We start from the raw sequence: 72,089 nt of genomic DNA on the forward strand, positions 1-72,089 counted from the left end.
ACCTTAAGCGTGCGGACCCTACGGGTTCAAGAAAATGTAGACATGACTGAGACACGTCTCCGGTCAATAACCAATAGCGGAACCTGGATGCTCATATTGGCTCCTACATATTCTATGAAGATCTTTTATCGGTCAGACCGCATAACAACATACGTTGTTCCCTTTGTCATCGGTATGTTACTTGCCCGGGATTCGATCGTTGGTATCCCATACCTAGTTCAATCTCGTTACCGGCAAGTCTCTTTACTCGTTCTGTAATACATCATCCCGCAACTAACTCATTAGTTGCAATGCTTGCAAGGCTTAAGTGATGTGCATTACCGAGAGGGCCCAGAGATACCTCTCCGACAATCGGAGTGACAAATCCTAATCTCGAAATACGCCAACCCAACATGTACCTTTGGAGACACCTGTAGAGCTCCTTTATAAACACCCAGTTACTTGTGACGTTTGGTAGCACACAAAGTGTTCCTCCGGCAAACGGGAGTTGCATAATCTCATAGTCATAGGAACATGTATAAGTCATGAAGAAAGCAATAGCAACATACTAAACGATCGGGTGCTAAGCTAATGGAATGGGTCATGTCAATCAGATCATTCAACTAATGATGTGATCCCGTTAATCAAATAACAACTCTTTGTCCATGGTTAGGAAACATAACCATCTTTGATTAACGAGCTAGTCAAGTAGAGGCATACTAGTGACACTCTGTTTGTCTATGTATTCACACATGTATTATGTTTCCGGTTAATACAATTCTAGCATGAATAATAAACATTTATCATGAAATAAGGAAATAAATAATAACTTTATTATTGCCTCTAGGGCATATTTCCTTCATACCCGAGATCCGCCGGTTTTGACACCGACATTGGTGCTTTCATTGAGAGTTCCTCTATGTCATCACCGTTAGGCTTGATGGCTCCTACGATCATCAATAGCGATGCAGTCCAGGGTGAGACCTTCCTCCCTGGACAGATCTTCGTCTTCGGCGGCTTCGCACTGCGGGCCAATTCACTTGGCCATATGGAGCAGATCGAAAGCTATGCCCCTGGCCGTCAGGTCAGATTTGGAAGTTTAAACTACACGGCTGACATCCGCGGGGACTTGATCTTCGACGGGTTCGAGCCACTGCCGAGCGCGCCGCACTGTCACGACGAGCATGATCTAGCTCCGCCGCCGAACAGTGCCGTGGAGGCCGCACCCGCATCGGCTTCGACCCTTAATTCGGAGCCAACTGCGCCGATCGAGGATGGGTGGTTGGATGCCGCCTCGGGGGCTGCGATCCCAATGACGATCGAGTCGAACACCAGCCCCGCACTCCGCGAGACTCGTGACTCCAAGGAGCCGGAATCCTCTCCGGACTCCGAACCCTCCTCGCCCCTGCCGATCGAATCCGATTGGGCGCCGATCATGGAGTTTACTGCCGCGGACATCTTTCAGCACTCGCCTTTCGGTGATATTTTGAAGACACTAAAGTCTCTCTCTTTATCAGGAGAGCCCTGGCCGGACTACGGTCAGCAAGGTTGGGATACGGACAATGAAGAAATTCAAAGCCCACCCACCACCCACTTTTTAGCCACTGTCGACGATTTAACCGACATGCTCGACTTCGACTCCAAAGACATCGACGGTATGGACGCCGATGCAAGAGACGATGAAGAACCAGTGCCTATTGGGCCCTGGAAAGCCACCTCGTCATATGACATATACATGGTGGACACCCCAAAATAAGGAGATGGCGATGGAACAGCGGAGGATGACCCCTCCAAGAAACAGCCTAAGCGCCAGCTTCAGCGGCGCCGCTCAAAATCCCGCCAAAGCAAATACGGTGATTCCAGCACGGGAGATAATAATACTCCGCAGAGTGCCGAAGAAAACCCCCTCCAGCAAGATTCAGCACAGGAGGATGGAGAAGCCAACCCTCATGAGAGAGCGGCAGACAGAGAGGTCGAGGACGATAATTATATGCCTCCCTCCGAAGACGAGGCAAGCCTCGACGATGATGAATTCGTCGTGCCAGAGGATCCCGTCGAGCAAGAGCGTTTTCAACGCAGGCTTATGGCCACGGCAAGAAGCCTCAAGAAAAAACAGCAAGAACTTAGAGCTGATCAAGATTTGCTAGTCGACAGATGGACTGAAGTCCTTGCGGCCGAAGAGCATAAACTCGAACACCCCTCCAAGAGCTACCCAAAGCGCAGGTTGCTACCCCGATTAGAGGAGGAAGCACTTAAACCTACATCACCAGCACTTGATACAACCGACCGGCCACCTCGTGGCCGCGACAGAGAGGCCTCTCAGCCCTCCACTCAAGCTGCACCCCGTACCAAGGCACGGGAAAATGCGCCAGACTTGCGAGATATGTTGGAGGACAAGGCAAGGCAAACAAGATCGATCTACAGATCGCGTGGGTGCCCCACGACTCGAGACGGTAACCGTCACGCCGGACACAAATCCGGTAGGGCCGAACATAGTAGACAAAGCTCATTGGAGCTACGTCGTGATATAGCCCAGTACAGAGGCGTCGCACATCCACTATGCTTCACAGACGAAGTAATGGATCATCAAATCCCCGAGGGTTTCAAACCCATAAACATCGAATCATATGATGGCACAACAGATCCTGCGGTATGGATCGAGGATTATCTCCTTCATATCCACATGGCCCGCGGCGATGATCTCCACGCCATCAAATACCTCCCACTCAAGCTTAAAGGACCAGCTCGGCATTGGCTTAATAGCTTGCCAGCAGGATCAATCAGTTGTTGGGAGGACCTGGAAGCCGCATTCCTCGACAATTTCCAGGGCACTTATGTGCAACCACCAGACGTCGATGACCTAAGCCACGTAATTCAGCAGCCAGAGGAATCGGCCAGGCAATTCTGGACACGGTTCCTAACAAAGAAAAATCAAATAGTCGACTGTCCGGACGCAGAGGCCCTAGCAGCCTTCAAGCACAATATCCGTGACGAGTGGCTTGCTCGGCACCTTGGACAGGAAAAGCCGAAATCTATGGCAGGACTCACGACACTCATGACCCACTTTTGCGCGGGAGAAGACAGCTGGCTTGCTCGTAGCAACAATATGACCAAGAACCCTGGTAATTCGGATACTAGGGACAGTAGTGGCAGGTCGTGTCGCAACAAGCAGAAGCGCCGCATTAACGGCGACAATGTTGAGGATACGACAGTTAATGCCGGATTCAGAGGCTATAAATCCGGTCAGCAGAAAAAGCCATTCAAAACAAATCCTAGGGGCCGTCCAGTTTGGACCGAATACTCGACCGCTTGTGCCAGATACATGGCACCCCCGAAAAGCTGGCCAATCACACCAACAGGGATTGTTGGGTGTTCAAGCAGGTAGGCAAGTTAAATGCCGAAAATACCGACAAGGGGCTGCATAGCGATGACGACGAAGAGCCCCGGCCGCCGAACAACAGTGTACAGAAGGGTTTTCCCCCACAAGTACGGACGGTGAACATGATATACGCAACCCACATCCCCAAGAGGGAGCGGAAGCGCGCATTAAGGGACGTATATGCGGTAGAGCCAGTCACCCCAAAGTTCAACCCATGGTCCTCCTGCCCGATCACCTTTGATCGAAGGGACCATCCCACTAGCACCCGTCATGGCAGATTCGCCGCATTGGTTCTAGACCCAATTATTGATGGATTTCATCTCACTAGAGTCCTTATGGACGGCGGCAGCAGCCTGAACCTGCTTTACCAGGATACAGTGCGGAAAATGGGCATAGATCCCTCGAGGATTAAGCCCACCAAAATGACCTTTAAAGGCGTAATACCAGGTGTAGAGGCCAACTGTACAGGCTCAGTCACACTTGAAGTGGTCTTCGGATCTCCGGATAATTTCTAAAGCGAGGAGTTAATCTTCGACATAGTCCCATTCCGCAGTGGCTATCACGCACTGCTCGGGCGAACCGCATTCGCCAAGTTCAACGCGGTACCTCACTACGCATACCTGAAGCTCAAGATGCTAGGCCCTCGAGGAGTAATTACGGTCAATGGAAACACCGAACGCTCCCTCCGAACGGAGGAGCACATGGCGGCCCTTGCAGCGGAAGTACAAAGCAGCCTCTCCAGGCAGTTCTCCAGTCTGGCCATTAAACGTCCGGACACCGTCAAGCGCGCCCGGAGTAACCTACAACAAGACCGCTTGGCACGTTCCGAGCAGGCGTAGCAATGCGGCCCCAACCCCAGCCCTCGCAAAAATGCGACGCCAGTGCTTCACGTACATAACTACGCTCTAGAAATACCATGGGTACAGGGGAAGGGGCACCATCACGGCACGCCCGAAACACGACTTAAACCGCACCAGGGGCTGCCAATTTTTCAATTTTCTCTTACTTTCAGGACTCCATTCTTCGGAAGGCCTGTTCGGCAGTTCGATTGCCGCACAAACGATGCAAGAACCAGAGAAGCAGACAAGCCATGCCGCATTACGAAACTCCCAGGTGGTCTCTATCACGAGCAGTATACCTGTTTCGCATACCATTCCGCAGCCTGCCCCTGGAACGGACATGTTAAACAGTCCAACCTTTTTCTTATCGAATTATTTGTATCGTTCTGCTTTGATCGCAGCCCTTTTTTTATAAACAGTGCATAGCTTTTTGTCTATTTTTGCATTACTCTTTTTTTTACAAATATATGTTCCTTAACGACATGTTGCACCCGTACACTTTGGTACGGCCAAAATACGCCAGGGGCTTTAGTACCCCTCAATATGGTGTGAGAAGTCCGAACACTTTAACAAGTGCGGCACCCCAAACTTATAGTATTATATGCATCGGCTTCGAATCATGTCTTGGGTCAATAGTTGGGTTTGCCCGGCTCCTATGTTTTGGTGCCTTACGTTCCGCTATGTCGGCTAAGGTAGCACTAGGAGAACTACTGCAATTGTGCCCCAGTTGAGCTGGGTCGAGCACCTCAGTAGAGAAAGCTAAAACTGACTGTCATGATGAAGCGAGAGCTGGTCGCTGTTCGAGAGGTTTTTCGAGTCCCTAAAGACTTATGCCGCTTAGAGCGAGGAGTCGGCTCTGTCCGACCAAGGCGTGGATAGCGCCCCGAACTCGGTCTTCCGAATACCAGGGGCTTCGCCGAGATTTAAAATTATAGAATTCTATGGCTAAGTGAGAGTGTTCACGCATTATAGTCTGATTGCCTTGTTCGTTGTGCTGAGCGCCTCCCTCGAAGGACCCAAACATGGGAAAAAGAGCGCTCAGGTTTATCCCCGAACACCCTAGCACTAGCGGCACGGGGGCAGAAGCCGACGACTCTCCATCTCTCAGAATTGATAAACAGCCGCACAGAAGGTAATATTTTAAATTCCAACAGCATTGCTTAGCGCATATGAACAAGTTTTCAGCGCACAGGACAAAACGAGCGAGTTTTACTAAAAAACTACATCCCTGGAACATTCATCCGCCATAAGGCAGGCACCCTTCAGAACATCCTTATAATAATTCTCGGGCTTGCGATGCTCTTTCCCCAGCGGTGGCCCGTCCTTCACAAGCTTCTCAGCATCCAGCTTGCCCCAGTGCACCTTAGCACGGGCAAGGGCCCTACGGGCACCTTCAATGCAGACGGAGCGCTTGATGACTTCGAGCCTTGGACAGGCCCCCCACCAGCCGCCGCACCAGCCCGAAATAGCTCCCAGGCAGAGCCTCTCCAGGCCACAGCCGAACTATGAGGCCCTTCATGGCCTGTTCGGCCACCTTGTGGAGCTCAACCAGTTGCTTCAGCTGGTCGCTCAGGGGCACGGGGTGTCCGGCCTCAGCATACTGAGACCAGAACACCTTCTCTGTCGAGCTTCCCTCCTCGGCTCGATAGAATACGGCGGCATCATACACGCTACGGGGAAGATCTGCGAACGCTCCTGGAGAGCTCCGGATTCGGGTAAGTAACAAGTAACTCACGTTTATGTGTTTGCTTTGCATAAAGAATGCCTTACCCGCCGCTATCTTTTTCACCGCATCCAACTCCTGGAGGGTCTTCTGGGATTCGTCCTTGGCAGACTTGGCATTTTTAATAGCCATCGCGAGCTCGGACGCTCGCATCTTTGAGTCAAGCTCCAAACTCTCATGTTTTTTTCATGAGAGCCTGGAGCTCTTGCCGCACCTTGCCAACCTGGGCCTCATACTTCTCCCGCTCAGTGCGCTCTGTGGTCGCCCTCTTCTCGGCCTCAAGCAGCGCTTGCTTAAGGGTCGTGACCTTAGACGTGGCCCCTATAATAGACACGATAATCCTGTCATTTTTTGCAATTGCACCTTTTTTATATATATTTAAACAAGGTATTTCTTACCTTCCTTGTCCTCGAGCTGCTTCTTGGCACGCCCGAGCTCTTGCTCGGACTGCTCGAGGTTTTGCTTTAGCGTGTCCACTTCCGCAGTCAGTGCGGTGGACGCCAGCAGAGAAGCCTGCATACGCATATTGACTCCTTTTTGTTAGACTCCTGTGAATTTTATTTGATCCTCTATTCGGCTTTTCTTTCCGAACACCAAACAGAGCATCAGGGGCTATTGTCTATGCGGTAATATTATTTACACATTCTTTACTTACCTCAAAGCCTGTTAAAAGGCTAGCACAAGCTTCAGTCAGTCCACTCTTGGCGGACTGAACCTTCTGGACCACCGCACTCATAATGGTGCGGTGCTCCTCGTCGATGGAGGCGCCTTTGAGCACCTCCAACAGATTGTCCGGCGCCTCCGGTTGGACGGGGGTCACCGGCATGGTGGGCTTGCTCCTCTTGGAAGGAGGTCGCCTGCTGGACTCTGGAACCTTTGAAGGTTCCGGAGCTGTGTCCGGCTTAGAGCCGGACTTGGAGCCCTGGGGGGTTTTATCCCCTTTACTTCTGGAGTCCGGGAGGTCGCCTTGTGGTGCCTCCAGGACCACCTCCTCCTGGCTTGGAACCTGTTGGGACAACACTTCGGCGTCATCCGTAGGGCGGGGGGAGGTAGCCGTCGGAAGCGAATTCACATCCGACGAATCCAGTGAACCGCTCGACGACGCGTCGAGCCGGTCTTTGGGTGGGCTGCATAATCATATTCGACATAAGGGAAAGTTGTGCAATAAAGGAATACTATGAATTACTCTGGTATCCGGATACTTACGATTTCGCCAGGGGCTTGGCCCTTAGCGGCCACTCCTCTCCGCCATCGTCGGCGTCGGTGGAGTAGTCCGGAGGAAGGGTTTTCCCCTTCTTGGACCCTTCGGCCTCCCCAGTGAGGGCGACCTTCCTTTTCTTCTCTCCCCCCGCTGGAGGGAGAGAGGTCTCTTCTTCCTCCTCCTCGTCTTCACGAGAGGAATGCGCCTTGGAGCCGTCGGATGATGAACCCGACACCTCCTGGCGCCGGGCACTTTTTGAGTCCCTGTGGCCTTCTTCGTGGCCTTATTCTCCGGCACCACATAGGGTGCCGGAACCAGCAGCTTCGCCAAGCGGGCATCGGCTGGATCTTCGGGCAAAGGAGCCGGACAGTTGATCTGTCCGGACTTCGCCTGCCAATCCTGTCAAAGGTAAGGGAGCTTAGATCCTGCATAAAGTTAAACTATGAAAAACTAATACCCTGTAAAAGGTACAAACAACTTACCGCGCTAGCGTGACGCTACTCGCTGAATCTGCGATCCTCGGTAGCAGATGCGGGAGCCTCGGCGCCCTTGAAAAGCACCTTCCAGGCATCTTCGTACGTCGTGTCAAAGAGCCTGCTCAGAGTTCGGTGCTGCGCCGGGTTGAACTCCCACAGATTGAAGGCCCGTTGTTGACACGGGAGGATCCGGCGGATGAGCATAACCTGGACTACGTTGACAAGCTTGAGCTGCTTGTTCACCAGGGTTTGGATGCATGTTTGCAGTCCAGTCACCTCTTCTTTGCTGCCCCACGACAGGCCGTCTCTTTCCAGGACGTGAGCCGCGTTGGGGGTCCGGACCAGAACTCGGGGGCTGTGACCCACTCAGGGTCGCGCGGCTCGGTGATGTAAAACCACCCCGATTGCCACCCCTTCGGGGTCTCCACAAAGGAGCCCTCGAGCCATAAGACGTTGGGCATCTTGCCCACCATGGCGCCTCCGCACTCCGCCTGGTTGCCGCGCACCACCTTTGGCTTGACATTGAAAGTCTTGAGCCATAGGCCGAAATGGGGGCGGATGCGGAGGAAAGCCTCGCACACGACGATAAACGCCAAGATGTTCAGGATGAAGTTCGGGGCCAGATCATGGAAATCCAGGCCGTACTAGAACATGAGTCCCCGGACGAATGGGTGGATAGGAAAGCCCAGTCCGCAGAGGAAGTGGGGAAGGAACACTACCCTCTCATGGGGCCTTGGGGTGGGGAGGAGCTGCCCCTCTTCGGGAAGCCGGTACGCGATGTCGTTAGACAAGTATCTGGCCTTCCTCAGTTTTTTGATGTGTCCCTCCGTGATGGAGGAGACCATCCACTTGCCTCCCGCTCCGGACATGGCTGGAGAAGGTTGAGGTGGGGAGTGCGGACTTGGGCGCTGGAGCTCGAGTGCGCGAAAATGGATAGGCAAAGGAGGAAGAAGGCGTAGGTGAAAAGGTGGATCCTTATCCCCTTATATGGGTGGACGCAACTACGTGTCCCCACCAGCCTGGTAAAACTCGCTTATCTCCAAGCGCCGTAATCAATGGCGCGGTTGGGTTACCATGCCCGTATTGATGAGAATCCCGGAATAAGGGGACACGATCTCTGCTTCGACGAGACGTGCCAAGGAAACCGCCTCGCATGACATGCTGAGGTGGGACAATAAAACGAATCGAATAAAGGCTTGGCCGTGGTGCGATGTCACACTACGGAATATGTCAGCAGATTAGATTTGTGTAAATATTATTCTCTCTATGGCAATATGTGGAAACTTATTTTGCAGAGTCGGACACTATCTTTATGTTCAAAATCTTCTATGAAATACTTGGAGAGGAACCCGCCTTGCAATGCCGAAGACAATCTGCGCGTCGGACTCGTCATCATTGAAGCCTGGTTCAGGGGCTACTAAGGGAGTCCTGGATTAGGGGGTGTCCGGATGGCCGGACTATACCTTCAGCCGGACTCCTGGACTATGAAGATACAAGATTGAAGACTTCGTCCCGTGTCCGGAAGGGACTTTCCTTGGCGTGGAAGGCAAGCTTGGCGTTACGGATATGTAGATCTCCTACCATTGTAACCGACTTTGTGTAACCCTAACCCTCTCCGGTGTCTATATAAAATGGAGGGTTTTAGTCCATAGGACAACATATAGAACAACAATCATACCATAGGCTAGCTTCTAGGGTTTAGCCTCTCTGATCTCGTGGTAGATCTACTCTTGTACTACCCATATCATCAATATTAATCAAGCAGGACATAGGGTTTTACCTCCATCAAGAGGGCCCGAACCTGGGTAAAACTTCGTGTCCCTTGCCTCCTGTTACCATCCGGCCTAGACGCACAGTTCGGGACCCCCTACCCGAGATTCGCCGGTTTTGACACCGACAGTAACATTCTGAATCCCTATTGTAACTCATTTCTCAGAGGAAGAGTTTCATATGAACAGTGCAAGCGTTTTCCGTGAAACAACCAGCCTCCAAGAAAACAAACTACAACTACATACGTACATCACAAATCTGCATGTTCTATATCTTTCGGAAGTGGCAGGCCACTTGATCACACTTAATCCACAAAGATTTCAGATTTTAGAATGTGCCACTTTAATATTTGTTATGCGGCTCTATTACACATAATTTGGTCCTAGAGATGTCAGATTTCGCAAGTTGTTAGTGCTCAAAGCATTATTGTTCTACATTTTGAATGTACTGGTCATGCCACTCTTTATTCCCTTTCTCTGTAGCTAAAGCCTTAGTGAGAATGTTTAGACTGATTTTTCACTTTGTAGCACTTATTCCATGTGAGACACATAGCATATTTATGTCATCCGGACATAATAGTGTCATCTCAACTAAAGAAACTTGAAAGGGTGAATTGTTTCAAATCAATGATGTACTTCAAACTCAGAAGACTCGAAAAAACATAATTCTCTTTGACCTCTCTTACACTAATCCTTTAGGAAATGTTTGAAATACTACTTCCATATTGAGATGGAATACATATAGTCAGTGAAACGCTTTTGAATTCATATAGACAGTTCATCATAGAAAATATAGTGCACTATATTTTGCATTATATATGCATTTAGAATACATCGTTACTATTTTATCAATCATTCTTACTGGTTTCTAATCATGATATTTGACATACCATTACTTTTCCTCCATAGGAAGATGCCTACCTGATAGTAATTCCTTATGCCCACATATTTAACCTTATGCTAAAAGCTTTGAAGTTGCCCCTGCAAGTTACTATCACAAGATATGTCCAGGCGGCAAGAATCGTGTGACGGTTACTTTCAATTCTTCGTTGCAATTGATTGATGGTTTGCTTGTTCCGACCTCAATATCGGGTGCAATTTTACATGCCTATGAAGATGCGGAAGACAGTGCTGCTATCGCAGCTATTAGGTACATGGAAAATGCATACGGCAGAGAAATAAGAGACTACCACTACACCCATGTCAAGAAGCTAGAAAATGAAGTCAAGCATCTGGTCAGATGGTTAGTAGCAGCGAACAAGACAATCAAAAAGCTACGCAAAGGGTGGTACTACGCCGTCAGATATATGAGTTCATATTTTGTTCAAATGCAAAACACAACGACTGCTCGACACTTGAAAGGGCAAGATAACACCAAAGGGGCTATGAAATCATCACTTGCAAGCATTGAAAAACTGACAGAGAGGCTGCGCTATATTAGTATGAAGTCTGAACAGCGGCTGGAGACTACAAGAGATAGCTTTTGGTGAACTTCGGTCAATATGCGCTCACCAGGACGCTTCTAAGCTTACTAGAACAGCTTCCTTTTGTTTCATATCAAGCAGCATGGTCTATTGATCCTTTTGGAGCACTCTAAGAAAGATATGTATTGTAACCTTCCATTACTGCCTCTTTGGCTAAAAGCAGTGTAAAACTTTAAATTCCGTTGTTATCTCTACGGTTAAACTCACTTTCTCATTGCTTGTTCTCTATGTAAATAACTGTCTTTCTCCTGCTATTTTCAGAAGACTACATAGTTAAACCACCTCTTTACTATCCATGTATTGAGGTCCATGACCATATTTACTCACATACTGTGTACGCTTTTGAGTAGCCCACGAGCTACCAAACAAAATGCCTTTTCTATATCAACGTCGTGTACTATGAATGCTTACCAAAAAAATCTACGTCAAGAACAATCTAAGAAGCTTAAAAGAAAAACATGGCTTACAAAAAAACATAAGTCCCCCAAAAAACGTTAATTCCAGACAAAATTCACAAACATTTCTAAAAAATTTCATAAATTTTATAAAAAATACTAACTAAACTAAGAACAACTCATCCATTCCTCACAGGAAGAAAAATACCTCCTCCATTCCTCGCAGAGGGAAAAAACCCTCATCCATTCGAAACATGGTAGTGCCACCCACTGCTGCACCGCGAGTCACCCCAGGCCCATATACACCGGCCCAACGCGAGTAAAATAGGAGCAGACGCCTCCGCTTCCGGCCCCTACAAAAAAAGCCTCTGCTTTCAGTCATAAATATCACCCTGATTATAGCACATAAATAACCTACCCGGCTAACGCCCTTCTCCCCATTTCACTCACCCTCTGCCTCCAGGGTTTCCCCCGATACAATGGTGAAGTGCAGGATCTGCCGCCAGTACTGGAGACACCTTGTCAAGCACCACGGCTACGCAGATCCAAGCCGCCGTCGCGCACCCAGTCATCATCGCCAGCCATCGTCTTCTTCTGCGGCAATGACCCAATCTCACGCGCGGGAGGAGCCCCGTCGACAAGCGTCGTTTTCTTCTTCCTCAACGACGGCCACCAATTCCGAATCCCAACAGGTGCGACTCACACTGAGTTTTAGAATCACCCAATCTTATTTTATCCATGGATCCACTATCTCATCTTTGACCTACGTCTCCATCCTTTGGCAAATACTTCAGTTTTTCACAAATTTTTAGACTTTTCTGGCATAATTACATACAACCACTGTTGTTATTTACTTCAATGATTTATATACCTGCTATGCATCACACGACCCATACTGTGGGCGTGGTGCTGAAAATTTAAACTATAGGTGGTCAAAGAAAGGATATTGTTGTGTTGCTCTAGCAGAATACTTTACTATCGAGTAAACACTTGTGGTGAAAAATCTTCAGTTTTTGTTTTTGTACCCCCAAAAAATCCATCATCAGTTCCTCTTTTATTTCTGTATGTCTCTAAATATTGGGCAACCTCGCTAAGAGACGGGCACACGTAAATGTTTCCCCTATATTTTTTTGTTTGCTTGCCTGCCTAAAATAGTATGGTGATGGTATGGATTGATCATATCCGAAGATCATTATATGCAAGCCTTATCTTTCGTGAGAGGCAAATAATCGGCTAATAATTAGAAACATGGTTCTTTACTATTTCAGGTATAATTTTCATCTTTGTCCTGCTGCTTAGTTCTGCTCCCTGCTGTGCTACATACCATCTAAGTATTCTAATATTTGTTAGTGTTCGGTTTGGTATGCTTGAGGTGGGGGTGTTTTGGTTGTCACAACACTTGGGTTCTCCATATGAAATCAAGGGAGGAATACCTTTAATTCAAAAAAAGTCCTCGTTGTCAGAGTATTGCCTAAGATGGTCAAAGCTAATTATTTTAGGCATCTACACCTTCAGTTCATGTGTTACTGACGAACTGGTTTAAAACCCTTGTTGGAACTTACCAGGTTTGGTCCTTCGCCTACCCCACTCCCTATAGTGCTATTTCTAAAACTTGGCTGCGCTTGCTTTCCCCCCAACAAGCAGTAATCCAATCACGGGTGCATCCGGTACTACGTGTGAGAGCATCAAACTGCTCATTCATAAGACAAAATTTCCATTTGACTGCTCTTTTACAGTGCATGATTTCATTGTACACCCACAATTGCTATTCCATCAACCAAGTATCTAATGTCTCACACTAACAATTCCCACGGTATTTATACAGGGTGAAGAATACGAACATCTGGAGTACATCATTCGAGGTGAGTCAATGCCAGGCTATAGTGCTTAACAAACGCTTCTGTTATTCTCCATGGTTTACCTATTCTTCACAACTTAAGATATGTATATATGGTGGTTAGATTGGTGAATTTGAATTGGGGCTTGAGAGGTTGAGGTACCTTGACTTATGTTTCTGATGCTACGTGAAATCAAGGGCAATTGTTTTCCATTTTAATTCAGTATCGATCATAGAAAACATATATAAGGCCAATCAATAATACTCAACTTAACTAACTTGCTTACTATGTTCTTCCTACCATAGGTTTAAAGTTTAACTCTACTATTGTTGGGGATATAACTATTTGTGTAAGCCGCCCAGGAGGGGCCGGGTTACGCAAAGAAGGACTCATCAAAAGAAGCCCAAGATCAAGCATGAAGATGGCGGTTCAATAAAGGGTCTAAACCCCACAGGCGACTTAAGGCTCATAGTGGTAAACCGCCATGATGGCATGACTTGTATCATAAGATAGAATTAACTAGTCACCGAGTCGGACACTGTTTATGAGCCGGAAGGGACTCTGCAGGCCGCAGGGCGTCAACCCATGTATATAAGGGGACGACCCGCCAGCGGCTTAGGGCAAGAAACAAGAGATCGAGAACTGGGCATAGCGTATCTCGCTCCCTGGTCATCGAAACCTCAAGCAATTCCAACCCAACTAGACGTAGGCCTTCCTTCACCGTAAGGGGCTGAACTAGTATAAACCTCGCGTGTCCTTTGTCCCGATTAACCCCTTTAAACTTCCTAGTTGCGATGGCTCCACGATCAAGTCCTTGCAAGAGGACATCTGCCATGACAATTCCATGACAGTTGGCACCCACCGTGGGGCCAGCGCACGGTGGATTCAAGTTCTTGAAGGGCAGCTTCGAAGGGCTCAAGGGATACGCGGTCGGCCGGATGACCAAGAGTCGTCGCGGCAAGATCTACATCGACGATGAAGGATGGGGCCCTGACGCCGGTTCAATTGAGTACGGTTACCGGGTCCCCTTTGGCAGAATTCACGTCTTCGTCGGCCGAATTGGTGAGCCGGGCCCTGAGCAGGACAACTGCACCGACCTCGTCGAGACGGCTCAGCGTGCGAAACCCGCCCGAGCTCAACCCGTCGTGAAGCGTGCCTTTGTGGGTTGCATCCATGGAGGTGAACTTCCTGAAGGATCTGAAGGTGATGGTGAGCCGGCCGTCCTCTCTGACGGTGATTCATCCGCCGGCTCAACAGATTCGCTGTATCAAGTTCAAGATGGCGTACTTGGGGGCTGTTCCGATGGCAGCACTATTCCTGACCTCTCAGAGTCGCCAAACCAGGCAGGAGTCTTCATGGTTGGTACTCAACCCAGTCAAAATTCTACAGCTTCAGCGGCGATAACGTCCGGGTTAGGAGCAGCCGGGGTAGGAGGCCCCGTGCGCTCACCGGCTCAGGTGCTGATGGATCTCATGAATAAGCTCACGGCTCTGTTAACTGTTACAGTCATCCCTGCAAACCAATCTGAGCATGAGGCTGAGGTGTCTTAGGTTCGCGACGAGATCGCCCGGGTCAAAGAAACCTTAGCAGCTGAGGACGCTAGATTAGCAGCAGAGCGGGCGGCTTTGGACGTACGGGCACAGCAACTTCAGGCAGAAGCCTTGCAGCTCACGTTGAGCCTGAACGCATCTAATGAGGTAATGAGGAGGAGACATCAGAAAACTCAGTCCCGTTTACCTCAGAATTATGATCCTCGGAATCTCTTTGCTACACCTGGGGCCAACCCAAGTAACCCGCCAGGTGCGAATCAGCTTATTACATCCGGAGCGGGAGGTCCAGTCCGGCCTCAGGGGATGGCACCGCTTCACGGCAATATGGCACCGTCCAATTATGTACCAATACCGCAGGGTCACTTCTCAAACCCCATGGAGAACTTAATCGCAGCATCAACATGTTTGGCGGCTCTCCCGGTAGATGGGGATGATCCGACAGCAGTGGAAACCCGGAAGATCAAAGAACTTGTCCAAACAGCCCTGGCTCAGCAAGAAACCTACTCCTACAGTCGGGATAGGATTCACTCGACTCCTCCGCCCTGGTTAGCTCCGCCTCGTCAAAATCGGAGCCCGAGTTACAGTAGACACATGGAGTCAGAGGCCTTGTCAAGTAACGCTCAGCGCCGGAACCAGCCTGGCGGGTATAACCCGGTTCAGGATCGGATACGTTAGGAGGACGAGCGGGCGGCTCAGCTGGCGGCTCAGCTAGCAGCCCAACAGAACTCACCGGCTTACCCGATGACTTCCGTTGAAGCGGGGGTTGCTACTAGAACCGGAGGAGTTCCTTGTCTGGTACCGGCTCTACGTAATGTACGTCTGCCCAAGGATTTCAAGGGGCCTCGGAAGGTGCCGAATTATACGGCCGATTTACAGCCTGGGGCATGGATTGAAAGTTATGAGATGGCTATGGAGCTGCTAGAGGTTAGTGATGAGGCGATGGCTAAATATTTCACCATGATGCTGGACGGAACGACCCGTTCTTGGTTAAAGGGTTTGCCACCCAACTCCATTAGTTCATGGGCGGAGCTAAAAGCCCGTTTCATCCAGAACTTCAAAGATACTTGCAAGCAGTCTATGTCAATTGTGGATCTGACAAATTGTAAGCAGGAAGAAGGTGAATCTACAACTCATTGGGTGCGCCGGATCAAGGATATAATACATTCGTCTGACCAGATGGATGCCGGCTCAACAGTTCTCATGGTGGAGAAGAATTGCCGCTTTGAGCCTCTGAGACAGAAGCTGGGGCGCCTTAAGCGTGATTGCAACGATATGGGGACGCTGATGGCGGCTTTAGTCAAGTATGCCGATTCTGATAGTACCAAGGATCCCGCGTCTGATGAGGAAAAGACAGGGAAGGGAAAGAAGAACGGTAATGGAAAGGGTCAGCAGCATAACCCGGCGAGTCAAGGAGGCAATAAGCGTAAGGCGGATAGTAACCCGGAATTTGTGGCCGGTTTGGTGGGTCAGGTCTGTCTCTCGAGCAACTACTCAATGAACCCTGCCCGAAACACGGCACCCGGGAACGACCAGCGACTCATTTATGGAAGGATTGCGCAATCATGAAAGCTTTCAAGAATTATAACACATTTGATGGCAATCAAGGCCCAGGCGGCGGTTCAGGAGCCGGCGGCTTTCATGGCCCGGGCAGTGGTTCAGGATCCGGTTTTCAGGGAAACCAGGGTGGTTATAATCAACAGCAGTCTGGTCAAGGAGGTCAGCAGTAGCAGCAGTCGGGTTATCAGAGCCATCCAAAACAGTTAAGCAGTGGGCAGTATCACGTGTTCACCACAAGTTTGTGCAAACGTGATCAGAAAGTTCATAAGAGGGCTGTGAATTCTGTTGAACCAGCAGTCCCTCGTTACTTGAGGTGGTCGGAACAGCCTATTGTCTGGAGCAGGGAGGATCACCCTCCCCAGGTTGATAATCCGGGTCAACTAGCCCTAGTGGTGGCACCGCAAGTTGGTGGTTATAAGTTTACTAAAGTGCTCATGGATGGAGGTAGCAGCATCAACATCCTCTATTACGAGACCTTTTGGCGCATGGGCTTGACTGACAAGAATTTAAAGACTTCCAACACCGTCTTCCATGGAGTGGTGCCCGGTAAGTCGGTGTATCCTGTGGGGAAGATTGAGCTAGAGGTGGCCTTCGGAGACGAGCATGATTCTAGGGCGGAAAAGTTAACTTTTGAGGTGGTCAAAATCAAGAGTCCATATCACGCTTTGTTCGGACGGCCGGCCTATGCCAAATTCATGGCACGGCCGTGTTATGTGTATCTATAGCTCAAAATGCCAGGTTACAAGGGTACCATCACTATGCATGGAAGCCGAAAGGTGGCCCTGGAGTGTGAAGAGGGCGATGCGGCTTACGCCGAGTCTGTCTGTGCAGCAGAGGAGCTCAAATTTTATCAAGATAACGTTGACCCGGCAGATATGACTTCTCTCAAGAAGCCAACTATGGAGCATGACCCAGCCATGAAGTTTAAATCGGCTGCAGAGACTAAACTTGTTGATTTCACTCCGGGCGATTCATCTAAGCAATTCAACATCAGTGCCAACTTGGATCCTAAATAGGAAAGCGCGCTCATCGAGTTCATCCATGAGAACCGGGACATCTTTGCATGGAAACCTTCTGACATGCCGGGTGTACCGAGAGAACTCGCTGAGCACACTCTTAATATTGATCTGAAGTATAAGCCGGTCAGGCAATTTCTGCGGCGATTCAATGAAGAGCGACGAAAAGCTATAGGAGAAGAGGTCGCCCGGCTCTTGGCGGCTGGGTTTATTGTTGAAGTTTTTCACCCGGAATGGTTGGCTAACCCGGTGCTCGTACTCAAGAAAAACGGCACCTGGCGGATGTGTGTGGATTACACGGACCTAAATAAGGCTTGTCCGGCTGATCCTTTTGCTCTCCCCCGTATTGATCAAATCATTGATGCTACGGCAGGTTGTGCACATTTGAGTTTTTTAGATGCTTATTCTAGCTATCATCAGATCAAGATGGCAGTTAAGGACCAGGGGAAAACGGCTTTCATCACCCCGTTCGGAGCCTTCTGCTATGTGTCTATGCCGTTTGGGCTCAAGAGTGCCCAGACAACTTATCAACGGCGTGTACAGAATTGTCTTCACGATCAGATTGGGCGCAATGTTCATGCTTATGTGGATGACATAGTAGTGAAATCCAGAGAGGCGGAAACCTTGATATCTGATCTCAGAGAAACCTTTGACAATCTCCGGGTTTACAAAATGATGCTTAACCCGGAGAAGTGTGTATTTGGTGTGCATGCAGGCAAGCTTTTGGGATTCTTGGTCTCAAACAGGGGCATCGAGGCTAATCCGGAGAAGATTAAGGCAATCACTTCTTTGGCTAAACCGGCATGTATTAATGATGTTCAGCGATTGGCGGGTCGTGTTGCCGCTCTGAGCCGGTTCATAAGCCGGTTAGTGAGAAGGCCCTACCGCTGTACCAATTAATGAAGAAGGCAGACACCTTTGTCTAGAGTGATGCCGCTAATGCTGCTTTTGAGGATTTGAAGAGGCATTTATCTGAGCCGCCCGTTCTTGCGGCTCCCATTGACAAATAGCCTTTGCTATTATATGTGGCTGCTAATTCACGAGCCGTCAGTGTGGCGATTGTGGTAGAGCGCAAGGAGGCTGGTAAGGAACACCCGGTTCAACGGCCGGTTTATTATGTCAGTGAGGTACTCATCGAGTCAAAGCAAAGATATCCTCATTGGCAGAAACTTGTTTACGGGGTGTTCATGGCAAGTCGGAAGCTGAAGCAATACTTCCAAGGTCACCCTATCACTGTGGTAAGTTCTGCCCCCTTGGGAGACATTATTCAGAACAGAGAGGCTACAGGACGAGTCGCCAAATGGGCCATCGAGCTCGGGCCTCATGGTCTAAAGTACGCGTCGCGCACTGCCATTAAGTCTCAAGCTTTGGTGGATTTCATCAACGACTGGACAGAGCTACAGGCACCTGAGGAGAAGCCCGATAACACTTATTGGATTATTCACTTTGATGGGTCCAGACAGTTGGAAGGCTCGGGGGCTGGAGTTGTATTAACTTCCCCTCGAGGTGACAAATTTTGTTATGTGCTCCGGCTTATGTTTCCTTGCACTAACAATGCAGCTGAGTATGAGGCCCTGCTCCATGGTCTCCGGATGGCCAAAGAGATGAACTTGAGCCGGGTAAGATGCTTAGGAGACTCAGACCTTGTGGCTCAACAGGTGTCAGGCAAGTGGGACTCTAAAGATCCCCTCATGGCGGCTTACCATCGGGAAGTCGATGCTGCGGTTGGATATTTCAAGGGTTACATGGTGGAACACATTGATCGAAGGAAGAATGAGGCGGCGGATGCCTTAAGCCAGCCGGGGTCTCAGCGTAAGCCAGTGCCGCCTAACACCTTTCTTGATGTTTTGCATAATCCTTTTGTTAAGTTACCTACAGAAGAAGATCTGGCAATACCAGACCCGGAGGCACAGCTGGTGGCGGCTCTCCACGTTACCCCAGATTGGACAGTGCCTTATTTGGCTTACATGACCTGGGGAGAGTTGTCGGAGGACGAGACCTTGGCAAGACAAATCGTCCAGCGGTCCAAGTCCATGACAATTGTCAATGGCGAGTTACATCATTACAGCGTCACTAGAGTGATTCAACATTGCGTGTCGCCTACAGAGGGTCAGGAGATCCTTCGTGAAATTCATGAAGGTGATTGTGGTCATCATGCCAGCTCAAAATCTCTTGTGGCCAAAGCCTTCCGTCATGGGTTTTATTGGCTGATGGCTCATGCTGATGCGGAAGACCTGGTCAGTAAATGTGAAGGATGTCAGAAATTCTCACGATGAGCCCATGTGCCAGCTCAAGAAGATGATTCCAATCACCTAGCCATTTGCAGTCTGGGGGCTTGATATGGTCGGGCCTTTCAAGAGATCTAAGGATAAAAAGACTCACCTCTTGGTGGCGGTTGACAAGTTCACAAAGTGGGTGGAGGCGGAGCCAGTCAGTAAGTGTGATGCAGCCACAACAGTCTAGTTTATGAAAAAGGTGATTTTTCGCTTTGGTTTTCCACACAGCATCATAACTGATAATGGTACTAACCTTTCCAAAGGAGCTATGGAAGAGTTCTGTCAACGAGAGCATATCCGGCTTGACGTTTCAGCTGTAGATCACCCTCAATCAAATGGTCAAGCAGAACGAGCCAATCAGGAAATCTTGAAGGGTATCAAGCCGCGGCTCTTGGTCCCTTTACAGCGGACACCGGGTTGTTGGGTGGAGGAGTTACCTTCTGTACTCTGGAGCATCAATACTACACCTAACAGATCTACGGGTTACACGCCTTTCTTTATGGTGTATGGAGCAGAGGCGGTCCTGCCAAGTGACATCCGTCACGATTCACCCCATGTGGCGGCTTATGTTGAGGAAGACAATGAAAAAGCTCGGCAAGATGCACTTGACCTGTTGGATGAAGAGCGAGACTTGGCAATAGTCCGCTTGGCGATTTACCAACAAGACCTGCGTCGGTACCACAGCCGCCGGGTTAAGTCCAGAACCTTTCAGGAAGGTGACTTAGTGCTCCGACTCATCCAGGATCAATCTAACATGCACAAGCTATCCCCTCATTGGGAAGGACCCTTTGTGGTCAGCAAGAATCTGAACAATGGATTATACTACCTTATCGACGTTCGAGAGCACAAAGACTCACGTAAGTCGGAGGAGGAGACCCGTCGGCCTTGGAATATTGCTCATCTTCGGCCTTATTATACTTAAGCTGTCGGCTCTTATGTGTATATACTTATACTATGTATATTATCTAAAGCAATAAAGCAGGACCTCTGTCCTTTTTTCCACTCCTAAAAAGGTTTGTGTGTTTTTCCTTGTCAGGTGGTGGAGATAACCAAGGAGAAGCGGATCATATCTGAATCCGGCTTTCCTTTGGTCTGGCTTATGATCATATCTGAATCTAGCCGTTGATCACTTGGGGGCTTCCTGTTCAAACATAGGTCATATTCGAACCAAAGAGAACATAGCTGTCGATACCTGCTTGATCGGCATACTGCCAAACCCACTTGGGGGCTTCTTGATCATATCTGAATCATAGCTTAACTCCTTTTGGGTCTGACGTGGATCGTATTCGAATCAGCGTCATTAAACAACTCTTATGGTCACTTGGGGGCTTCCTGTTCAAACATAGGTCGTATTCGAACCAAAGAGAACATAGCTGTCGATACCCACTTGATTGGCATCGCCACAGCCACTGGGGGCTAACAGATCGTATCCGAATCTTAGATCAACCCCTTTGGAACGGGTTACTGATCATATTCGAATCAGAAACCCTTGAATTGTGTTCATCATATTTTACAAGTGCCAACATTAGGTATCTTGTGACCCTCTTGAAGATACAATGGAATACATTACAATCTTCCAGAATTAATGTTAGTTACATCAGGTTGGTAAGAACCAGGTGAAGTTATATGTGCCAATTTTCAGGAGTTAAGTTTACCCTCAGGGGTTGGTTTATATAAGCCATAAAAAACAGTTGTGAGCACTACAGGGCAATGCAAGGTATTTTTTGCAAAGGACATAACAGATTCATACAAACTACAAAGAGAAATAATGGCGGCGGCTTATGCAAGTATTAAGGGCCATAAGCATGCGCAAAGGCATAGCAAAACTCAAGGTATCTTCTACTTTGTTACAAGACTCTCCAAGTCTGAATGATGCATTGTTTTCTACGATGACATAAGCAGGTGGCGCCTGACAAGCTACTCTTGGGGTTGACTTGAAGCCCCGGGTTATCCTTCTCCATCTCTCCGCCGGCTGCTTTGTCCTGGAAGGATGATGAGGCCCAGTCAATGCCACTCAAGGCTTCAAACTCAGCTTCATCATCTATTAAACCGGTTGGGTCGACTTCAGGAGCAAAGGTGTGCTTACGGGTTGGAGGGATCAAGCTGACATCGTCGTAATGCGGCATGGGGATTCTCCGATTCTCCTTGTCATAACCCGGCTGACACTTGGTGAGGTCAGTATCATTCCCTATAAGAGTAGCCACCGGACGTATATCCTTCACACAGGCGGTGAAATCCTTATCATTAAACACGGTGCCATCTTCCTTTAAACTTGGATACCCAAGAGCAATATCAGCCGGGTCTAGTTCTGGAAGCCACGCCTTGGCCCGGCTCAATGCAGCTATAGCTCCGGCTCTTGCAGATGCTCGTCTTAACTCTTGGATTCGCTGAGGTAGCATAGCAAGCCGCTTCAGCATATCTTGCAGGAGATAAGGAACATCGTTTGATAAAGCCACAACGGCTAGAGCACGTTGTGACCCGGTGTAGAGTTGTTCCACCAGAGTATAAACCGCCTTCAGCTTGATCACCATGTTCTGCTTAAGATTTGTGCTCCTGGGGCCTGCGTTATCAAGCATAAGGTGAGTCAGAGGAGACAACTAAAATGGTCATTCAAGGAGTTTTGCAGCGTTGAAGGTTTGAGTAAGTCACTCACCGAAGATTGCTGAAACCATTCGAGATATCTGGCGCTTTAAGTCGGACAGTTCGGCCGTTGCTTCTGCAAGCGATGCCTCTGCTGTCTCGGCCCGGGTCACCAGTGCAGCCTTTTCATCAGCCCAAATTTTCTTCTCCGATTCAAAATTTTGCTTCAACTTCTCTTGTTCAGAGACGCTGAATTCAAATTTGGAGTTGGCCTTTTCAATTTCACTTTCCTAGGTTGCCAGGCGATTCTTCAAATCAGCAATCTCCGATTCAAATTTACTTATGGTGGCCTGCATTGCACCGGATAGTAGTAAAGTTATGGTAAGTGCTATTAAGTCCCAAGCACTTTGCAAGCAAAGATACTTGACACTTGGGGGCTAATGTATACCGAAGCTTTCTAAATTATTAAGCCGGTCCTAAATATTAAGTCCCAAATACCTTGCAAGCAAAGATACTTGACACTTGGGGGCTAATGTATACCGAAGCTTTCTAAATTATTAAGCCGGTCCTGAATATTAAGTCCCAAATACCTTGCAAGCAAAGATTTTTGGCACTTGGGGGCTAATGTATATCGCAAGTTAAAGGTATTGTGTTACATCCGGTTCAATTACTTTTTCTTTAAGCCAGGCAAGTAGCTCTAACAATTTTTCTAAGTCTACAACATATTTATTCATAAGAAATAGATTTGGGGGCTGGTACAGTAAGTGTGATTGAAAGTAAGCTAGCATAAGTCATACCTCAGATTTTTGCTGTATCTGCTTCACCATGTCAATTTCCAGGTCACGGCTGCTTTGTACTTGATTGATATAGCCGGAGACAATCTCTCCAATACTCAAATGAGTATAGTCAGCAACGTCCAGCTTGGCCTTTTGGCGTTCCACCAATTCCTCTTTAGAACACTTGGCAAGTACAGACGGCTGTGCCGGCTCAACAAACTGAGTCTTGAGAATTTAAACTTCCTGATCATTTGCCTTGGCGGGGCTAGGAGCCTTCGGGTTACCAGAATCGTTGAAGGTTTGTTCAGTAGGCGGGTCAGAGGAAGATATAGGAACATCATGAGACGGTTGAGGCGGCGGCTCATGAGCAGAGGCATCAGGAGCAGTTGTGCCCAGCTCTGGTTCAGTCACAACCGGCTCTTGGGGCGGCTTATTCTTTTTTGCCCTTTTGCTGGGCTTTACTTGCACACTGTGGGAAAGGTAGACAGGTTAAATACAGCAAATATGAGTAAAATGAAGCATAAGGTACAACAAGTTTATATTACCCGGGAGCAGTTTTGAAGGCTGGCATGTTGGACTGCATAGACTCACCGGAGGAAGGTGAAATATCCTGATAGTTGGAGTCAAAATAATTGAGAGGCTAACAAAGGAAACCCGCCAAAGGAAAAAGAAGGTGTAAATCGGAGATAACCTCAGTCTGGCGTTTCCTGGTCACATCAGGTAAGCCGGAGGAGAGTTCCGCGTCTTTGCTGGTCTGGGTCTGCCTCCGGCTCTCATAAATACGTTGCTTCAAAAGAAAGTCAGGATCTTGGTAAGCCAAAGGATGTGAAAATCTTACTTTTCGAGCTACTCTTCGAATTTTCTGACGCGGCTGAAGCTCGGAGTCGAAGGAGATTACAATTACCTCTTCCTCGACGGGTTGGCTGTTGCCCGTGTCTTCCTGAAAGAAGGTTAGCATCAGTAAGGTAGAAATAAAGGAGAAAGGGAAATTCAAAGGTTACCTCTTCCTCATTATCATCAGTATCATCAAGCTGAAACAGCTCAGAGGCGCTTGGCTTCCTTTTCCTTGAGGTGGTGGGCTTGGTGGTTTTCTTTTCGGCTCTCTTGGCTGCCCTGACTTTCTTGGCCGCCTCATGATCATATTGCGTGTTCCAGAAGCTATCATTTGCCTGTAAAAGGTTATAACTGGTTATGCGTAAGAATACAACCTAACATGATAAAACATAACCCGATGGCTGGAAACTTACTGCAGGGCCGGGTTCTTCTGGCAAAAAGGTAGTAAGCCGAAGGCGTTACTATTCACTATGCCCTCTTTCAACAAGGACTGAGTTGTAGCTTCCACTACGTCATCTGGTAAGTCGTCAGGATTATGACGTTGAGGGTCATTCTTCTCGCCTGAATAATTACACATTAAGCCGAGGCGGCGGCTTAACGGAATTATTCTCCAAGCAATCCAGACTCGGACCAAGTCAATGCCATCTAAGCCGTTCCCTAAAAGAGCTTTAATCCTCTTAATTTGGGGGGTGAGTGGCAGGCGTTCAATAGCTGTCAACTTATCCGGCAGCGGGTGAGTAGGTTCAAGTGCAATGCGCGGAAGCCGGGCAGTGGATTTTCGCCAGTCGGAGAAGTATCTTGGCAGTAGAACCATGTCTGGTTCCAGTCCTTTGGATGACTCGGCAATTCAGCATAAGGGAACAGGCAGTCTCTCCGCCTTTGAATTGATATGCCACCAAGCTCTAGACTGGGCCCGTTGGCCCGTTCATTCTGCCGGTTCAAATAGAACAATTCCCTGAACAGAAGTAGGCTGGGTTCTTCTCCAAGGTAAACCTCACAGAAAACTTGAAAGTTGCAGATATTTGACACGGAGTTGGGCCCGATGTCTTGAGGTCTTAAGTCAAAGAAGTGCAAAACGTCTCTAAAGAATTTTGAACCGGGAGGAGCAAATCCCCGGCTCATGTGATCGGTAAAAATGATCACCTCCCCTTCCTTGGGTTGAGGTTTCTCTTCAGACGGGTCAGGAGCACGATAAGACATGACGTTCTTCTTGGGCAGATGGCCGGACTTCACAAACTCTGATAGTTTGCTCTCCATAACAATGGATGGGACCCAGTTGCAGGTAATCAGAGGTTTAACAGCTTTGGGTGCCATTGAGTAAATTGAAGCCTACAACAAGATAAAGGAAATTTTCCGGTTTATTATAACCCGGAGAATAAGCATTATTGGGTTGTCTGAGATGGCGGCTTAAGTAGGGGCCTAATGACATACAGATGGTTGTGTGATAATGTTTAAACAGCTGTAAGTATTAAAGATGATGAAAATTGTCTTAAGTCACCAAAAGCAGGCAGTGCTGACAGTCAGTGTTATCTTAAACCGGTCACATGAACTACTATGGCTGAAACAGAGTCGACAGATGCATTTTTTGGCTAAGTGTGGAACAAACAGGTTTCACAAGTTGCAGCTATTATTTTGGATCAAACGGTCGTTCTGAAAAGAAAAATTTCTAGACCTAAAACCAGTGCAGAGAAGTTCATACACTCGAAAGAGGCCTTTAAACAAGGGAAATGAGATCTGTTTCTATTCGAGATGGGTGCGGAACAGCCACCGCAGTAGTTATAACTGTCTAAAGATCAAAAAGGAGCACTGGAGAGGAAAACTATCAAGGGTTTGCAACGGGCGGCGATGAACATCGACGAACTCGGGAGGCCGCAATGCAGATCTAAAAGCAGGGAAGGAAAATGACTTACGGATGCAGAGCTGTTGCAGGGCTCCGTCGCGTTTCTCTGGTCAAGTCAGGTTGATGCAGCGGCCTGAGTTGGAGAAGACGAGGAAATCTGCGGCGGCGGCAGAGCTCGAGCGGCAGAGAAACAGTGCGAGGAGGAAGACGACCGAAGAAGGAGAATGGGAAAGACCTAGGTTGCACCTATTTATAAGGAAGGGCCGACTGAGACGGCGCGAGAAACGAGGGGACCGAACATCATTATCCAGCGACCCCGATACCTTGTTTTTCGGAATGGTCAGTAAAGGCAAAGATCCGTTGGAAGATATGATGGAGTAAAATATGAATTTAATTGAAGATGATGTCACGACGGGTTAATGCGGATCCAGAAGATGACATCATGGCGGGTTAAAACCTTTGCGCAGACAAGAAGACTGAAGGCTTGTTTCTTAAGGTATTTTAAGATTGACATGAACCGGTTCAAATCAATCTGGGGCCTAATGTTGGGGATATAACTATTTGTGTAAGCCGCCCGGGAGGGGCCGGGTTACGCAAAGAAGGACTCATCAGAAGAAGCCCAAGATCAAGCATGAAGATGGCGGTTCAATAAAGGGTCTAAAGCCCACAGGCGACTTAAGGCCCATAATGGTAAACCGCCATGATGTCATGACTTATATCATAAGGTAGAATTAACTAGTCACCGAGCTGGACACTGTTTATGAGCCGGCAAGGACTCTGCAGGCCGCAGGGCGTCAACCCGTGTATATAAGGGGACGACCCGCCGGTGGCTTAGGGTAAGAAACAAGAGATCGAGAACCGCGCATAGCATATCTCGCTCCCTGGTCATCGAAACCTCAAGCAATTCCAACCCAACTAGACGTAGGCCTTCCTTTACCGTAAGGGGCTGAACTAGTATAAACCTCGCGTGTCCTTTGTCCCGATTAACCCCTTTAAGCTTCCTAGTTGCGATGGCTCCACAATCAAGTCCTTGCAAGAGGACATCTGCCGTGACAATTCCACGACAACTATTCTCTTGATGAAATCTTAGTCTCCTAACAATAGATAGTATTCGACCTTCGTACTTGTACCGCTTCATTTCGATCTTACCAAAACTAAACTAAATTCAGGACCACCCCCTGCTATCCAATACTGCGGAGAGCTTGAAAAGTACTATCACTGGGGCAATGAAGTGAAGCTCTATCGGCACCATGTGGACAAGTTGTATGCAATGTTCCCCCGCAAAATACCAGATATCAAATACTATGTCTGCACCATCAACAAAACATTCGCACGGCAAGGCCAACAGATGGTACACTCCTTCCTTCCACTTAATTGAAAAAAGGGATTATCTTTACTTATGCCCAACAACTAAACTTTATTGCGAAATATCGAAAAAACTTTGTACACTGCTATTAGCACTAATATTCATATTGTCTGATATACATGTTTCCATCCATGCTATATTTGTTCTGCTTCACTACAGTTCCATACATCCATAAACAACCAATTTACAACTTACATTCTACATACGAGAGAATGTAGCTCTGCACCCTTCTTTTCTTTCCTGCCATTATTTACTTATAATTGTTCTCACTGACTATATTTAAACTGTGTTCATCCGAAACTTTTTATTCAAAGTCAAACAACGCTCTGCAATCCACTTAATTAGTTCCTTTGGTGTACCAGTATTTTCAAGTCCACTACACCAAAGAAAACCTCAAAAAGTACATTAAACCAGATGATGACATGCTCAAGGTCAAGCTCGTAAACAGCAGTCTGCACACCAATTGTCGTATCATGCTGGGAACAAATAAGAGAGCAACAATAACCAGAAACTGGTCAGAGTTCCGCCGTTGTGCAAACATCCATGAAGGAGATATCTGCACCTTCCGTTTCAACCTTACCGCAGAGCACCGCTTGACTCTCATCATCCATGTGCTCTAAATGGACCATCAACAGCAACACAGGCCTTCTGCACACATAGCTTGTGGCTTTAAAAACATCTAATTTGGCTCTATGATAGGATGAACCTTACCTTGGTCTCCAATGATGCCATGCATTGCTTTTGTACAACTGCCGCCTATATTATAATCTATGTAACCCCAGATGCTATTACTCATGTGCACCTCATCCATCTACTGAACTTTCGCCAAGCATAATGCTTATTCCTTTCTTTCTAATACCATTATAAATATTCTGTGTACCAATCTGCCCCTAAATATTTTTATGTTTACTCTCACAATACATGCCTTACTCTCGCCCCTTGCGCCATCGGCGCAACAGGTCATCTAGTCCCTTTAAAAGCTATACTTACTAATAGACATATTGGATCTAATGGAGCTTGTCCAATCTGTCATCAAGTTGTTGAGGATGTTCGGCACCTCCTGTTCGAATGTACGCATGCCAAGGAGTTGTGGAGCAAGCTGGGAATGCTCGATACTATTAATGACACTATCATCGTTGACCGTTCAGGCTCGGCCATTATGAAATATCTATTGCTACTACCGGCAATGTCGTCACATATAAAACCACAATCGGATATGAAGAAGATTCTTGCTGTAGGATTTCTGCACTAGTGAGTCACGTTGGTGGGATGCTGCTTCAACAATCTTTGCGGAATGTGTGGATATTAGTGTTTCTGTTGGGAAGGTTAAGTTTAAACATTGTTTTCGGTCCACTAATCAAGCGGCTCATGAGCTAGCTCAGTGTTGCTTTTGTAATAAGATCTCGAGTAGCTGGTCTGAGGAGCCCCCGGGTTGCCTCACAGCTAAACTAATGAACGATGTACTGATTATTTAATCTTAATAAAGCTAGCCATGATGACCTTTTCTTCAAAAAAGAAAGTAGAAAAATCACCACATTTGTTCTAACGATTACTAAAAGAGCCATTGCACATGTGATGTAAACATTGACCGGTTAGGCCCACTTTGTTGGGCCACACCGTGATTGTAGCCTATGTTGCCACGAATGAGACCAAGCATGTAATGTGGAGGGAGATTGCGTTTGACTGCAATGAGATTATGTCCGCCAGCATTGGTGCTTTGCATGGCAACATCGTCTGAAAAATCAAAGTTACGGTGTTGTCTTTTTAAATTGTTCCTTCACATAGGATAGATTTTAATTTTGAGGAACATAGTTTCGCTAAATACACTCCAGGTCTTTCTATTGGACGTTATTTTTGGCTCCTTGAGCCTCCTGATATCAATTATATTCCGATGAACATTGTGACTGGTTAATCAAGTGAAGTGTGTTTAGCTAAAAATTGGATGGGACCTCTTTTAAATCATAATTTAGAGTGTTTGGCTAAAATTTCACCGTTCTTGGAATATTTGAAGCAATCTAGTAGAACCATTTTGGACGACCAACTTGAGGGATCATTGTTATGCAGGAAAAAAACTCATGAAAATATTGCAACAAAATAGAAACGTAAATAGTTCAATTATGATTGACTATCAATTTCGACACCTATGGTTTGGGGTCTTGTGACCATCATTCTCACAAAAGTAGTATTTTTATAACTAAAAAAGGATGTGGATTCTGGACATAAGCGACTGAGGTCGAGGTCCTATGAAATTCACTATAAGCAAAAGTAAAATGTAAAATTAGTGTTTTTCTAGTGATAGACATGATGAAGTCATCATATGCGCCTAATCATCGACAAAAACGTCATCTATTGAAGAATATATTTCGTCTTTATGAAAAACGCAGGTATCAGAGTTGAAGTTTCATCTTTGATGGACATGGGGTACAACCATTGTTTTTTGGCGTGTACAACCACCCTTCTAGTCATTCAACTGGGAGCGACTAGTATAAAATCTGAGTGTAGTGTGCAAAAATAGAAAAACAGAGCCTGATCCGTCGGATTACAGATCGATGGTACAGATTCTGGAGAGTGGATCTGTACTCACGGTTACCTAACTTGTGCAAAAAGGTCCCCGCAATTCTGTCTCCCCCATCTCCCTATCTGTTGCAGACTGGCGGCGGTACAGATCCGGCGGGACACCGTCGCTGTGCGCAGTCCTTTCCCCCAACTACTCCGGCTCTAAGGTCTGGGATCCGCCTCCCGGGCAGCCCCGACGTTGCTCTCCATCTCATCGTCGGGGACCCAGCCGCCGCTGCCGCCAAGGTCTACTCCCTGGGGGCACCACCTCGGCTTCACCGTGCCGGACTACGGCGTCTTCGCGACCGGCCCGAAGAGCCATGGCACGGACGTGTTCGAGAAGACGCAGCCTGACGGCCGGGCGCGACTGGTCTTCTTCCTCGACCCCGACGGTCAGGGATTCGTTCTCACATGATGCTTAATGTTCGTTGGATTCCTATTTTATGGACACTTTTTAGAGTTATAATTGTCAATTGAACTTGCAATCTCGGTGATGTCTCTATGCTTGGTCTATACGTCCCAAGATCGAGTAGTGGCATTTTTTTTGCGAGAAAGCCTATAAATCTATTAATCAGAACACAACATTATATATCGAGTAGTGGCATGTTGACTAGTGCTATGAGTTAGTTGTGGTATTGTATATTTTGCTAATCGCTGCTGGCAAGCTTGGTGGATAGATGCTGGGCTCCTTTCCAATCAGCTGAAGCGATTGAATTTCCACCCTATGTTCTGATTTTGTAATGATGACAGTTTTTGGCCTCCTCGGCTGTATTGCTTTCGTTTTGCACCGTATAATATACCTTCTCAGCTTGCCCAGTCCAGGGGTTACTCTAGACTTGATCTGGTGTTAAATTGGAAAAAAGTTAAGAGTTCTTTAGATGTTTCTTTCCTTCTCTGTAGCAAGACATTGGTTTCATATATATGAAATCAGAGAGGGGAGCTCTTTTTCCTTCAAAAGAATTTTGTGATAATATATATGAAAACACACGGGGTGAAGAGTACACACATGTTAAAATTGACCTTCATAGCCATCTCTTTTCACCATCTGAAATAATACCCAAACTGTCGATTTTCTATGTATAAAGGGGACATGTACTAACTACCAACACTTCACATAATAAATACTAATGAAATTTATTTGTTGAGCTCTCAATCTTGGTCAATTACTCTGGTAAAAATTGCCATTGATGTTCTAAATGTGACAAGAAATTATTACTGAGATATATATGTTGTGACAATATACTCCTGTACCAAATTCAGTTAATTTGGAGAGACCTTTATGCGGTGTTGATTAGCCATAACAAAAAACATAATGTTTGCTTACTTCAAAATTTTGACTGGACAACTAGTTCATGCTCATCTGGGATATGCTTGCTTTCAACTTGAGAGGAATAACAGGGATATCTCTGTATCCATGCACAGAAAAATCAATCACTGGGCAAGCTTTCTATAGTTTGCTAATACTAGATTTTCAGCAGTTCTGTATTGTGAAATTTCATCCTCTGTCGGATATTGTACATGAGAACAACCTAATCTCATCTACCTGTTAAACCTGCATATGAAGTGCTTATTGGCACAAGACTGAAATTCGTTACACAATAATGATAGTTTTGGTTTTAGAGAAGACTCTTTCTGTGTATCTTTTTAATTTGCAACCTTGGAATTGGGGCTGATATCTCCACTTCTTATATTTTGAGGTGATTAAGAAGTCGAATCTTTGGATTTTGGCGTAAAATGCAATTTCTGCTCTGCATATGATGGATAGATCAAACCTCGTCGACAAGTACTAAATTAATTCCTTTGCAGATATTAATTCTCCAGTGCTTCTCATTGATGATGCCAGTACACCGAAAAAGAAACAAGCCTTCTCTCAAGAGGTACCAACATTGGTCACTGCGTGTGATGGATAGATCCAAGCTCGTCGACAAGTACTAAGTTAGTCCTCCGCTTCTTACAAAAATGAGATACAATAAGTTCATAGCATTGTCGTGTGAGGTTAATGTTACTATACTCTCAATTGGCGTTGCAAGGTTATTTGTATAAACCCCAGTGTGACATGGAATTGAGGCCAAAAGTGGGGATGCTATTTGATGACATTGATCGGTAATGGAATTTTACAGAACATATGCACACCATGTTGGATTTGGTGTACGTCTTGGGCAGCAAAAGATCGTAGGTAATGTGCTTCACTGGAAGTGCTTGTGTGCAAAGGAAGGTTTTCGGCCCGAGAAAGGTACGTTTGTTGTCGATCCTTCAAAGAAAGGGAGAAACGTGAAATTGACTATATGTGGTTATAGGTAATATTGTTCTTGTCGAACTCATGAATGCTCTTGAGTCTTGAGTGATTAAACTATCCAGTGCCTTCTCTGTCCAGCATAGAAGCATTTAGGTTGTGTTTTGGGATGAATTTGTCTCTAATTTTCCTTCTATGTGGTATGTGCAGCAAACAATCGAATGTTGTTGTTGATGCATATTCATTTCAGTAGGTAACAATGATTAGAAAATTAAGTACGAATGCATGACACTTGCATGGACTTGTGCTAACTGAATCTTATTTGCTAGGTCTGATGTCTCCCAGCACAAGATTGATAAGCAAGAAGCTGCACAAGAAGATCGATAGGCAAGAAGCACTAGTACTGGAGGCAAAAGGCTATAGCTTTTCCTGTTGCGTACCATCAACATAGCAAAAGTTGATGCAGATTCTAACGGCAATGCTTGTTCAGCAGTGTTGATTTTAGTCCTTCATACTTAGTGTTGTCTGTGATGTACCAAAAATGATCCTCTCATGCTATGTAACACTCTGTATGTATGCGTGTCTCTTCTTTTCTGTTATGTCTAGGATCATGCAATTTCAAATGATGTTTAGTTATGATTTAAAGCGGATGGATTAATTTTCTCATGCCTCAAATATTTCTGATGATGTTCCCATACATTTTGGTGACCAACATGTTTGGAGTTCTTGCATGATTCCGGATGTAGCAGAGGCTACTAATGAAATCAAATATACGTCAAGTGTCCTACAGTACATATGAATTTTTTGTGCAGCAGTACATTTGAAATATTGTCTTATTTATGAGGTACAGACTGGCTAGCCGTCCGATCTGTAGCACCTTGTAGATTCGTGCTGGGTCACTTTTGTCCCTTGTTTCGGCCTGTTAAGGCGTGGGCAGGCCCGCTTTTGTTTTTCCCCGTCGAACTGGTGATCCCGGTACGCGAGCGCTGCTGATGGGCTGGAGCTGGGCTGTGTTTTGGTGTGGATCGTTTTTATTTTCTGTGTTTGTTTTGGGGCTGCATTAAAGAGTGAGGAAGGGGAAGCGGCCACCTTGTGGTGATTAAGAAGAGGAAAACGCCAAGTTAACTGCACTTTTTAGTGTTTAATTTCAGTTAGTTTAGTTCTTTTGCTTCTTATTCTGAAATTATTCTGATATAATTGTAGCGCTGTGTGAGTAAGCAACATGAGGCCTTGTCCTGGGACTGATGCTAATTGCATGTCTGCTGCACCGTAGCAGTTTGTCACTGTGCCCATGTATCCAGTAGAGTAGTTAGGATTTTGTATGTCCATACTCCCCCCCCCCCTTCCCCCCAACGCCTTCTTTTTTGTTTGTATCAAATATGTGATTAGTAGTTTCAAGCAGAGAATCGCCCCCATAGTTTAGACCTTATTTTTTTAGGTTTAATTTTTTGTGCGTTCATGCACAATAGTGTCTCTCGCTCACGCGTGTCTATCGGCAATGTTGGTGTGGTGGACTTTTTAATGATGAAACTTGTTTCTTTGCTTGTAGGTAGATTCACTTATCTCGATAAATAAAGCTCCGCTTTTATGTGCCACTGTCAAGTGTCATTCAGATTTTTTCCCTTTTATTGCTATTTATTTTGAGGTTATTTCCAGTAAAGATTGTTTTGCAACTAGTAGTACTAAATTCCTTTTAGTAGGCCAAGAGACTGAAGATGAAGTGTGTTTCTCCGTTGAATTGTACAGCAAGTAGTTTTTTATCAACACCTTTTTTTATGTTTGTGCGTACTTATAGATACATTTTTACACCCCCTCTGTACAGAGAGTATAGTGCATTTTTTACACCATATGTTCATGAGTAGGTGACAAGACAGACATGTGTTTAGGGTTTTTGCTAAGTTGACATTCTTTTTTGTCTTTTAGGATATAAACCTCTGCTAGTTATCTATTTTTTGACACATTTTTTGTTTTTTTAATCTGGTGAGTGCTATCATTTATATTGTTCTTTACTGGGATATTTTTTGGTGTCTCAAGAAGTGCTTCTCTCATATCCCCTCATACACATTACTAAAGCCATTAGCAAGAGTGATTCAATTCACTTGTTTTGTTTTATTCTAGTCGACATTAGTAGGTCGAAGAATATGATTTTGCTGAAACATTACTTTTGTGAAATCAGATCCATGTTTTTGAAGCTTATCTTTGAACTCAAATCCCCTCAAATGTATTATTGGGCCATAACTAGGATTTGTATAGCCCTTTTGTTTGCTTTACTTGGTTGCAACTCGACTTCCATTTTTGTTGTGCGGGGAGAGGCGCCAGTTGCATGTCCCACAATGTGCACGCAACTGCATGTCTTATAACTTGGTATTAACTAGGGGACCTTTGTTTTGTCGAAGGGGGCTACGTCGAGAGAGATGGGACCCAGTTGCATGTCCCACACTAGGCGTGCAACTGCATGTCTTATAACTTGTTTGTAATTTGACTTCCATTTTTGTTGTGCGGGGAGAGGCGCCAGTTGCATATGCCACAATGGGAACGCAACTCCATGTCTTCTAACTTGGTATCAACTAGGGGGCCTTTGTTTTGTCGGAGGGGACGACGTAGAGAGAGATGGGGCCCAATTGCATGTCCCACACTAGGTGTGCAACTGCATATCTTCTGACTTTGTCACAACTGCATGTCTTATAGCGTGGTTGCAACACGACTTCCATTTTTGTTGTGTGGGGAGAGGCGCCAGTTGCATGTCCCACAATGGGCATGCAACTCCATGTCTTTTAACTTGGTCGCAACTAGGAGGACATTTGTTTTGTTGGACCCTTGTTTTTTCGGAGGGGGCGGCGTCGAGAGAGATGGGGCCCAGTTGCATGCCCCACACCAGGCATGCAACTGCATGTCTTCTAACTTGGTCGCAACTGCATATCTTATAACTTGGTTGCAACTCGACTTCTATTTTTGTTGTACGGGGAGAGGCGCCAGGTGTATGTCCCACAACGGGCACGCAACTGCATGTCTTTGAGCATCGTCACAACTCACAACTACATGTCTTATAACTTGGTTGCAACTCAAGTTTCATTTTTTGTTGTATGGGGAGAGGCACCAGTTGCATGTCCCACACGCAACCGCATGTCCTATAATTTGGTTGCAACTCGACTTCCATTTTTGTTGTGTGGGGAGAGGCGCCAGTTTGCATGTCCCACAATGGGCACGCAACTCCATGTCTTCTAAATTGGTCGCAACTGGGTGACCTTTGTTTTGTCAGAGGTGACGACATCGAGAGAGATGGGGCCCAGTTGCATGCCCACACTAGGCACACAACTGCATGTCTTATAACTTGGTTGCAACTGCATGTCTTATAACTTGGTTGCAACTCAACTTCCATTTTTTGCTGTACGGGGAGAGGCACCAGTTGCATGTCCCACACTAGGCACGCAACTACATGTCTAGACCATGGTCGTAACTGGGATGGACTCTTGTTTGGTCGGAGGGGACACCGTCGAGAGAGATGGGGCCAGTTGCATGTCCCACAATGGGCATGCAACTGCATGTCTTGTAACTTGGTCGCAACTCAGGGGGGCCCTTATTTCGTCGGAGGGGGCGGCAGCGAGAGAGAGGTGTCCAGCTGCATGTCCAACTATACTCATGCAACCGCATGTCTTCTAGCATGGTCGTAACTTAGTGTCTTCTAACTTAGTTGCAACTAGGCGCCTTTGTTTTGTCGAAGGGGCGGCGGCAAGAGAGAGGAGGACAACTAGTCATGCAATTGCAATCGCTTTCCCCTAGAGTATAACTACATGTCTTTTTACAAACATTTTTCGCAACTAGACTTTTTTGCTTGGTCGGAGGGGGGGGGGAGCTCCCCCGTGAATCCCCTACCCTCACTATGCGTCACACGAGCACCATAACACCCACGTTTTCTGCCATGCCTGCAAACACAAAGCAAGCACCCGGTCTCACAACCAGTTTGTGTTTTTTTCTTATTTTTTGAAATCATACAATTTTTTTCCTTTTCTTCTTTTGCATTTTTTTGTTTTTCCAAGGATGAAGAAAGAAAAAATATTTTTTGTGTGTGTCTGATTCTGACAACGGCGCTCATTTTCTCATAAAAAGGATCATATTAAAGGAGAGAAGAGTTACTTGTCCAGATCCTCGGACACATTTTTAATGTTGTTGTGAAGGGAGTATGCTAGTAGGCACACAACTGCAAGCTTCGTCCCGACTGCAAGTGCATGTCTTACAATAGTTACGCAATTGCATATGCGTCTCCTGATTGCAACTCCAACTTAGTACCGTTTTGTCCGGGTGAAGGAAGACAATTGCAGTTGCTACTATGCACGCAAGTGCAAGCGTCGCCAGACTATAATTGCATGTCTTCAAAGAGAGTGCAACTCTTTGTTGTTTTGTGAGGGACGAGGGAAGATTCAAATCCATATTTTAAATATTTACCATCAAACTTAATTGTTTTTCTTTTTTCAATATTTGCCATTAGGTGGCACACACGTCAGCCACATGAGTTGCTTTCTTCGTCTACCTAGTTGCACACATGTCAGCCACATGCAATTGCATGTCCTTGATCGAACACAATTACATATCACACACAATTACATGTCATTCGCATGCAAATTACTTTTTCCCCTTCCAAAATAATATTGATACCCATTTGCACACTAGTCGGACGCATATAGTTATTCGTAGGTCACAGACAATTAAATTGTGCTCTTCTTTTTATTTTGTTTGTTTTTATTTTTTTTCTTTGTTCCATTAAATATTCCTTTATCATTTAAAAATACAAAAAAAATTGAAAAAAAACAGGATGACAAAAAAAGAAGGAACAGAGCATTAGCAATGCTAGGGTGAAAAATAAGAGCTACATTGTGTTGTGTAGCAATACACCAACGGGACAATGTTCTACCAATTCCATTAAAAAGCACAAATAAATAAATAAATTAAAAAACAAACACAGGCACAACGAAGGGACAATGTCAATACAGCCCAACAGCAGCCCACGTGGTGAGCCAACGCAGGCCAACACAAAACGAACAGGGAAACTGACTCCAGGCATGCGAACGAATTTAAACGAGCGATCAATTTATTTATGACGTCAGTCGATTTAGACTTCGTGAAGTCTAAGTCGACTGAGATCTAGACAGACCCATATTAGAAATTTTGGGTGGTTGTTGCAAAAGTTATCTTCCATATGTAACTAGTACTAGGGGGTTTTCAAGAAATGTACACTGAGAACCCTCCACCTCAATCTGTACCGGTCATCTTCCATCCAACGGCCATGATTCATTTTTCTATTCTTTCATCCTAGGCCCTTCTTCTATTTTAGTTGCTCCCCATTCAACTACATATTAGTTCGCAAAAAGTAATTTTAGTGCTAGTAGACATTTTTTCATATATTTTTCTCATACTTCCTTCGTCCCATAATATGAATACGAGAGGTTATTACAGCCGATAAGCAGCGGAAAAACGATTGTACATGTTTCACGACGTACAAATATCCAGCCTCTGATTAAATAGAAGAATAAGCAAAAGAAATGCATGGTATGAATAAACAATCTACCAACTTGTGTATCTCTATCGATACAGTGGTATATACTGAAAAAACTGCTCTCCGGCCCACGGGTATGTACGAAGAGCAAAAACGTTCGTCTATATACCCTAAAAAAAATTCATCAGCAAAAAAGAATAAAGAATGTGTGTTGATGTTTTTTTTCTCTGCACTGAGGGATGAGATCGCCCGTACGGTAGATTCTACCGTAGCACGACGGAGGCGAGGAAGCTGAGCACGGCGACGGCGCCGACGGCGGAGCAGCACAAGTCGACGAGCACCTCCCGCCTTGCCTTGGACTCCTTCCGCCCCCTCTTGCTCCTCACGAACTCCTCGTACCTCCTCTTGGCATCCTCCCTTTCCTTCTCCCCTCCTTTCCTCGGCCCTTCCATTGCGGCTGCAAGAAGCCGCAGGCTGCCTTCGCCGCTCACCGCCGCGTTTCCGGCGTCCTCGACGGTGAGGCTGACCTCCCTAAGGTATCCGGCCTCCTCCGAGCAGGTGACTGTGGCCTCGAACTTGCTCCCGCCGAGCACCACCGCGAACCGCACCAACGTCTCGCCGGTGTACCAGTGTCTATCCACGGCCACGGCCCGCCGGCTCGACACGTTCACCGCCCGGCCGCTTCGGGGGTCAACGACGATCCAGCTGAGCTCCAAGTCCGACGGAGAGAACGAGGCGGCCGGCACCGGGTCCTTGCACTCGACGGCGTCAACGCGGAACGGCGAGGTCAGGAACCACGAGGACGACGTGGACGTCTCCACGACCCGGGAGAAGAGGGGCGCTCCCTTGTGGTACACGTCCACGGCGGAGATCAGCTCGCCGGGGAGACATTGATCAGCCGCGGTGACGGGAGCAGCATCCGTGGAACTGGACGGGAAGGGGAAGGCGTCGGCGAAGAGGCGCTGCGGAGAGACGGCCGCGGAGCCGAGGATGTCGCGCTGCTGGGTCTGCAGCAGCGACGGCCACCGTGCGATGCAGAGCGCGCGCCACGTCTCGGGCTCCGCGGCGAGGGCGCGGAGGCCTGCCGTGGCGCAGCTCGCGGCGGCCAGCGACGGGCCGTCGAGGCGGCGCAGCGCGCAGGCCAGCACGTCGGCGGGCAGGTCCTCCACGGTGGTCGTCGGCATTTTGCCGGCCTCCCCGTCGGCCGACTCTGCTCCCACGCACTACAAGCCGGAGTAAGCGGCCGGAGGTCGAACAATCTCCTCCCCAGACTCCTGACGCCGAGCGGGAATGCGATGGCTGGCCATGCGACCAGGAGCTGTTTGTTTATAGGCGTGCCGCGTGCACAACGCGCTGATGCCTTGTCGTGTCCTCCCTGTTTGGCCATGGCGAAAGGGACGCCGTGACAGCCCGACGGGCCGGGCCGGGCGCGTTGGGCCAACGGGAGAGACGACGTGCCTTGCGCGCAGGCGGGATCGCGCGGACGGCCGGTGTCGCGGGGCCGCGGACGTGCCCGGAAGTGGGGGTTCCGAACAGACAGAGTTCTTTTGTCGGTGCCAGCCTCCACAGGTAGCCCGTAGCGGCAGGCGCCGGCGACGGACGCACGCACGCACGCGATCGGTATGTTTGCATGCGCGCGCGTGCCGTCCGAACACCGGTTCCACGATCCCGCGCCGGGCGTTGCTGTGGATTCTGGCCTTTCCAAATCCAAATGGGAAGGGCCGGTTGAGGCAGTTGTGTTCCTGCTGTGATTTTCCGACTAAAATATTGCATGCTGGAACGTCTGCCAGATTGACGTGCGCACGAGACACCTGCAAGCTCCATCCGTGTCAACGTCGGATGAGCTATACAGCACAGCTAGAGCAGCAGGCTGTGCGATCGGATTGGCCTTGCGGCAAAGTATATCCTCATTAGGTTAAGTTCTGTGGTCCGGATGAGATGGATGGCGCCTATCTCCTCCGCGCTTTGTGTGTATGGTCTGTGAAGCATTGGCCGGCTATAGTTCTTGCATCATGTGCTATGCTCTTCTTACGTTAGCATACGTACCTCGTTCCTCCGTGACAATTCTTCTTTTAAGTCCGAAAGCACGTCGGTTTTCTTTTAACACAGTACAGATGCAAGCGCTCGTATAAACGCGCATACACTTATTCCTATAAACGCACACACGCACATCTTACTCTTATGAACATCTCCGAGAGACTGAGCTGACACATCATCTTGAGATTTTACGAAGTCATCGTAGACGTCTCGTAATCGACGAGAGCATCTCCTTCCACTGAAAACGTATCGCCGAAAATCCTGAAATAAATTCGAGATAAATGCGAGCACCAGGATTTAAACCTTGGTGGGCTGGGATTCCACTGTCCAACTAACCATCCCAACCACAGGTTGGTTCGCAACTATATGTTCCACGTTTCTTCATCGGTCATTTTCGGTTATGCTCTTGGCTGTTGTCGCCCGCACCATTCGGCGAAGCTTTCGAGCATCTACAATCGGCCCTCGCATACCCATCTCAAACACCTGGGCAAACTGTCCGGTCAACCGGTCAAAAAAAACGACCCAATCAAACCTCTCAACACGCGTACACACGACAGGGCTGACCGGCAGCTCAAATCTAGGACGGATATCTGGCGATCCGGGTATGCCCGCTTGACAGGCCCAGCCCATCACCGACTCCACAACTGTTCCACAAAAATCCCAATTCGGACGCCTCGCTCCGAACCCTAGCTCACTCTCCCTAGCTCCGTCCTCTCCTCGTCCTCTCTGATTCCGATCCCATCCACTCCGATGTCCAGCTTCGGCAGCGACTCCGGCTTCGACCTCGACTACAAGGAGGAGATGGCCCTCCGCATTGGGTTGGAGCGGTCCATGGTGGACACCAGTGGCAGGCAACTCCGGATCTGGAGCGCCGCCGCAGCTCCCGCACCGGTGTCGCGCGGACGCCGAAGCTGGACCCTCCCGGGCCTCCCGCACCTCCGCCAGGCCCGTGCAGTCCGCACCACAACCACACCGTCTCCTTCCACCCGGCCCCTCCTCCATGCGGGGCAGCGGTGGGTGCTAGTGCCAGTGTCGTCGGCCCCGCACGCGCACTCCGAAATCGGAGGCGCGCGTCGAGCGCCGCGATAGCCAGCGGGCACGAGAGAGGGATGCGGCGGAGCAATCCGCGCGCCGCCGCCGCGGGATGCATGCAGAGCAGCCCAACGAGGAGGAGTGGCTCTTTGCATGGGTGTATCGCCGGACACTCACGACGACGAAGACGGACGCTCGCCGCCTCCGACGGAAGGACGCCAAGGCGCTCTGGCTTGCTATTGAGCAGGCGGAGCGCGAGGCGAAGGAGGCAGTTGCGGAGGCGGTCGGGTCGCCAAGTTGAAGCGAGGGCAGGATAGGGCGGTCCGTCAGATGAAGGAGCTCATCGTCCTCTCCGACTCCAACGACGATAGCTGCACCTCCTCCTCGGATGACCAAGACCCTCCACCAGCCACGGACGCCTACAGTTGCACCGGCGACTGGAAGGGCAAAGACCCGGCAAGGAAGTGGTGATCCTGCCACCTCCTCATATGTTTATATCGTTTTTAGTTATAGAAGTTTAAGAACTTGTTTGCTGACGAACTAAGATGATCTTTTGGATGTTGCAAAGTTTGTTAATATCCGTTTGTAGCCGATCTTGTGTTCGTTTGCAGCTGATCTTGTGTCCGCCGTCCAAATCCGACGCCTCATCGCTAGCCAGAAGTGAAGTTTGCACTTGGTCGGAGCCCAAGACTTCCAAAGGGCTCGACCGCACGGGAACCTTTCGAGGCCAGCAAAGAACACCTGGTAAGCCGTGGTTGCATAATATATCTCAGTCGGCGTCCACTTTCAGATTATGCGATCCAGCAAAGAACACATGGTAAGCTAATGGTCTTCGAATTCAAGCGAGGTTGAAACAAATGCATTATGTTTGACAAACTTTGATCCAAATTTGGCCAAATGCAAACCGTGATTTCAGCTCTTTAAATATAATTCAAAATGACCTTCAGCGATCATTCCCCCACAACCTACAACTTCACCCGCAACAAGCATGTCGTATAGGCCAAGGTTGTGAGAACGTTCCATTAAATGTCACATTTGGGTGGCTTATATTGGAGCGGAGTTGAATGTTTGGAATGAGATAATTCAACGTATTTTGAGAAAGATGCATTTTTGTGGAACATGCGTTCGAACATGTACGATGCTCTTGTGTGGTTGTTCTTATTTAACCCTTTTTTGCGAATACTTCTTTAACCGTTAACATCATTAGCGAATGTGATCATTGCATTGGCCAAGATGGCGACTAGCCCCGCATCAAAAGGCCGATGTTGATCCTCACGAGGGGACCGGTGGCAAGGCACGTCGGCAGGTTGCATGGCATCCCCAGAAGGAGTTTTCTACACGTGCCTTCCCTCTTACGTAAATTAGGTCACATTCTTTGGAAGGGTGATGTTATTTTTCATTTTACTTACCCTTCTATGTCTCCGGTGGATGCTAATCTCGGCGGGCATGTTTGGTCATATTCAGTGTTAATGGAAACAAGACATTTCAAGATGCGTGCAACTTTTCATCCCGAATCACCTTCGTTTCCGACCAACTTCGGCCACCAGACCACCGCGGTCTGGCACTGGACACCACCACGGACTCGTTGCACCTCACCGCCGCCTGTAGCACGCACATCGTCATCTTGCGTCACACCCTTCATTGTTGCGCCAAGGGAGCTCACTGTCGACTTGCCTCCAACTCCATTCATTGTCTCCTTTTCTCGTCTCTTTTTCTCGCCGGTGAGGCCAGAGGTATTTATGTTTTTGGCTCAATTACATTCCTACCTTTTCTTGGTAAAATTCTCCACAAGTTTCAACAAAGCTCATTGATTCTTGACAAAAAAGAAAAAAAGAAACAACACAACGCATAATGCATCGATTCGACCCTAAGAACGACCATTCGCTATTCGCTCTTTCCCCCATTAAGCACCAGGACCATCGGCGGCGCGATTTCAAACCAAATCCCTCCTCCTGAAACCTTTTCAGCAATCGTCACTCGCGAATCCCTCGCCGCCAGAACCCTAGGAAGCTTCTAGAACCCCTGCGAGGCCAGCGAGATGCTCCTCCGGACTCCACCGCAGCGGAAGCGGCGGGCCGTCCCCGACGCCGACCCCGACGCCAACCTCGACCTCGACCTCGCCGCCGCCGTCGCCGTCGCCACCGGACGGACCCCCGTCTCCGACCGCCGCCTCGTGCCCTACGACCGCCCCACGGCCCTCGTGTCCGCCTCCGGCGCCGAGGAGCCCTCCGACGACATGGTCTGCACATACCACTGCCGTCAGATGGTGAGATCGCGTCGTCCCTGTCTCCATCCGTTTACGGTCTAGCCCTGTGTAAGCATACGAGTTATGCAATTTGTGTTACTTGACCTGCTGTCACTCAGTGCCATGTATTACCAAGTTTGTTATAGTTGAAGTTATATTTGGTCACGCACGCTACATTGATAAGCTCTCTGTTGGTTATATTTTAAGGATCTGCAGAGAAGTACACGCTGCGAAATGGAGATCCCTAGTGTGATTAGTTATATGCCACTTAGTATACATATTGATGTTTTTTCCATGTGTACATTTCTGATAGGTGAAATCGGAGTTCGTGGTGGCACTGGACACCGCGGAGAAGGCGGTTCAGGAGTATCGAGTAAAGCTTGACACATTGGAGAAACAGTTATCCAAGAGTGGTATGCTTTTGTTTACATGATTTTGTTCTGAGCTTTTTATGAATACAGTTCATTCATTAAACTGTTAGGTAATTATATCTGTTGTGGAAGCAGGGAATAAGTGTTTGAAATATGCATGGACGTGTAGGCCAAATAATATACTATACTCCAAGTTACAGTATATCATAGTAATAAGTTAACATTTGTTGGGAATAGGAACTCCATTCTAGGAAGAACATGTAGGTTCTGCTTAATGCTTGAAGCTATCTGAGGCTAGAATTTGGATGTTAGTATTATCCTGTTGCAAGCCATTTGATGCATTTACTTACAAACAGATAAACTTACTTGCTCTTAATACTTCAGAGGATGAAAGGACTACATATCATGATAAACTGAACTATGTCGAACAAGAACTAGCAGCAACAAAAGGGCGGGAGACTGCATTGCAAGAACGGTTATTGAAGGAGCTGGGCGAGTATCAGGAACGATACCGACAGCAAGTCAGGAAGATAGGGGAACTTGAGGTATACATTTTTTCCCCTTTGGCACATGAATTCCATCACATCGCTGTTGTGACAAGCTAGTCACACAGTCACATTTTTGTGTGCCTTATCATATCCATGTTTATTAATTGACATAACTAATCATAGGCTTGCTGGTGCTGCAGGTTAAACTCAATAAAGAGATTGATTCTCGAATTAGCGCCGAATCATCTTCAGCATCTGCACAGGAGTCGGTCAAGGAGTTGGAACGGGCTATGCAGCGGTCATCTGAAAATTCAGAAAGGGAGAAGAAAGCCCTTCAGAAGGAACTTTCATATATGCAAGATGACTCAAAACTATCCATCTCTAAACTTAATGCTGAGGTTTGTATTATTAAATTCTTGTGAACATTGATTCTTCACTGCATGTTGGCTTATCTATCTGAACATGCCTGGGCGTAGCTTGAAAGAATGAGCCTCAGGGCGCAAAACTCTGAGAAGGAAGCAAAGATGTTAAATGAGCAGTTGGAGGACTTGAAAAAGCAATTAAATGAGGTAAAGTAATGTGATTCACATGATCATCGCTGATCAATATGTCCTACTCCTTTTTTCCTGCCGTGAGAGCCCTCATCAGATGCTCAAACTTGTGCTCATTGGTTTTGGTTTTACATCTTGGTACAGCAGATACAATGATTAACATTATGTTCTTTGTCAGTGTCTTCGCGAAAAGAACGAAACCGAGCTCAGACTACTGGATTCTGCTCCTTTGTCTGTTCAGCGTAATCCAACAGATGATCAGAAGTTAATAAAACTTTTGCAAGAGGAGCTCCGGAACTATGTGAGCATTTAGCCTTGATGATGATAGCTGATGTTATGTGAATATTTGATGGCATGCTTGTTTCATTTACTCCTTGATAAGAAAGCCAATTTTATGACTGTCAGAATTATGTAAACATCAGTGTTGCACATTGCTGTAAGCTTACAACATGCTTAGCATTAAGCACTGATCTAGGAGAGCGTTTTGTTGCCCTATGTGTGGCTCTCTGAACTGCCATAGTAGAAATAAAAAAGTTGAAGCTATGTAGGAAGCTCTAATCTTAAAACAAGTGTGTTTGAATGAATGAATGGCTTCTTTTATGGGTGGCTGTACACCCTAAAGCATTTTGGTAGTGCATTTTGTACCCTTCAATTTTAGACATATCTGAGTTTTTTTTCCTGTTATTATACAGCTTTTCAATAATAACCTGCCATGTAAAATTCTAGAATAAGAAAGTGCTGTATCTATATGATTTCTGTATATCCAGGAAAAAGAAGTGCACGAAGCTAGAAGATTAAAATCTTCCCACACAAATGTTGAGCTGCTAAGTGAAAAGCTGTTGGAGGAGCAGAGTCGAAGGAAACGAGCCGAAACAGAACTATCTAAGCTGCAAGAAATTGAAGCTAAAGCACATAAGTTGGAGCTGGAATTAGCATCATGTACATCATTACTTGGCAACATACCTGATGTGTCTTCTTACAGCAACATTGCAGATTTGCAAAGGTATGAGTCCATCATCACTTTACCAAAGAAAAATTCTGCTATAACTCATCGTTATTAAACATTATTCAGAGTACTATCCTTTCCTATGATCATAAACAAAACTGCGCGACTAGTAGATTTGATAAATTCAAGATTTATATTGTTATTTGAACTATTGACAGGCAAGCATTGACAGACTTGAATAAATTGGGTGAAGTAACATCACGGTTGAAAGAATTGGAGGTTACGTTGGAATTTGCTGAGATCAGCAAGCAACGTGCAGAAGGTGAAGCTACCCTTGCCAAAGAGAGAGCTGAAAGTGCTAGCAGGGAGGTCAAGCGGCTTGAACTTCTGGTATTGTCTGCTGTCCCCTGCTACAACTGCGGCCTAGGTTTCCATTTTTTCCGTGTTTGCAATGTATACCATAAATACACTTGTAGTCCCATACTCCCATTGAACTTATGCTGTGTAAGCTATCTTATTAAGAGATACTCCCTCCTTTCCGCTTTATAGGTCCTGCACATATCTCTAGGTTGTCAATTTTACTACTGTAATGTGAGTTGTATATCACAAAAGTTATACCATTTGAAAATATAACATTTGAACTTTATGATGGTATATATTTTATAATAGATAAATCCTATTATATTGGTTAAATTATCGATCTAGGGATACACATAGGCATTACAAACTGGAAAGAGGTAGTACTCGCAGTTATGAATCTTCTATAATTATACATTCTGTATTACATTGAGTGATCATCCATTTATATGTCAATAATTCACATTGGCATGCTTTACTTTCCCTTTATGACTTATTTCATTTGAACAGCTTACTGCAGTGAGTGAAGAAAGAGATAGATTACGAAAAGATCATAATATGTTATCTAACCAAAAAACTAGGGATGGAGATGACATGTCATCCAAGGTTAGCAGGTTCTGTATTCTTAACATTGGTGGTATGTGCCGTTACAACTTTCTTAATTTTAATTTATAATGCCTCTTCTGGGAAACAATGCAGAAAATGGAGTCAGATCTATCTCAAATGGAAAAGGTAGTAAGAGAACTAGAGACCACTCTACACGAGCAGAGAGAACTAATTAGTCAACAACATGCGGAGCTCAATCTAATGAATGAGAAATTGAGCATTGAAGCAAGAAAAGCAAAATCATTGGAGCGAGAGGGAGATCAACTGCGCTCTCAGGTGGCATTACTCGAGTCTAAGGTATGTACTAAGGATCAATGTTTACAGAATACGATCAATGTTTAATAGCCAGTGGCCAATCTAGCTTCTCTCGTTAGCAGGCCTGGGCTACTCTGGCTGTGGGAGCTTGATCATATGCTGCCTGCAAATAGAACACGAGTGTAGAATTGTTATCTAATTTGAATTTCAGTGAGGCAGCGGTGAATGTTATGCTGAATGACTGTTGTGTTCATATGTGTTATAGTTTGTTATAGTACAGTGCTGTGCAGCCGAAGTTTTAACTAGGCATGTCATCTTCCTTCAACAACAGAGCTAGTTGCGGGTGCAACTATGAATTATGCTATGAAGTGTACTAATTTAACCTATAGTTATTTGCTTTGTGTATTATGCGTCAACGCCATGAAAATTCTTGTCATATTTGACAGCTGGGTCATGGGGATTACTCTGCCTCAAGCACAAAAGTACTTCGTATGGTGAATACTCTTGCAATGGATAGTGAAGCAAAGCAGACAATAGAAGCACTGCAAGCTGAGTTAAAGAAAACAAAAGAGAGGCTGCAGGCAATCGAAGAACTAAAAGGGCAAGCTGGTAAGTGATCTTATGAATTCTTTTTACTACTACAATCTCCACGTGTTGTTTGAGTGTTTGATTTTCTCTTTTGCTTACCAATTTTTCAATTCAAAATTTCATGTGAGAATAATATCCACTGAGTAGCATGCAATAGTTAGTTTCGGTTTTTTCCTTAGTAAATTTGTCATTGTACAATTTCTGATAGCTTGCTCTTTGGTGTAGTTGCATTTCTATCAAAAATAGACATCTGCATTTTCTGCCGAATAACTTGTTTGTCAATATATCATGTGCTCCGTATGTTCAAGCTCTGAGAGACCTTGTCTGGTTTTGCTTTGAATGCATTTATGCTGGAATATTTATTTTACTTGCAGATGCTGGAACTGTAGTAGATGCAAATGTTGCTGAAAAGCTAGCACAGCTTAAAAATCAAGTTGCCACACTAGAGAAACGTGAAGAAAGGTAGTCTACTGTATTAATTTATATCTGTATAAGCTTCTGTATACTGATTTTTTGGAGAGGACCTTACACCTGCCTGGAAACAGATACAAGGCAGTGTTTCTGGAGAGGATCTCAGTCTTCCGAAAGGCTTGCTGCTCGCTTTTTGGTTACCAGGTGTGATGCGTTCAACTCTATTAATTTTTCTGTTAGCTGTCTGAATTTCAAGAAGCAATGCGTACTTGTGCAGTAGCCTTAGAGCTTTATTTTAGCAGCCGAGACATCTTACTGTTCAAGCTACTTTTAGTAGCAGTATTTTCGCATGTACTGTTCGGCTGTTCCCAAATCAAGTCAACTGTTCTCCAGTTGTGAGCTTCTCTTGATAGACTAGCAGTTTTTTGACAAAGGAAGCTGCATATCTGGCTTTTTAGAGTTAAGCTTAAAAGAGTCATGCATTGAGATAAGGAAAATAAGTCCAGCTGGCATCCCCCAATTATCTGGGGAGTAACTTCCACCCCTAATTTCAAAGCGGTTTAAAAATTGTATGCCAAATTTCAGGCAGTACAGTTAGGCAGCTTCCTGATCCTGCAATCTCTTGCATCATGGGTATAGGACGAGCATTCAGTACTGAGTTATCTCCTCATCTGTCCATATATCTGATTCATGTCAATACCAATTGGTAAAACGGAAAATCCATTGCAACCTAAAATCCAAAAAACTTCACATGAATCGGGAGCAATTTCTAGAGCCGTTTGGAAGTGTCAGTTCAGGCCATGTGCAAGGGGGCTGAGGCAGTGGAGTCCAGAGGAGCTCCAGCAAGCCGAGCTTGGTTTGGCCTGGGCGTCTGTCAGAGCTGTTACACTGAGAGGGTATCTTGGTGAGGTAGCAGCCCAGGGTTGACTGGCCGAAGGCTGGTGATAGAAACACCGCCTTGATAGCAAGGAGGTGGAAAAGAACTTTGTATTGGGAAAGACGTGCTTTGATGAACGAAGAGGAGTTGGATACAGGAGTGGATGTTTGGTGGGTTTAGAAATGGAAGGGGAAGGTGTCGGATTGATGGGTTCAGTTATTTTGCACATTTTGAATTATCAAGCCATGTAATATCATATGCCAACTACGCTATTATGCCACAATTCTCATTATTTTCCGTTCGTCCAATTTTATCTTGTTACTTGGTTCGAAGTTCTAACTATTCTCAGCTGTTAAACATCATTTTTCTTATTTTGTGTTTTTAGATAGTGATGAATGATGAGCAGCAGCCAAATGGGATTCATGTAACACGATTTACTCTGCAATCAGTATATGCCCAAACTGATGATGAAAAACTCGAGTTTCTCTATGAATCAGGAAGCACCAATATAGTGGTAGGTTTATTACATTGTTGAAATGTTCTTTTGTATAGTTTAACGGAACATTTATTTGATCTCAAATACAGGTCAATGGCTACACTTCTCAACACGAGATTGCTCAGCAGGTATTCAACTTATCCATTACACTGAAGCGTTTCCTTTTCTGGAATGTTCTACAAATAACCTGTAGTGCTGTTACAGTTTATAAGAGTGTGTAAGAGGCTTAACAGATTTAGTCCAGTTGGTGTATTTAGATCTCGAGCGTTCTTAAATTGTGCACCAAAGTATGTTGTGTGATACAAATTACTGTATAATAAACTAATCTAGGTATTAGATAGAAAGTATCCAGTCATACAGTTACGGGTACGGTGAAGTTAAAACTCCTGCAAGTATAATTAAGTAAAGGAAAGTCTCGAATTGTTTTTAGTTTGGTATTGAACCAGAGTTTGATTTACTGATTTTGATGATCTAACCATACTTTTCAGGTTGATATTTTCATAAGAAAGATGAATTCCATCCCAGCCTTCACTGCTAACCTGACAATGGAATCCTTCAACAAGAGAAGTATATGTTGAGGGCCAAAATGAGTGAGAAATCATATTCCTCTATTATGCTTGCAGGTATGCTTCGATCTAAAGAATGTTTGTAGGTACGATGCTTTACCCGTAGATGGAAAAGAATATCCCCTTGCAGAAACTCAAAAGCTTACGTATCATCTTTGCATTCTCTCAGCATACCCGTCAAATTGCAATGTATTGGCGGTTAACAGAAGTGTGCGCACGAATCCTATCAGATCATCTTTTTGGGGGAGGGATTACTTGCAGTCGTATGTTGAAGGATTCATTCAAATTCCAGCAGATGAAGAAGTTGAGTGGAAGGCTGGTGCTGGTGGTATGGTACTATCAGATGGATGCCATTTTAGTTCGAACAATGTAAATACGAGCGCATACAATGTAATCCCTGTGAGTTTGGTGAACTAGCAACTTGATAACATCACATCTTTTGTGTGGGGAAAAAAAGCATCAAATGTACCGTGCAGTTCTTTTTACCTATGACAACGCAGGGCAGTCGGTAAATTCAGTGAATCGCTATGCATTGAGCTAGTTTTATCCGTGGCATGCTACGATTATCCTTTGTAATTCTTTGCTCTATTGAAAGCATGGTTATTATCCTTTCAATAAAAAAAGCATGGTTATCCTCACGTGAAACATACCACGACTCAGCCATGCCTATCACCATAAGCCGGCAGCCGTAGCGTAAACCCGTGTTTCCTGGCCAAGAACTCCACAGCCACGGCACAGTTTGAAATGCAACATAGGCGTGGCGTTCTTACCACGAACTGGGTGAGCCAGCCGGCCTCGTTCTCACACTGTCGGCATGAGGCGCGTCACGCAAACTGAACCCCCTCGCGGTGCATCCGCAGGTGCCCGGGGCCAGGGGCGGGCAGATAACCGGCGCTTTTCATAACGCGAGACTGCACTGCACACAAATAAATCACCTCGTTCAACAGGTGCCCAAGCCACTCGTTTCCATCCTTCTGGAGTTTCGAGTAGCCAGCCTGCTAGCTGCTTCTGGCGCAATGATGGTGCGTGCCCGGCCGTGCGATCGGTCCTATTCTAGCTAGTTGCTGAGTTAATGCTGGTTCCGTGTGGCGAAACTGATCATTGTGGGTGTCGCAGGCGCAGCCGCAGCTGGAGAAGAAGGTGCCCCCGCGGGCGAGGCCGCCGCTGACGGGGAAGTCCGTGGCCGCGCTCTGCGTCGCCAGCTTCGCCGTCGGCCTGCTGCTCAGCGGCTGGATGCCGCTCCTGTCGGCGCCGATCAGCACGGTGGACAAGACCTCTGCTCCCGGCTGCGACGACAGCCGCGTGAGCAAGGGGTTAGCCGGGGAGAGGCATGACCCCAAGGGTATCATGAGCGAGGTGTCCAAGACGCACCATGCCATCCGGTAAGCATACGCGCCGTCCACCATGCATACAGCACTTGTGCACTCATTGCACGTTTCTGATGGATCCGCACCTCCCCAGGTCGCTGGACAAGACGGTGTCTTCTCTGGAGATGGAGCTGGCCGTGGAGCGCGCCCGGAGCGGCGTCGCCGGCGCGGCGGGCTCGTCCAAGGCCCTTCAGAAGGCCTTCGTCGTGATCGGCATCAACACGGCCTTCAGCAGCAAGAAGCGCCGCGACTCCCTCCGCGAGACCTTGGTGCCCTCAGGTAGCATACATGCACGCACTTGGCGTTGGCACCGGTGCAATGCAGCAACGAATTACACCATGTTTAAATTGTTCATGGGTGCAGGGGAGAAGCTGAGGAGGCTGGAGAAGGAGAAGGGGATCGTGGTGCGGTTCGTGATCGGCCGGAGCGGGGCGGCGGAGGGCGGCGGCGGGGCGGCGGACCGCGCCCTGGACGCGGAGGAGGCGGAGCACAAGGACTTCCTCCGGCTGGACCACGTGGAGGGCTACCACGAGCTGTCCTCCAAGACCAGGATCTACTTCGCCACCGCCGTCGCCACCTGGGACGCCGACTTCTACGTCAAGGTCGACGACGACGTCCACCTCAACCTCGGTACGTCCTACGCTACGCACACGTGCATGCAGCCTTGTGTTGCTTAACATTTCTGCCAATTTTTGACCGTTTCTGCTCTTTAATTTGGCAGGGATGCTGGCAACTAGGCTGGCCAAGTACAGGGCGCGGCCCAGGGTGTACGTCGGCTGCATGAAGTCCGGCCCTGTTCTGTCACAAAGGTACAATAATCCGAGCGAAATCACGTGCCAAAAACTCGGAACCCGATGAAAATTGCTGCTGAATTTGCTTCCATCCATCTTGTTCTTGTGGGTGGCAGAGGGGTGAAGTACCACGAGCCGGAGTACTGGAAGTTCGGGGACGTCGGGAACAAGTACTTCCGGCACGCCACCGGCCAGATCTACGCCGTCTCCAAGGACCTCGCCGCCTACATCTCCGTCAACCAGTAAGCCATCTTTTTTCCTTTTCTTTGGAAGGCAATCTGTGAGACATTCTGACGATGTTTGCATCTGCGATCGACTGTTTTCAGGCCGATCCTGCACAGGTTCGCGAACGAGGACGTCTCCGTGGGCGCGTGGCTGATCGGGCTGGAGGTGGAGCACGTCGACGACCGGAGCATGTGCTGCGCCACGCCACCAGGTCCGTACGCCGAGCCACGAGCATGTCGTTCTCTCTTCGCCCATGCGATGCGAGCTTGCCTGACCGGAACAACAGCCGTGCGTTTTGCAGACTGCGAGTGGAAGAAGCGGGCCGGGAACGTGTGCGTGGCGTCCTTCGACTGGTCCTGCAGCGGGGTCTGCAGGTCCGTGGACAGGATGAAGCTCATCCACGACGCCTGCGGCGAAGACCAGGCGGCCCTCTGGGGCGTCGCCACCTGATCTGGAGTAGTGGTCGGAGTAGCGCATCGGCCGGCCGGCCGCGCTGTTTAATGTAGCTATAGCTTGATTTGGAATCCGATCACTTTGATCCAATGCTATTTTTTCTTCCAAAAGTGAGGGATAACTCGACCTCTGCATGAAACGATGCACATAACCATTCTATCATACTCAAGTGACTCAACTTTATACTAGATTTAGTACAAAGTTGAGTTACTTATTTTAGAACGAAAGAAATATTATTCAACAGACCCGATAAAACACATACATGATCCATTCAAAATCATCTTTCTGACAACCACAATCACCACATCTACACATTTTATGATGTGCCCTGATATCGTATCAAAACACATCATCTAATCTGTTGGCCTCACCAAGCCTCCTGCTGGCACCAGCAGGGAAACGACACTCTAGAATCAGCCGCCCCTATCTTCCACCATCTCACCTTCAGGAGCGACCAACACATTCATTTTACCAGGCCATTCTGTCGTCGACGCCACCACGATGTCAGACAACGCCATCACTTGCACGCGTCCATCAACACGCGTCGTCGCTGTTGCAATAGATGCAACACCGCTCCTTCTCTTGTCCCCTCCAATCAGCACCTGCTACAAGACGATGCCTCCAAGAGGGAGAACTGCCCCGAAGGCCTCGTCATCGTACGATCAGGGAGATCGAGATCTAGGGTTTCCCCTGGAGCAGCCGGAACCAGGTGACGATGAATGTAAATGACGATGCCTTCAACAAGGAAACACGCCCAAGACTCGGGCGTTGCCTACCATGACTGAGGTCGTCACGGATTTCATCGGCATTCACGCCACCCCAAACCAGCAGCTGCCTGGATCCACGGTGTGAGCCATGCCATGACGATGCATGCAGCCGCCGGATTGCTGGTGGGGAACCAACATCCCTCGTCGACCCCTCATTGCACCACACGGCTGTCCACGTGAAGAACCAACGACAAATCTGGGTGGGATCCAGATCCACGGCCACCATCGCGCCAACCATTGCCAGAGAGCCTGCGGGTTCCCACTGGCCATGGAGCGACTCCGACGCCGCCGTGGCTTCTGCATGCGCGCTCCCTGATGGCCCCGCCCCAGCCGCTTGATGACCCACAAGTATAGGGGATCTATCATAGTCCTTTCGATAAGTAAGAGTGTTGAACCCAACGAGGAGCAGAAGGAAATGATAAACGGTTTTCAGCAAGGTATTCTCTACAAGCACTGAAATTATAGGTAATAGATAGTTTTGTGATAAGATAATTTGTAACGAGCAACAAGTAACAAAAGTAAATAAAGTGCAACAAGGTGGCCCAATCCTTTTTGTAGCAAAGGACAAGTCTGGACAAACTCTTATATAGAAGAAAGCGCTCCCGAGGACACATGGGAATTATCGTCAAGCTAGTTTTCATCACGTTCATATGATTCGCGTTCGGTACTTTGATAATTTGATATGTGGGTGGACCGGTGCTTGGGTGCTGTCCTTACTTGGACAAGCATCCCACTTATGATTAACCCCCATTGCAAGCATCCGCAACTACAACAGAAGTATTAAGATAAACCTAACCATAGCATGAAACATATGGATCCAAATCAGCCCCTTACGAAGCAACACATAAACTAGGGTTTAAGCTTTTGTCATTCTAGCAACCCATCATCTACTTATTACTTCCCAATGCCTCCCTCTAGGCCCAAACAATGGTGAAGTTTCATGTAGTCGACGTTCACATGACACCACTAGAGGGATGACAACATACATCTCATCAAAATATCGAACGAATACCAAATTCACATGACTACTAATAGCAAGAGTTCTCCCATGTCCTCAGGAACAAATGTAACTACTCACAAAGCATATTCATGTTCATAATCAGAGGGTATTAATATGCATAATGGATTTGAACATATGATCTTCCACCAAGTAAACCAACTAGTATCAACTACAAGGAGTAATCAACACTACTAGCAACCCACACTACAAAAAAAGACACATCCGTGACATTTTAGGCCGAACGAAATTTTTTTCTGTCATACATATGACACTTCTATGATGATAATTGTGACAAAACCCGGTATGATCATAGATGTGGTGGGCTCCTACTTCTATGACAAAAAATCATGACAGAAAATGGGCTTTTCGTCCTGGGCGGGCCGGAGACGCAGCTGCATGACATTCTTTGGGCCGTCCATGATGGAAAAAATCATGGTAGAAGCGAGGGGGAGGAAAATTTCGAGGAGTTCCCGGTTACGGTGGGAGGTCGGGGCCGAGTGATGCGCGTTTCTCTCGTACACATACGCGCGTGTGTGTGAGGCGTTGGCTCTAACTGAACCCGAGCGAGGCGTTGGGCTCTAACTGAACCCGAGCGATTGCACTGCAGGCTACGCGTTACTGAACCCGAGCGATCGATCGATGACTGTTAACTGAACCCGATCGAGCGATTCCTTGGCTACTGCTGCTAACTGAAGCCGATCAATGCTGCCTCTGGATGAACAGTGAGCGTTGCGGGGGGGGGGGGGGGGGGGGTGGTGAACAGTTCCCGATGGGGGTGGATGAACAGGACCCCGTGGTGTTGCCTCTGGATGAACAGGACCCCGATCGATCGAGTCGGTTGGGGCTGGATGAACATGACCCCGTGGAGGGCTGGATGAACAGGACCACCCCATGGAGGGCAGCATGAACAGTAGACGGTGGAGGGGTGCCCGTGGAGGGGTGGTTGAACAGGACCCCATGGTGTGGAGGGCTGGATGAACAGTAGATGGTGGAGGGGTGGTTGAACAGTAGCCGGTGGAGTAGCGCGCGGTGGAGGCTGGATGAACAGGAGCCCGTGGAGGCTGGAGGAGGTCGACAGTGGATGAACAATAGCTCGTGGAGGCTGGAGGGGGTCGACGGTGGAGATGAACAGTATCCCGTGGAGTCCCGTTTTGCGGTACGCCACACCACTTCCGATGAACAGGAACCCTGTTTCGACCGTAGCGCTCCAACACAAGTCCGTTTCCTCTGTTTTGCTGTACGCCACACCCCTCCGATCAACAGGACCCCCGTTTCGACCGTAGGAGGTCCGTTTCCTCCGTTTTGTGGTACGCCATACCCCTCCCGATCAACAGGACCCCCGTTTCGACCGTAGGAGGTCCGTTTCCTCTGTTTTGCGGTACGCCAGGCCTCGTTTCCATCGCCTCTTCCGTCCAAGCCCTCCCGATGAACATGACCACGAATTCCGTTCCGACCCATGAACACGACGACGACGCTGTTTCTCCGTTCCGACCCAGCCATGTACACAAGCCCTCGCCGTACGTATGCGCGAGTAGGCGTTCGAGACCCCGCCCGTATGTACACATACGTGGCCGTATTTTCTTTCTTGCACCCTGGCCGCCTCTACTATGACACGTGCGCGCCTCTACATCCACCAGTATATATGTATTGAAGGAAATATGCCCTAGAGGCAATAATAATGTTATTATTTTATTTCCTTATATCATGATAAATGTTTATTATTCATGCTAGAATTGTATTATCCGGAAACATAATACTTGTGTGAATACATAGACAAACTAAACGTCACTAGTATGCCTCTACTTGACTAGCTCGTTAATCAAAGATGGTTATGTTTCCTAACCATAGACATGTGTTGTCATTTGATTAACGGGATCACATTATTAGGAGAATGATGTGATTAACATGACCCATTCCATTAGCTTAGCACCCGATCATTTAGTATGTTGCTATTGCTTTCTTCATGACTTATACATGTTCCTATGACTGAGATTATGCAACTCCCGTTTGCCGGAGGAACACTTTGTGTGCTACCAAACGTCACAATGTAACTGGGTGATTATAAAGGAGCTCTACAGGTGTCTCCAAAGGTAAATGTTGGGTTGGCGTATTTCGAGATTAGGATTTGTCACTCCGATTGTCGGAGAGGTATCTCTGGGCCCTCTCGGTAATGCACATCACATAAGCCTTGCAAGCATTGCAACTAATGAGTTAGTTGCGAGATGATGTATTACGAAACGAGTAAAGAGACTTGCCGGTAACGAGATTGAACTAGGTATTGAGATACCGACGATCGAATCTCGGGCAAGTAACATACCGATGACAAAGGGAACAACGTATGTTGTTATGCGGTTTGACCGATAAAGATCTTCGTAGAATATGTGGGAGCCAATATGAGCATCCAGGTTCCGCTATTGGTTATTGACCGGAGACATGTCTCGGTCATGTCTACATTGTTCTCGAACCCGTAGGGTCCGCACGCTTAAGGTTTCGATGACAGTTATATTATGATTTTATGAGTTTTGATGTACCGAAGTTAGGTCGGAGTCCCGGATGTGATCACGGACATAACAAGGAGTCTCGAAATGGTCGAGACATAAAGATTGATATATTGGACGGCTATATTCGGACACCGGAAGTGTTCTGGGTGATTTTGGAGAAAACCGGAGTGCCGGAGGGTTACCGGAACCCCCCCGGGAGAAGTAATGGGCCATATGGGGCTTAGTGGAGAGAGAGAAGGGCAGCCAGGGTGGGCCGCACGCCTCCTCCCCCCTTGGTCCAAATTGGACTAGGAGAGGGGGGGGGGGGCGGCAACCCCCTTTCCTTCTCCCTCCCCACTTCCTTTCCCCCTCCTAGTAGGAGTCCTCCTTGGCGCGCCAATAGGGCCGGCCGGCCTCCTCCCCTTGCTCCTTTATATACGGGGGCAGGGGGCACCCCTAGACACACAAGTTGATCCACGTGATCATTTTCTTAGCCGTGTGCGGTGCCCCCTTCCACCATAATCCTCGATAATATTGTAGCGGTGCTTAGGCGAAGCCCTGCGACGGTAGAACATCAAGATCGTCACCACGCCGTCGTGCTGACGGAACTCTTCCCCGACACTTTGCTGGATCGGAGTCCGGGGATCGTCATCGAGCTGAACGTGTGCTAAAACTCGGAGGTGCCGTAGTTTCGGTGCTTGACCGGCCGGGCCGTGAAGACGTACGACTACATCAACCGCGTTGTGCTAACGCTTCCGCTGTCGGTCTACAAGGGTACGTAGATCACACTCTCCCCTCTCGTTGCTATGCATCACCATGATCTTGCGTGTGCGTAGGAATTTTTTTGAAATTACTACGTTCCCCAACAGTGGCATCAGAGCCTAGGTTTTATGTGTTGATGTTATATGCACGAGTAGAACACAAGTGAGTTGTGGGCGATATAAGTCATACTGCTTACCAGCATGTCATACTTTGGTTCGGCGGTATTGTTGGACGAAGCGGCCCGGACCGACATTACGCGTACGCTTACGCGAGACCGGTTCTCCCGACGTGCTTTGCACAAAGGTGGCTAGCGGGTGTCAGTTTCTCCAACTTTAGTTGAACCGAGTGTGGCTACGCCCGGTCCTTGCGAAGGTTAAAACAGCACCAACTTGACAAACTATCGTTGTGGTTTTGATGCGTAGGTAAGATTGGTTCTTACTTAAGCCCGTAGCAGCCACGTAAAACTTGCAACAACAAAGTAGAGGACGTCTAACTTGTTTTTGCAGGGCATGTTGTGATGTGATATGGTCAAGACATGATGCTAAATTTTATTGTATGAGATGATCATGTTTTGTAACCAAGTTATCGGCAACTGGCAGGAGCCATATGGTTGTCGCTTTATTGTATGCAATGCAATTGCGCTGTAATGCTTTACTTTATCACTAAGCGGTAGCGATAGTCGTGGAAGCATAAGATTGGCGAGACGACAACGATGCTACGATGGTGATCAAGGTGTCGCGCCGGTGACGATGGTGATCATGACGGTGCTTCGAAGATGGAGATCACAAGCACAAGATGATGATGGCCATATCATATCACTTATATTGATTGCATGTGATGTTTATCTTTTATGCATCTTATCTTGCTTTGTTTGACGGTAGCATTTTAAGATGATCTCTCACTAATTATCAAGAAGTGTTCTCCCTGAGTATGCACCGTTGCGAAAGTTCTTCGTGCTGAGACACCACGTGATGATCGGGTGTGATAGGCTCTACGTTCAAATACAACGGGTGCAAAACAGTTGCACACGCGGAATACTCAGGTTATACTTGACGAGCCAAGCATATACAGATATGGCCTCGGAACACGGAGACCGAAAGGTCGAGCGTGAATCATATAGTAGATATGATCAACATAGTGATGTTCACCAATGAAACTACTCCATCTCACGTGATGATCGGACATGGTTTAGTTGATTTGGATCACGTAATCACTTAGAGGATTAGAGGGATGTCTATCTAAGTGGGAGTTCTTTAGTAATATGATTAATTGAACCTAAATTTATCATGAACTTAGTACCTGATAGTATCTTGCTTGTTTATGTTTGATTGTAGATAGATGGCCCGTGCTGTTGTTCCGTTGAATTTTAATGCGTTCCTTGAGAAAGCAAAGTTGAAAGATGATGGTAGCAATTACACGGACTGGGTCCGTAACTTGAGGATTATCCTCATTGCTGCACAGAAGAATTACGTCCTGGAAGCACCGCTGGGTGCCAGGCCTGCTGCTGGAGCAACACCAGATGTTATGAACGTCTGGCAGAGCAAAGCTGATGACTACTCGATAGTTCAGTGTGCCATGCTTTACGGCTTAGAATCGGGACTTCAACGACGTTTTGAACGTCATGGAGCATATGAGATGTTCCAGGAGTTGAAGTTAATATTTCAAGCAAATGCCCGGATTGAGAGATATGAAGTCTCCAATAAGTTCTATAGCTGCAAGATGGAGGAGAACAGTTCTGTCAGTGAGCATATACTCAAAATGTCTGGGTATAATAATCACTTGATTCAATTGGGAGTTAATCTTCCAGATGATTGCGTCATTGACAGAATTCTCCAATCACTGCCACCAAGCTACAAGAGCTTCGTGATGAACTATAATATGCAAGGGATGAATAAGACTATTCCCGAGCTCTTCGCAATGCTGAAAGCTGCGGAGGTAGAAATCAAGAAGGAGCATCAAGTGTTGATGGTCAACAAGACCACTAGTTTCAAGAAAAAGGGCAAAGGGAAGAAGAAGGGGAACTTCAAAAAGAACAGCAAGCAAGTTGCTACTCAAGAGAAGAAACCCAAACCTGGACCTAAGCCTGAAACTGAGTGCTTCTACTGCAAGCAGACTGGTCACTGGAAGCGGAACTGCCCCAAGTATTTGGCGGATAAGAAGGATGGCAAGGTGAACAAAGGTATATGTGATATACATGTTATTGATGTGTACCTTACTAATGCTCGCAGTAGCACCTGGGTATTTGATACTGGTTCTGTTGCTAACATTTGCAACTCGAAACAGGGACTACGGATTAAGCGAAGATTGGCTAAGGACGAGGTGACGATGCGCGTGGGAAATGGTTCCAAAGTCGATGTGATCGCGGTCGGCACGCTACCTCTACATCTACCTTCGGGATTAGTATTAGACCTAAATAATTGTTATTTGGTGCCAGCGTTAAGCATGAACATTATATCTGGATCTTGTTTGATGCGAGACGGTTATTCATTTAAATCAGAGAATAATGGTTGTTCTATTTATATGAGTAATATCTTTTATGGTCATGCACCCTTAAAGAGTGGTCTATTCTTATTAAATCTCGATAGTAGTGACACACATATTCATAATGTTGAAGCCAAAAGATGCAGAGTTGATAATGATAGTGCAACTTATTTGTGGCACTGCCGTTTGGGTCATATCGGTGTAAAGCGCATGAAGAAACTCCATACTGATGGACTTTTGGAACCACTTGATTATGAATCGCTTGGTACTTGCGAACCGTGCCTTATGGGTAAGATGACAAAAACACCATTCTCCGGTACTATGGAGAGAGCAACAGATTTGTTGGAAATCATACATACAGATGTATGTGGTCCGATGAATGTTGAGGCTCGTGGCGGATATCGTTATTTTCTCACCTTCACAGATGACTTAAGCAGATATGGGTATATCTACTTAATGAAACATAAGTCTGAAACGTTTGAAAAGTTCAAAGAATTTCAGAGTGAAGTTGAAAATCATCGTAACAAGAAAATAAAATTCCTACGATCTGATCGTGGAGGAGAATATTTGAGTTACGAGTTTGGTGTACATTTGAAACAATGCGGAATAGTTTCGCAACTCACGCCACCCGGAACACCACAGCGTAATGGTGTGTCCGAACATCGTAATCGTACTTTACTTGATATGGTGCGATCTATGATGTCTCTTACTGATTTACCGCTATCGTTTTGGGGTTATGCTCTAGAGACGGCCGCATTCACGTTAAATAGGGCACCATCAAAATCCGTTGAGACGACGCCTTATGAACTGTGGTTTGGCAAGAAACCAAAGTTGTCGTTTCTGAAAGTTTGGGGTTGCGATGCTTATGTGAAAAAGCTTCAACCTGATAAGCTCGAACCCAAATCGGAGAAATGTGTCTTCATAGGATATCCAAAGGAAACTATTGGATACACCTTCTATCACAGATCCGAAGGCAAGACTTTTGTTGCTAAATTCGGAAACTTTCTAGAGAAGGAGTTTCTCTCGAAAGAAGTGAGTGGGAGGAAAGTAGAACTTGATGAGGTAACTGTACCTGCTCCCTTATTGGAAAGTAGTACATCACAGAAACCAGTTTCTGTGACACCTACACCAATTAGTGAGGAAGCTAATGATGATGATCATGAAACTTCAGAACAAGATACTACTGAACCTCGTAGATCAACCAGAGTAAGATCCGCACCAGAGTGGTACGGTAATCCTGTTCTGGAAGTCATGCTACTAGATCATGATGAACCTACGAACTATGGAGAAGCGATGGTGAGCCCAGATTCCGCAAAATGGCTTGAAGCCATGAAATCTGAGATGGGATCCATGTATAAGAACAAAGTATGGACTTTGGTTGACTTCCCAATGATCGGCAAGCAATTGAGAATAAATGGATCTTCAAGAAGAAGACTGACGCTGACGGTAATATTACTGTCTACAAAGCTCGACTTGTCGCAAAAGGTTTTCGACAAGTTCAAGGGATTGACTACGATGAGACCTTCTCACCCGTAGCGATGCTTAAGTCTGTCCGAATCATGTTAGCAATTGCCGCATTTTATGATTATGAAATTTGGCAGATGGATGTCAAAACTGCATTCCTGAATGGATTTCTGGAAGAAGAGTTGTATATGATGCAGCCGGAAGGTTTTGTCGATCCAAAGGGAGCTAACAAAGTGTGCAAGCTCCAGCGATCCATTGGTGCAAGCCTCTCGGAGTTGGAATAAACGCTTTGATAGTGTGATCAAAGCATTTGGTTTTGTACAGACTTTTGGAGAAGCCTGTATTTACAAGAAAGTGAGTGGGAGCTCTGTAGCATTTCTGATATTATATGTAGATGACATATTACTAATCGAAATGATATAGAATTTCTGGATAGCATAAAGGGATACTTGAATAAGATTTTTTCAATGAAAGACCTCGGTGAAGCTGCTTACATATTGGGCATTAAGATCTATAGAGACAGATCAAGACGCTTAATTGGACTTTCACAAAGCACATACCTTGACAAAGTTTTGAAAAAGTTCAAAATGGATCAAGCAAAGAAAGGATTCTTGCCTGTGTCACAAGGTGTGAAATTGAGTAAGACTCAATGCCCGACCAATGCAGAAGATAGAGAGAAAATGAAAGATGTTCCCTATGCTTCAGCCATAGGCTCTATCATGTATGCAATGCTGTGTACCAGACCTGATGTGTGTCTTGCTATAAGTCTAGCAGGGAGGTACCAAAGTAATCCAGGAGTGGATCACTGGACAGCGGTCAAGAACATCCTGAAATACCTGGAAAGGACTAAGGATATGTTTCTCATATATGGAGGTGACAAAGAGCTCATCATAAATGGTTATGTTGATGCAAGCTTTGACACTGATCCGGACGATTCTAAATCGCAAACCGGATACGTGTTTACATTAAACGGTGGAGCTTTCAGTTGGTGCAGTTCTAAACAAAGTGTTGTGGCGGGATCTACATGTGAAGCGGAGTACATAGCTACTTCGGAAGCAGCAAACGAAGGAGTCTGGATGAAGGAGTTCATATCCGATCTAGGTGTCATACCTAGTGCATCGGGTCCAATGAAAATCTTTTGTGACAATACTGGTGCAATTGCCTTGGCAAAGGAATCCAGATTTCACAAGAGAACCAAGCACATCAAGAGACGCTTCAATTCCATCCGGGATCTAGTCCAGGCAGGAGACATAGAGATTTGCAAGATACATACGGATCTGAATGTTGCAGACCCGTTGACTAAGTCTCTTCCACGAGCAAAACATGATCAGCACCAAAGCTCCATGGGTGTTAGAATCATTACCGTGTAATCTAGATTATTGACTCTAGTGCAAGTGGGAGACTGAAGGAAATATGCCCTAGAGGCAATAATAATGTTATTATTTTATTTCCTTATATCATGATAAATGTTTATTATTCATGCTAGAATTGTATTATCCGAAACATAATACTTGTGTGAATACATAGACAAACTAAACGTCACTAGTATGCCTCTACTTGACTAGCTCGTTAATCAAAGATGGTTATGTTTCCTAACCATAGACATGTGTTGTCATTTGATTAACGGGATCACATTATTAGGAGAATGATGTGATTGACATGACCCATTCCATTAGCTTAGCACCCGATCGTTTAGTATGTTGCTATTGCTTTCTTCATGACTTATACATGTTCCTATGACTATGAGATTATGCAACTCCCGTTTGCCGGAGGAACACTTTGTGTGCTACCAAACGTCACAACGTAACTGGGTGATTATAAAGGAGCTCTACAGGTGTCTCCAAAGGTAAATGTTGGGTTGGCGTATTTCGAGATTAGGATTTGTCACTCCGATTGTCGGAGAGGTATCTCTGGGCCCTCTCGGTAATGCACATCACACAAGCCTTGCAAGCATTGCAACTAATGAGTTAGTTGCGAGATGATGTATTACATAACGAGTAAAGAGACTTGCCGGTAACGAGATTGAACTAGGTATTGAGATACCGACGATCAAATCCCGGGCAAGTAACATACCGATGACAAAGGGAACAACGTATGTTGTTATGCGGTCTGACCGATAAAGATCTTCGTAGAATATGTGGGAGCCAATATGAGCATCCAGGTTCCGCTATTGGTTATTGACCGGAGACATGTCTCGGTCATGTCTACATTGTTCTCGAACCCGTAGGGTCCGCACGCTTAAGGTTTCGATGATAGTTATATTATGAGTTTATGAGTTTTGATGTACCGAAGTTAGTTCGGAGTCCCGGATGTGATCATGGACATAACGAGGAGTCTCCAAATGGTCGAGACATAAAGATTGATATATTGGACGACTATATTCAGACACCGGAAGTGTTCCGGGTGATTTCGGAGAACACCGGAGTGCCGGAGGGTTACCAGAACCCCCCCGGGAGAAGTAATGGGCCATATGGGCCTTAGTGGAGAGAGAGAAGGGCAGCCAGGGTGGGCCGCGCGCCTCCTCCCCCCTTGGTCCGAATTGGACTAGGAGAGGGGGGGGGGCGGCACCCCCCTTTCCTTCTCCCTCCCCAGTTCCTTTCCCCCTCCTAGTAGGAGTCCTACTCCTACTAGGAGGAGGCTCCTCCTTGGCGCGCCAATAGGGCCGGCCTCCTCCCCTTGCTCCTTTATATACGGGGGCAGGGGGCACCCCTAGACACACAAGTTGATCCACGTGATCGTTTTCTTAGCCGTGTGCGGTGCCCCCTTCCACCATAATCCTCGATAATATTGTAGCGGTGCTTAGGCGAAGCCCTGCGACGGTAGAACAACAAGATCGTCACCATGCCGTCGTGCTGACGGAACTCTTCCCCGACACTTTGCTGGATCGGAGTCCGGGGATCGTCATTGAGCTGAAGTGTGCTAAAACTCGGAGGTGCCGTAGTTTCGGTGCTTGATCGGTCGGGCCGTGAAGACGTACGACTACATCAACCGCGTTGTGCTAACGCTTCCGCTGTCGGTCTAGAAGGGTACGTAGATCACACTCTCCCCTCTCGTTGCTATGCATCACCATGATCTTGCGTGTGCGTAGGAATTTTTTGAAATTACTACGTTCCCCAACATGTACGTACACGTTCTCGACCAGAATGACAACTCTACGTACGCTTCGACCAGGTGGGTCCCGACTGTCAGGCACTTCCTTGCCTGCGAAGATGTAGCTGGTGGGTCCCAGCAGTCAGGGGGGCGAATCATTTTTTTTTGCCCGGACGCACTTCCTTGCGTGCGAAGGTGTAGCTGGTGGGTCCCAACACTCAGGGGGGAAACATTTTTTTCGCGAAATACGGTGGCCCGTCCGGTGGGTCCCTGCTGTCAGGTGGAGGAATCATTATTTTCCGTGTAATAAGGAGGCACTTCCTTGCTGCCGCCGTGGACCCAGCTGTCAGCATCTCCAGGTACAGTCCACGTCCGATGGAAGTCGTTACTTGACCATGTTGACCACGCCGCGCCGAGAGCACCAGGGCGGTGGACGACGGCGAGGCCTAGAAAGGGGAGGACGCAGAGCCGGTGAAGACGCGGTAGTGGATGCTCACGCGGAGAGGAGTATGAGGGTTCACTCGTTCGACTGTGGTGTGAGGCTGCCGTCGCCGCAGGGCCTGGCCAGCGGTGGGAATAGTAGGGGGCGGTGAGGCCTCCGCGGCAGCACAGCCGGCCACGGGAGGCAGGAGCAGGCGGCACGACCGGCGCTGCTTTGGGCGGCTGGAGTAAGAAGACCAGAGGTTGAAGAAGCACTACGGCCGTTGGATGGACATCGTACGGTCACTGGAGCTAGAATCGTTCATATTGACTAAGTTGACAAAGCCCTTCGTCCCCGTCAACTTAATAGGCCCACAAGTCAGCCTCCCACCAAGGTGGGTCCCAGCTAGCCGGGGGAGTATTCATTTTTTGTGTGTAATAAGGAGGCACTTCCCGTGGGTCCGAGCTGACAGCGGGGGGAACGTTTCGACTGTACGAGGCCTCGCCGTCGCCGAAGAATAACAGCAGGTGTGGGTGAGTAGAGGGATGGCTAGGCCAGCGATGGGAGTACAGTGGGGCGGTGAGGCCTGCGCGGTAGCAGAGTTGGCCGCGTTGAGGAGGGAGCAGGCAGTCTCGCCGGCACCTGTTTGAGCGGCTGGAGCAGGAAGAGCAGAGATTGAAGAAGCACGACGGCCGTTGGATGGCCATCCAACAGTCACTGCTTGTGCGTCAACCTTTTTTTAGGAAAGCCTCAAATCTGTGCGAAACAGCATACAGCCCATCTGCCATTATTTCTAATAATTTACAGCCCATTTGCTAATTATTAAGGTTTTTTTGGAGCCCATATTGTGGCCACGGTTAAAAAATTATACGAAATTTTGCATATTTCGGTGCGGTTCGAACTGTTTTTAATCCCAAAATTTCGACTCACATTCAAACTGATTTTAAAAATAAATGTATATCAATATAAAATCCAACAAATTCTCCACGCATAAAAATTAATGTAATTTCAAATATCGAAATGAAAAAAAGATATTTGAAACTAATTGCCGGTTTGATGTGTTTTAGAAATGTACAGCCCATTTCTCATTACTGATGGGCCATTTTCTCGGCCAGCCGAATGAAAGCTCTCCTCCTTGTCTTGAAAGATTTGCAGCCCAACAAGCCTGACAAAGCGACTTACTTGGCAAATCACAAAAAAACTGGGCTGTGGCCGTGGACCCAGCTATCAGCCTCTCCACGTACAATACTCTTCCGATGAAATGTCGTTGACCACGATGACCACGCCGCGCTGAGAGCACCAATGCGGTGGACGACGGCGAGGCCTAGGAAGGGGACGGCACGGAGCCGGGGAAGACGCGGCAGTGGATGCCCACGCGGAGAGGAGTACGAGGGTTCACTAGTTCGGCTGCGGTGTGAGGCTGCCGTCGCCGCAGGGCCTGGCTAGCGGTGGGAGTAGTAGGGGGCGATGAGGCCTCATCGGCAGCACAGCCGGCCACTTGAGGAAGGAGCAGGCGGTCTCCCCGGTGCTAGTTTGGGCGGCTGGTGCAAGAAGAGCAGCGATGAAGAAGCAGCAGGACCATTCGATTCAAATCCAACGGTTACTGCTGCTAGAATCATTTGTTGACTAAGTTGACAAGCCCTGCGTACACGTCAACTTAATAGGCCCACAGGTTAGCCTCCCAACCGGTGCGCCCCAGATGTCAGTGGGAGGAATCATTTTTTTTCGCGTAATAAGAAGGTAGTTGATTGCATGCGGCCTGGCCAGCGGTGGGAATAGTAGGGGGCGGTGAGGCCTCCACGGCAGCACAGCTGGCCACGGGAGGCAGGAGCAGGCGGCACGACCGACGCTGTTTTGGGCGGCTGGAGCAAGAAGACCAGAGGTTGAAGAAGCACTACGGCCGTTGGATGGACATCGTATGGTCACTGGAGCTAGAATCGTTCATATTGACTAAGTTGACAAAGCCCTTCGTCCCCGTCAACTTAGTAGGCCCACAAGTCAGCCTCCCACCAAGGTGGGTACCAGCTAGTCGGGGGAGTATTCAATTTTTTGTGCGTAATAAGGAGGCACTTCTGGTGGGTCCGAGCTGACAGCGCGGGGAACGTTTCGACTGTACGAGGCCTCGCCGTCGCCGGAGAATAACAGCAGGTGTGGGTGAGTAGAGAGATGGCTAGGCCAACGATGGGAGTACAGTGGGGCGGTGAGGCCTGCGTGGTAGCAGAGCCGGCCGCGTTGAGGAGGGAGCAGGCAGTCCCGCCGGCACCTGTTTGAGCGGCTGAAGCAGGAAGAGCAGAGATTGAAGAAGCACACCGGCCTTTAGATGGCCATCCAACAGTCACTGCTTGTGCGTCAACCTTTTTTTTAGAAAAGCCTCAAATCTGTGGGAAACAGCATACAACCCATCTGCCATTATTTCTAATAATTTACAGCCCATTTGCTAATTATTAATGTTTTTTTGGAGCCCATATTCTTTGTGTTAGCATTACAGCCCATATTGTGGCCACGGTTAAAAAATTATACGAAATTTTGCATATTTCGGTGCGGTCCAAACTGTTTTTAATCCCGAAATTTCGACTCACATTCAAATTGATTTTAAAAATAAATGTATATCAATATAAAATCCAACAAATTCTCCACGCATAAAAATTAATGTAATTTCAAATCTTGAAATGAAAAAAAAGATATTTGAAACTAATTGCCGGTTAGATGTGTTTTAAAAATGTACAACCCATTTCTCATTACTGATGGGCCATTTTCTCGGCCAGCCGAATGAAAGCTCTCCTCCTCGTCTTGAAAGATTTGCAGCCCAACAAGCCTGACAAAGCGACTTGGCAAATCACAAAAAAACTGGGCTGTGGCCGTGGACCCAGCTGTCAGCCTCTCCACATACAGTACTCTTCCGATGGAATGTCGTTGACCACGTTGACCACGCCGCGCCGAGAGCACCAAGGCGGTGGATGACGGCGAGGCCTAGGAAGGGGACGACATGGAGCTGGGGAAGACGCGGCAGTGGATGCCCATGCGGAGAGGAGTACGAGGGTTCACTGGTTCGACTGCGGTGTGAGGCTGTCGTCGCCGTAGGGCCTGGCTAGCGGTAGGAGTAGTAGGGGGCGATGAGGCCTCATCGGCAGCATAGCCGGCCACTGGAGGCAGGAGCAGGCGGTCTCCCCGGCACTGGTTTGGGCAGCTGGTGCAAGAAGAGCAGCGATTGAAGAAGCAGCAGGACCGTTCGATTCAAATCCAACGGTTACTGCTGCTAGAATCGTTTGTTGACTAAGTTGACAAGCCCTGCGTACGCGTCAACTTAGTAGGCCCACAGGTTAGCCTCCCAACCGGTGCGCCCTAGATGTCAGTGGGAGGAATCATTTTTTCCGCGTAATAAGGAGGCAGTTGATTGTGTGCGGCCTGGCCAGCGGTGGGAATAGTAGGGGGGCGGTGAGGCCTCCGCGGCAGCACAGCCGACCACGGGAGGCAGGAGCATGCTGCACGACCGGCGCTACTTTGGACGGCTGGAGCAAGAAGACCAGAGGTTGAAGAAGAACTACGCCCGTTGGATGGACATCGTACGGTCACTGGAGCTAGAATCGTTCATATTGACTAAGTTGACAAAGCCCTTCGTCCCCGTCAACTTAGTAGGCCCACAAGTTAGCCTCCCACCAAGGTGGGTCCCAGCTAGCCGGGAGAGTAGTCATTTTTTGTGCGTAATAAGGAGGCACTTCCGGTGGGTCCGAGCTGACAGCGGGGGGAACGTTTCGACTGTACGAGGCCTCGCCGTCGCCGGAGAATAACCGCAGGTGTGGGTGAGTAGAGGGATGGCTAGGCCAGCGATGGGAGTACAGTGGGGCGGTGAGGCCTGCGCGGCAGCAGAGCCGGCCGCGTTGAGGAGGGAGCAGGCAGTCCCACCGGCACATGTTTGAGCGGCTGGAGCAGGAAGAGCAGAGATTGAAGAAGCACGACGGCCGTTGGATGGCCATCCAACAGTCACTGCTTGTGCGTCAACCTTTTTTTAGGAAAGCCTCAAATCTGTGCGAAACAGCATACAGCCCATCTGCCATTATTTCTAATAATTTACAGCCCATTTGCTAATTATTAAGGTTTTTTTGGAGCACATATTCTTTTTGTTAGCATTATAGCCCATATTGTGGCCACGGTTAAAAAAGTATACGAAATTTTGCATATTTCGGTGCGGTCCGAACTATTTTTAATCCCGAAATTTCGACTCACATTCAAACTGATTTTAAAAATAAATGTATATCAATATAAAATCCAACAAATTCTCCACGCATAAAAATTAATGTAATTTCAAATCTCGAAATGAAAAAAAAGATATTTGAAACTAATTGCCGGTTTGATGTGTTTTAAAAATGTACAGCCCATTTCTCATTACTGATGGGCCATTTTCTCGGCCAGCCGAATGAAAGCTCTCCTCCTCGTCTTGAAAGATTTGCAGCCCAACAAGCCTGACAAAGCGACTTACTTGGCAAATCACAAAAAAACTGGGCTGTGACCGTGGACCCAGCTGTCAGCCTCTCCATGTACAGTACTCTTCCGATGGAATGTCGTTGACCATGTTGACCACGCCGCGCCGAGAGCACCAAGGCGATGGACGATGGTGAGGCCTAGGAAGGGGACGACACGGAGCCGGGGAAGACGCGGCAGTGGATGCCCACGCGGAGAGGAGTACGAGGGTTCACTGGTTCGGCTGCGGTGTGTGGCTGCCGTCGCCGCAGGGCCTAGCTAGCGGTGGGAGTAGTAGGGAAGATGAGGCCTCATCGGCAGCATAGCCGGCCACTGGAGGCAGGAGCAGGCGGTCTCCCCGGCACTGGTTTGGGCGGTTGGTGCAAGAAGAGCAGCGATTGAAGAAGCAGCAGGACTGTTCGATTCCAATCCAACGGTTACTGCTGCTAGAATCGTTTGTTGACTAAGTTGACAAGCCCTGCGTACGCGTCAACTTAGTAGGCCCACAGGTTAGCCTCCCAACTGGTGCACCCCAGATGTCAGTGGGAGGAATCATTTTTTTCGCGTAATAAGGAGGCAGTTGATTGCGTGCGGCCAGGCCAGCGGAGGGAGTAGGGTGGGCCGGGGAAGCCTGCGCGGCATCACAGCGGGCCACAAGAGGAGGGAGCAGGAAGTCCTGCCGGCGCTAGTTTAGGCGGTTGGAGCAGGAAGATCAGAGATTAAAGAAGCACGTCGGCCGTTGGATGGACATCCAACACTAACTGCTGCTAGAATCGTGTGTTCACTGACAAAGCCTTTCATAAACAAGTCAGCCTCGAAATCCGTGGCGTGTACAGCCTATTTGCTATTATTTTTATATTTTTTACTCATTTTCTAATTCATATGGTATTTATTGCAGCCCGTTTTCCATTTTTAGAATTGCTGGCCATTTTCTGGTCAGTACCAGGGTCAAAAAATTAACTGAATATGTGGGAAATTTTGAAAAATCGCAAATTTTTGCTGGGGAACGAAATATTCTTAATACAAAAATTAATAGCCATAGTAAAACAAATTTAAAATTAAATTAGTACTATGTCATGTTAAATCCAATGAAATACGTATAAGATATCAGTGAAGAACAAAAACAAAAAAAGAAACTTATATCCCATTTGCTATAATTTTTTTTGGAATTTTCAACCCCTTTTGATATTACTTTTAACAGACATTGACCATACTCTTAAGTAAGGCCGGAATGCATCCCTCCTCGTCTTGAAAGATTTGCAGCCCAGTAATCCGGAGAAAACAAATAGGCCTAGCTTGGGTATTCTTCAAAAAGAAATACTGGGCTAGCTATTTTCCCAAAGAACTGGTGCATGAGCATTTAGCTTTATTTATTTATTTATTTACTTATTTATGTTTAAGGGACCATGAGCATGTACCTGGGCCGGATTCATGTGAGAGCCTCCCTTCCAGTTAATTATGGGCTTCTCTATTGGGCCTTCATCAATGGGTTGCATGTTATCAACAAGTGGAAAATATGTTCCGAGTTTCAAAAAAATGTGTTCCGTACGATATATAGTATGCGCTACGTACGGTACGGGGCACTAAAGGATCGAACCGTGCAATGACTTCCAAAACATTGTGTTTGTCGTTCTAACAACACATTTATTCAAGCAACAGACGAAATATACTACTGATTGTACATTGAAAACAACAGCAGCAGCAAACAGATGAAATATACTACTGATTGTACACGTCCACTTAGTAGGCCCACAAGTCAGTCACCAAATCTGACGGGTCCCAGCTGTCAACGGGATGAATAATTTTTTTCGCAAAACAAGGAGGCACTTCCTTCCGTGCAAAGATACAGCCGGTGGGTCCCAACTGTCAGGTGGAGGAAACATTTTTTTTCCAGCTTAATAAGGAGGAACTTTCCTTACGTGCGACCATAGACCTCGTGGGTCCCAGCTGTCAGGCTCTCCACGTAAAGTCCTCTTCCGATGACTCTTGTTTGTTGACCAGGCCGCACCGAACGCAGCGAGGCGATGGACGACGGCGAGGCCCCGGACGGGAATGACTCGGAGATGGGAAAACGCGACAGTGGAGTCGCAAATTGGTCCTTTAAATCTTCGCAATCACCAGGATTTTCCTTGCGTGTGAGTCAAAAACAAACAGGATTTTCCTTGCTTGTGAGTCAAAAACAACCAGGATTTTCATTGCCTATGAGTCAAAAACAACCAGAATTTTCCTTGCCAACTTTCGTTAAACATTTACTTTTATAAGTTGGGATGTTTTTATAATGTATATACAAGTCTCTATAAAATATACGATGATAGTAATAATATAAATATATATAATGTGGTTAGAAGGGAAAACATAAATTGGACACGGCATTAGTTTTATAAGAGACCTGCGTTTTATACCCCACAGTAGGCATACTAACAAGTTCACACACAAATACAATAGAAAAGATAAACATTCATATCAAACTCAAGTTCACAGGACACGTTCATATCCATAGCCAACATTCACAATCAACAACTCAAAAGATTCATATATACACAAGCTCAACATATCTATGCATCCAAATGATTGATAGATCACACGACAATATTCATACATAATTTACAAAAAAGATTCAGATATACACATGTTCAGTATGTTTATGCATCCAAATGATTGAGATCACAGCCAATATGATCCATGGACGAACTTTAATTACCTAGGGTACGAACTGGTAAATGGTGTTCAATCGAAGGTACTTCTTGCTAAAATTAGTTCTTTTACGAGTAAACTTTCGAGTACATAAGAGGCAGCACAGACAATCTGAACTTTGCTTGTAAGTTTATCCTCAAATAGTGGCCTTGTGCCGAGGGAGGTTTGAGCAACTTGGCCACTACTTTCATCCAACCAGTTTACTGGCTCATCTTGGTCCTGTATCTCGCCAAAATTCTACATTGCAGACGAGAAAGGAGGCGGTTGAGAAAATGAACCACCCAAATTTTTTTGTGTAGTTCAACTGAAATGGAGCATCCTTGGCGTGCAGACTGATTAAGTGCCAGATGAATATAAGCATCAACCAACTTGTCTGGAATCTTTAGACTCCATGCCATATAGTTCGCTACCATATGTGCCGACAACCAAAAGGCACAAGTTGGGACCAAAGACTGGACTGCATTTTTCTGGGCTATGCACCAAGCAATATTTTTGGCGTTCACTCTCCTAACACTTGGAGTTTGACAATTGGTTGACGCCGGTTGTTACTCGAATGAATATAGGCACTTCTTGTCAACATATGATCATTTTGTGTAGTTCTACTAAAATCACCCGATGTAATGATTTGCCTGCGAGTTCAGGCTCCAAATTA

The 72,089-nt window shown here is 47.1% G+C and overlaps 2 protein-coding genes and 1 long non-coding RNA gene across 4 annotated transcripts; 2 read left to right on the plus strand and 1 right to left on the minus strand.

The window, feature by feature from the left end:
* The first annotated feature begins 29,478 nt into the window (after positions 1-29,478).
* On the plus strand, positions 29,479-32,335 carry LOC123062791 (uncharacterized). The gene is made up of 4 exons (XR_006429892.1): positions 29,479-29,826; positions 31,241-31,369; positions 31,465-31,920; positions 31,997-32,335. It is a non-coding gene; the product is annotated as an uncharacterized lncRNA (long non-coding RNA).
* A 4,824-nt stretch (positions 32,336-37,159) lies between these two features.
* LOC123058872 (probable F-box protein At2g36090) lies at positions 37,160-38,675 on the minus strand. The gene has a single exon (XM_044481548.1). It carries the CDS (start codon positions 38,340-38,342, stop codon positions 37,422-37,424), a length of 921 nt encoding a protein of 306 aa, XP_044337483.1. The 5' UTR covers positions 38,343-38,675; the 3' UTR covers positions 37,160-37,421.
* Positions 38,676-42,110: 3,435 nt separating this feature from the next.
* On the plus strand, positions 42,111-52,063 carry LOC123062792 (probable beta-1,3-galactosyltransferase 8). Of its 2 annotated transcripts, XM_044486455.1 has the most exons (24): positions 42,111-42,493; positions 42,786-42,885; positions 43,228-43,388; positions 43,532-43,729; positions 43,808-43,900; positions 44,061-44,183; positions 44,650-44,885; positions 45,047-45,218; positions 45,696-45,791; positions 45,885-46,088; positions 46,493-46,655; positions 47,009-47,096; positions 47,180-47,249; positions 48,308-48,436; positions 48,508-48,546; positions 48,907-48,985; positions 49,277-49,383; positions 50,101-50,366; positions 50,446-50,630; positions 50,715-50,981; positions 51,073-51,160; positions 51,259-51,384; positions 51,469-51,578; positions 51,669-52,063. In XM_044486455.1, the coding sequence occupies exons 1-24, from the start codon at positions 42,266-42,268 to the stop codon at positions 51,815-51,817; spliced, it is 3,477 nt and encodes a 1,158-aa protein (XP_044342390.1). In that variant the 5' UTR covers positions 42,111-42,265; the 3' UTR covers positions 51,818-52,063. The 2 variants fall into 2 exon arrangements, with proteins under 2 accessions (XP_044342390.1, XP_044342389.1); XM_044486454.1 differs by lacking the exons at positions 42,111-42,493; positions 42,786-42,885; positions 43,228-43,388; ... (12 more) ...; positions 48,907-48,985; positions 49,277-49,383 and adding an exon at positions 49,848-50,006.
* Positions 52,064-72,089: the final 20,026 nt, after the last annotated feature.

The sequence above is a fragment of the Triticum aestivum genome, chromosome 3A, assembly GCF_018294505.1.
Source record: "Triticum aestivum cultivar Chinese Spring chromosome 3A, IWGSC CS RefSeq v2.1, whole genome shotgun sequence".
NCBI lineage: Eukaryota > Viridiplantae > Streptophyta > Magnoliopsida > Poales > Poaceae > Triticum > Triticum aestivum.

Bases quoted from the DNA above. Each gene is read 5' to 3' on its own strand.
- LOC123058872 (XM_044481548.1), bottom strand. From the start codon at position 38,342: ATGCCGACGACCACCGTGGAGGACCTGCCCGCCGACGTGCTGGCCTGC.
- LOC123062792 (XM_044486455.1), top strand. From the start codon at position 42,266: ATGCTCCTCCGGACTCCACCGCAGCGGAAGCGGCGGGCCGTCCCCGAC. The intron at 42,494-42,785 runs GTGAGATCGCGT...CATTTCTGATAG, and splicing joins CATACCACTGCCGTCAGATG to GTGAAATCGGAGTTCGTGGT. The intron at 43,389-43,531 runs GTATACATTTTT...CTGGTGCTGCAG, and splicing joins GGAAGATAGGGGAACTTGAG to GTTAAACTCAATAAAGAGAT.